This window comes from Muscardinus avellanarius (assembly GCF_963383645.1).
Source record: "Muscardinus avellanarius genome assembly, chromosome: 22".
NCBI lineage: Eukaryota > Metazoa > Chordata > Mammalia > Rodentia > Gliridae > Muscardinus > Muscardinus avellanarius.
This window is the reverse complement of record NC_137808.1, coordinates 6713784-6785325: the sequence shown is the minus strand read 5'-3', so window position 1 is coordinate 6785325 and position 71542 is coordinate 6713784. Positions and strand designations below refer to the sequence as shown.

At 49.0% G+C, this 71542-nt stretch overlaps 2 protein-coding genes across 2 annotated transcripts; both read right to left on the bottom strand.

The window, feature by feature from the left end:
* Positions 1-4833: 4833 nt before the first annotated feature.
* Positions 4834-19367, bottom strand: LOC308278413 (coiled-coil domain-containing protein 174-like; the record flags this gene model as incomplete). The annotated part of the gene is given in 9 exon segments (XM_080718171.1): positions 4834-5204; positions 6646-6798; positions 11557-11689; positions 14872-14966; positions 15579-15635; positions 15638-15720; positions 16092-16187; positions 17042-17090; positions 19355-19367. Coding segments are annotated over 9 exon segments (1050 nt in total).
* Positions 19368-46540: 27173 nt separating this feature from the next.
* On the bottom strand, positions 46541-71008 carry LOC308278333 (rabenosyn-5-like; the record flags this gene model as incomplete). The annotated part of the gene is made up of 11 exons (XM_080718049.1): positions 46541-47686; positions 50279-50383; positions 51117-51219; positions 52673-52759; positions 55469-55539; positions 57657-57898; positions 59901-60062; positions 60184-60229; positions 61381-61481; positions 63946-64086; positions 70861-71008. 11 exons carry the CDS (start codon positions 71006-71008, stop codon positions 46541-46543), a joined length of 2352 nt encoding a protein of 783 aa, XP_080574175.1.
* Positions 71009-71542: the final 534 nt, after the last annotated feature.

Genomic DNA, 71542 nt, shown 5'->3' with positions numbered 1-71542 from the left:
CTGGGATTACAAGTGTGCGCCATCATGCCTGGCTTCCTTTGATTATTTTCTACTGTTTCTATTTCTTTTTTTTGGTGGTCGTAGGAATGAATCCAGGGGCATTTTACTCCTGAGCCAGATCCCCAGCCCTATGTATGTATGTATGTATGTATCCATCCATCTATCTATCTATCTATCTATCTATCATCTATCTATTTTTTTGTGTGTGGTACTAAGGATTGAACCCAGGGACATTCTACGTTTGAGCTATACCCCAGCCCTGTTTTATTTTTATTTGGAAATAGGGTCTACCTTGGTTGATGAGAGTCTCACTACTTGCAGTGGGGTTGGGGATATAACTCAGTGGAACAGCCTTTGCATAGCGTGCATGAGGCCCGGTGTTGTTCAATCCATAATAGAGGAAGGGATGAGGAAGAGAGGGAGGAAGGAAGGAAGAAGGAAAGGGAAATGGGGAGGAGGGAGCATCAGACTTGCTGGCAGTGGAGGGCAGGGCCGATGGTCCGATTCTGGGCGTATCTTGAATGTGATTGGACAGGCTCGCAGGTGGATAGAGGGATGCAGGATGTGGAAGAAAGAAGATAAGGACCAATCTACGAGCGCACTGACCAAGGGTTGGATGAACGAGTCATTGGTGCTCACTCCCTTTTAGCACCTGAGAACGCAGATGCTCAGGGAGACGCAGGGATCTTACCCAGGGCGGGGCCGCACCTCTTACTGAGGCTGGGCTGGCATCAGCCTGGGTCTGTTCATCGGGTACCCACCCGCTCAGGACCCCGGGCACTGTCCTCCTCCTTGCAGAGGGAAGGTCCAGGAGATGCGCAGCCCCACCAGGTGGGCGCCCTCGCCCTCCGACTGCCCGCTGGTGCTACAGAAGCTCATACGCAAGGAAGACATCCGCATGGGCTGCAAGTGCGTGGTGAAGGTCCCCACGGTGTCTGACGTGGAGCTGGAGCGCTTCCTGGCCGCACCCCGAGACCCCAGCCAGGTGCTGGTGTTTGGGATCGTCTCGGGCCAGAACCCCACGGGCACCGGGCAGCTGCAGTGGGTGCTGGACACGCTGTATCGCCATCAGCAGCAGGGCCGGGCCTCGCCCTGCATCCAGGTTGGTCCTGGGCCCAGTGAGGAGGCCCTGCAGGCCAGGGGGAGGGAGGAGGAAGACCTTCAGTGCTAGCAGTGGCTGAACACCTGACCACGAGGCCACCTGCCTTCTGGTACTTTCCTCCCCAGAACCGTTGCACATGATGTCTGCAACAGTTAGCAGGATACCTAGGCACACTTGGGAATAAGGAGCAGAAAAAACCACCATAATAAGGGCAGCTCAGTAGCCACGTTAATGGCTCGGTGGCTTCCAGAGAGAAGGGGAAAGAGACCCTCTGTGGGGGCGCACGCTTGTAATCCTGGTGCTTGGGAGGCTCGGACAGGAGAATCACAGGTTCAAGGACAGCCTCAATAACTCCACAACTTGGTGACACCCTGTTTCAAAATAAAATAGGGCTGGTGGTGTAGCTCAGACATGGAATGTGCCTGGGTTCATTTCCCAGCAACACGCACGCACGCACGGTGTGGGAAAGACCAGCTGTACTCTGAACTGACCTGCCCTTACCTTGAGGTATGGGATAAACTTAGGTTCCTGCACTGGATTTTTTTGTGTGTGTGTGTGGTACTGGGGTTCCTGGAAGCCCTTCTACCTCCGGGCTACACTCCCAGACCTATTTTATATTTTTGAAACAGGGTCTCTTAAGCCAGCGTGGCTGGCTTCGCCTCCCAAGCACAGGGATTACAAGCGTGCGCCACCACGCCCGGCATTGCACTGGACTTTTTTTTGGTGGTACTGGGGATGGAACCCAGGGGCTCTCTACCTCTGGGCTATACTCCCAGAGTATATTTATACTTTATTTGGAAACAGGGTCTCACTAAGTTGCTGAGAGCCTCACTCAGTAGCTGAGGCTGGCTTCTCCCCTGCTGATTCTCCCCTAGGGGGGCCAGCCTCTTCCCCTGCTGATTCTGTGCTAGGCTAGGTGGCCAGCCTCTCCCCTTGATTCTCCGCAATCCTCCTGTTTCAGCCTCCCAAGTGCTGAGATGAAAAGCGTGCGCCACCATGCCTGGCTTTCTTCTTTCTGTGTTGTGTTGTCTTGCTTGATTTACTAGACGAGAAGATTTCTGCGGCCAAAGACCTTTCTCTCCTTCATTCACTTAACTTTTTTTTTTTTTTTTTTTTGATACTGGGAATGGAACCCAGGGGCTTTCCTACCTGTGGGCCACATCCCTGACCTATTTTATATTTTATTTAGAAACAGAGTCTTACTAAATTGCTGAGGGCCTCACTAAGCTGCTGAGGCTGGCTTCAAATCTGCAATCCTCCTGTCTCAGCCTCCCAAGTACTGGGATTACAAGCATGCACCACCATGTCTGGCTTTCCAAACTTTTTTTTTTTTTTTGGTGGTACTGCGAATGGAACCCAGGGGCATTCTACCTCTGAGCCCTATTTTTTATTCTTTATTTTGAAACAGGGTCTCACTGAGTTGCAAAGGGCCTCACTAAGTAGCTGAGGCTGTCCGCGAACCGCGATCCTCCGGTCTCAGCCTCCCCAGTGCTGGGATTATAAGCCTGCACCACCGCACCCGGCTGGTCTCTTCTGCTAATATATGTCCTCCAGATGCTTTTGCACTCTGGTTTCCCTGTGTCTCACACCAAAATTCCCTACCTCTCATAACTCCTGTGATCTTCTGCATCTCTCCTCCTGCCCGCGTTAATTTCTCCCCTAAAATATTGGCGGGTTTCTACCAGGGAGCCGAATGGTATAAATCTCCATGCAGTTACGTGCTTTGTAGAATTCCCAATGAACAGTCATTAAACTATCGTTAAATAAGCTGATTACTTACAAACATCACTTACACAGTCTTTAAATGCAGAGGCATCAAATAAATGCGCATCTTTGTATCATAAAAAAAAAATAGGGCTGGAGGTGTAGCCCAGAGGCAGAATGGCCCTGGGTTCAATCTCCAGTGCCCCACACACAAAGAAAAAAGAAAAAGAAAAGAGGAAAACGCTGTGCAGAGCATCTCTCTTCCCAGGAGTGTGAGGAGTGAGCCAGCGGCTCTCTTTCCAGGTTTCAGGTCAGGGAGAGGACGCAAGGCTCTTTCTCAGTCAGAGAACAAGTGTTAACAGGCCCGGCGCCCAGCGCCCAGGGACGCTCAACACGTGACCGCACTTGGCCTGTGACGTCACTAGTCCCCACCCACCTCCAGGACCCTGAGGACCCGCGAGGGGCGCACGCTGGGCACAGAGTCACGTCCTCAGCGGAGCTGGAGCAGAAAAAGGTCCTTCGCAGAAGTGGTCAAAGAACCAGGCGTGGTGGCGCACACTCGTCATCCCAGGACTTGGGAGGCTGAGACAGGAGGATCCCGGCTCGCGGCCAGCCTCAGCTACTTAGTGAGGCTCTCTGCAACTCAGTGAGACCCTGTTTCAAAATAAATCATAAAAATTAGGGCTGGGGGTGTAGAATTTAGAAATAGGAAAGAGGGGGGAGGGGAAGGGAGGGCGGGCAGGCGGGCAGACAGGCAGACAGACAAAATAGAAATACACAAGGTGCCTGGGTATGGATCTGGTAAGGGGAGCAAGCCACACCCATAGCACCCCGATTTCTGCAAAACAAAAGGAATTTCCACTTTGGGGTATATCTGTAATGGCACTCCAAAGACACAGAAGAAAAACAGTTGGGTGTGGTGACACACTTGTAATCTCAGTGTTTGGAAAATGAGATGGGAGGATTGCAGGTTCAAGGACAGCCTCAGCAAGTACTGAGACTCGTGGCAACTTAGCACAACTCAGTTTAGAAAAAGGGGGTGGGTGCTGGGGGTGTAACTCAGGGGTAGGATGCCCCTGGATTCAATCACCAGTATCGAAAAACGGAAAGAAAAGATAGCCGGGCGTGGTGGCGCACACTTGTAATCCCAGCGCTTGGGAGGCTGAGACAGGAGGATCGCACAGGTTCGAAGCCAACCTCAGCTACTAAGTGAGGTTCTCAGCAACTCAGTGAGACCCTGTTTCCAAATAAAATAGAAAATAGGGCGGGGAGTGTAGCCCAGAGGTAGAATGCCCCTGGGTTCTATACTCAGTACAAAAAAAAAAAAAAAAAGCAAACAATAAAAGGGGAGGGTAGTACAGAGGTATAACAACGCTCCTGGGTTCAACCTCCAGGACCCCAAAAATAAAATATTAATTAATTTAAAAAATAAAAAGCTCTACTCGCTACAACTCAGGAGCACTGGTCTCTGAACAGGACCGGCTGCTCGAGCCACGCCCACACTGAACACTACCAGCGGGCTGCTGAGCGCTGGGTGTCAGGCGGCCTCTCAGAATGCAAGGAAGGGCCTCAACGTCGCCTCTCCAGATTTCCAAGGCCCTCCCTGCCCCGGCTTCAAGCGCATGGATGCCCCGCCGGCTTCAGGGTCCCTTGGACACCCGGCCCTTGGCGCCCACGCGATGCCCCATCTGCCGCAGAAAAGGCAGAGACTCCAGCCAGGCGCTGAAAGCCAGACCCTCGGAATAAGACACCTACATGCCGGTATTTGCAAAAGTAAAGGAATGGAGCCCTGACATCTAAGTCAGACGTGGAGATGAAACAGACAGGGTTCCAAGCTCCCCAGTCAGGCTTTGTAGAACATTGCAAGTCTTCCGCTGGGCCAGCGGCGCACGGCGGGGGGCCAGGCCCTCCACAACCACAAGCGAGGAATCAACAGCCAGGCCCAGAGGAGTCCTGGTCCCGGACACAGAGCCGCCTGAGGCCTGTCCCTCCCGGGGAAGCCCAGGACTCAGGCGGCCCTCGGTCCCTCAAGTTCTCTCTGCCGCTCCGGGAGAGGAAGGCACCGTCCACAGCACAAACCAGAGTCGGAGCGCTCGAGGCCACGTGGCTTGTTTGTAATTCGAAATCATGTCATCCAGTGTTTCAAAGGTGACCCTGGGCGCTGCTGCCGGGCCTTCAGGGGCAGGAGAGGGTGACGGGTGTGCGGGCCCGGGCTCCTGGCTCTGGCCAGAAGACTGCCCTGGGTCGCCCTGTGCGGGGCCAGGTCTGCTCCACGTCTGCATCCCGAAGGAGCCAGGCCTCTTCTGACCCATAAAGTAATCCGACGGTGGGGCAAACTCAGGGTCTCGCTCAGCACAGAGGTCGGACTGTCGCTTCGACCAGTATCCAAAGGAAAAGTCTAGCGAAAGTAAGAAAGAGCGCTGTTGGAATTCACTAGTAATCAGGTAAGTTTACAGTCAATTGGTTTTTTGTCAAGTGTTATATCCACTTCTTCCCCTCCCCCCAGTACTGGGGACTGAACCCCTAAGTGCCACTGAGCTACATCCCCGGGTTCCCAGCCCCCTTTGCTGAGGTGCTGGGGACTGACCTGGGTGTGCTCTACCTCTGCACTACACCCCCAATCCTCTGTGTGTGTTTGTGTCTGTGTGTGTGTGGTACTGGGGATAGAAGCCCATGAAGTATGAATAGCATCTCCTTCTTCAAAAATTATTTTAAGATTATTTGGAGCAATATGTGTACCTGGAATTTTATGTATAAGCATTATTAACTAAAACAGGTGTGTGATGGCTTGTGAGAGACTCAGTCAGCAAAGAATTTTTTCCCAAGGACAAAGTCTGGGCCAAAAGGTTAAGTTCAAGCTGACCTTGTGATATAAGACAAAGCTTACTTTCTATCATTCATTAAATGTCTGGCACCCTGCCCTGAGGTCTGTTAAAGAATCTTTTTTTTTCTTTGAACTTTCCTGCTTACATGAGTATGTTTTTTTCTGTCCTGCAGGTAAGAAAGTATAAAGGTTGTTGTAAGTTCTGAATAAATAGAGCAGATTGCAGCTGGTCTTCTGTGTGTCAGCGTCTCTCTCACGACCTCGACTATTCTCTCACCAACACACGAACCCCGACTCTTGCTAGGGCTGGACCCGGCAATACAGACTATTTTAAAATCACGTACTTTAAAAGTAATTCCTGAAGAGTGACATTCCAAGGCTGTAAGACCACATTAGGACAGCATGAATTTAAAACTTCCTCCAAGTGCTTTAAAAAGTAAAGCAGCCAGGCATGGTGGGACATGTCTATAATCCCAGTACTTTGGAGGCTGAGGCAGGAGGATTGCCAGTGTCAGAGCAATCGCTGAGCACGCCCAAGGCCCTGGGTTCCATCCCTGCACCGCAAAAGTGGAAACCCCACCCCCAGAATCACACTGATGATAAGTTGGGTCCCTCCCCTCCCCTACATGATCTCATAGCAGGAACAGGAGGCGGAACCCTGGAAGCCAGAAGCAGAGATATCGCGAGATTCGCGACATACCTGAAATCACGAGACTACAGATGTCACAAGAGAATCAGCATGCCTATAAAATCAGTGCCTCTGACTCAGCCTGCTGGTCAGGACTACGCACAACTCTTCGGACGCATGGCCCGTCATTCTCTAACCCCACGGTTGGCCGACTCCCGGAAGGTGCCGGGTCTGAATAAAGCAGCAGTCTCTGATAACCTGGTTGGTGTTTTTACCTCCCTCCTAAACTCCCTGACTCTATTTTCAACCTTTCAACTACGATTTCAGAAAACCTCCCTGCGCAGGGCCCACGGACGGGAAGGGTACACCTCGGAGCCGCCCCCTCACCTTTTCCTCGGTCCCACTCCCTGACGTGCGGCACCCCGGGCGTGGTGTCCTTCCTCTCCTGGACGATCACCTCTACTTTGCTGCTCTGGGCGACAGGAGGGGGAGTCGGCACAGCCTTTGGTTCTGGTGGCAAAGGCCCGACAATATCTCCATCTGCTTTTTATAAGGAAATAAAAGACACCAATAAATAATGACGAAACATGCAAAATTAACTCAATAACTAAGAGTAGTTAACAGTGTTTACAAAGCACCTATCATGGCCTAGGCAATGAGGTAAGTATTTGTATGCAATGGGTCTTTTAATTCTTGTAACAAGAACCTAAAGAATTCCATATTCCCATTTTATGGTTGAAGGAAAATTCATCTCAGCAATCCTGCACAGGTAAGAAACACTAAGAAAGCCGGGCGTGGTGACACACGCCTACAATTCCAGTACTTGGGAGGCTGAGACAGGAGGATCATAGGTTCAAGGCCTGCTTCAGCCACTCAGTGAGGCCCTCCCCAACTTGGTGAGACCTTGTCTAAAAATAAAAGGTAATAAAAGAGGGCTGTGGGTGTAGCTCAGAGGCAGAATGCCCCTGGGTTCAATCCCCAGTAACACATACACACACAAAAAATCCACACACACAAGGGCTACCGCATATCATGCAGATCTTGAGAAAGCTCGATCAGGGGATCTGCAATGGCGTAGATCCCCCATGAAGAATGTCTAGCATTCCTTTCTTTCTTAAAATTATTTTAGGATTATTTGGGTTAATATGTATAATTGAAATTTTATGTATAAACATTATAACTAAAACTGATGGGCGGCGGCTTGTGAGAGACTCAGGCAGCAAAGATTCTTTCCCAAGGATAAAGTTATTGGGTCAAACAGTAAGTTCAAACTGACCTTAGTTTGAACCACTGTATAAGATCAAGGTTTCAGTCAGCCTTGGGAAGTGAGACAAAATACACTATGATTGTTTAAATGTCTAGCACTGGGTCCTCCAAGGCCAGGATCAGAGTCTGCTGGGGGGTTAGGCCGGGGCCGGGGCCAGCGGCCAGCATCAGAGCCTTCCATGAGGCAAGGCCGCTAGTGAGGCCTCCAAGGCCGGGATCGGAGCCTGCCGAGGGGTTAGGCCGGTGCTGGAGCTAGAGAGGCCGGAATTGGAGCCTGATGCGAGGCAAGGCCGGTGCTGGGGCCTCTGAGGCCGGGATTGGAGTCTGGTGAGGGGTTAGCCCGGTGTCAGGACGAGCGGCCGGCATCGGAGCCTTCCATGAGGCAAGGCCGTTATTGAGGCCTCCGAGGCCGGGATTGGAGCCTGCCGAGGGGTTAGGCCAGTGCCGGGACCAGCGGCCTGCATTGGAGCCTGCTGTGAGGCAAGGCTGGTGCCAGGGCCTCCAAGGCTGGGATTGGAGTCTGCCGAGGGGTTAGTCCGGTGCCAGGACCAGCAGCCCACATCAGAGCCGGCCGTTATTGAGGCCTGCGAGGCCGGGATTGGAGCCTGCCGAGGGGTTAGGTTGGTGCCGGGGCCAGCGGCCGGCATCGGAGCCTTCCATGAAGCAAGGCCACTACTGAGGCCTCCGAGGCTTGGATCAGAGCCTGCCGAGGGGTTAGGCCGATGCCGGGGCTATCGGCTAGCATCGGAGCCTGCCGTGAGGAAGGCCGGTGCTGGGGCCTCCGAGGCCGGAATCGGAGCTAGCTGAGGGGTTAGGCTAGTGTCGGGGCCAGCGAGACTAGAATCGGGGCCTCCCATGAGGCAAGGCCGCTGCTTGAGCCAGTGAGGTCTGGATCAGTCCACTGGGTAGCCAGGCTACAACTGGGGCCATCAAGAGTTGGATCAGTATTTTCAACGCGGCATGCACAGAGAAATATCACAGAAAATTAAAACCAGATGCTTCCCCTAATCAACAATAACTAGGAGGAAAGGGGCAACAGGAAGTGGTCGAGCTATAGAAAGGGCCCTATAGTGAAGCAATTAAGGTGACCAATCAGAGGGTATGGAATAGGGGAGGATGGAGCCTCTTTAAAAAGCAGGAGGTACATAAACATATGTATCAAAGTTAATCACCAAACAAGCATGGGATTGAGGGAGGGGGAGGGAATGGAATGGGGACTGGATGAGGGCTAATTGGATGACGTGTGCTTGTATATCCTCTCACTCTTGTATTCCAATGTGATGTATGATTACAATGCACCAATAGAAATAAATAAAAATAAATAAATGTCTAGCACCCTTGCCCTAAACTTTATAAAAAATAATAACTTTTACTGTCCTCGGCAATCCTGCTTGCATGACTATGCTCTTGCTTTTCTATCAAAAAATAAAGTATAAAAACTATAACAAATCCTGAATAAAATGAAGAAGGTTGACTATTTCGTGTGGTCATTCTTCTTTCATTATCGGCCTCGGTTTCCCCCTCATCAACACAAGAACCCCGACTCTGCTAGGGCTGGACCCCGGCACACAAGAAACAGCCAGGCATGGTGGTTCATGTCTATAATCCCAGTACTTGGGAGGCTAGATTCCAGGAGGATCACAGGTTCAAGGCCAGCCTCAGCAATTTAGTAAGACTTTGTTTCCAAATAAAAACTAGAATAGTGCTGGGGGTGCAGCTCAGAGGTAGAATGTCCTGGGATCAATCCTCAGTACCACAAAGAAGAAAAAGTGTAAGATCCAGGACTGAAGCCCAGGCTGGGGTTCCAGGTCTTTATTCCTCCGGTGCCTCTGCTTCACAAGCCAAACACTAAAGGACCGGAGACTCCCAAAGCACTCAACCAAAGTAACAATCCCACAATCCCAGGCGAGGCAAGAGGAGCAGGAGATCAGAGCCGGGACGTGCTGCAGGCTGCTCCACTTTGACTGCACTTTTAAAAACTTAAATAAAATAGATTTTTAAAAAGAACCATGGTGGCACTTCATATTTTCTGGGAATGACAGATGTTCAGAGGACAGAGCAAAACCCAGAGGGACAATACGAGGAGCTTAACATGTTCCAGAGACGCTATTTATATGGAACCAGACAGATGACTTTCACATTTTTTCAGTTTTTCCTGGTTTCTTTTCAAAGCTAAATGAGGGTTTGCTCAGAAGTTAGAAAGTGGCCCATCCCTTGGCACGAGGCGTTTGTGAAAGCTGGGGAAACCTTTATAGGTCCCTAGACACCCGTACTCCCCTTTCCCTGCTGGAAACAGAATGCTCTTGATGGAGAGACCACTTCCAGCTGCCTGCAGCTTGGAACAGCCCAGGGGACTGAGCTCTGGCCAGCGGGATATAAACGCACAGGTTGGCCCGGCATGGTGGCGCACGCTTGTAATCCCCGCGCTTGGGAGGCCGAGACAAGAGGATCGCACAGGTTCAAAGCCAACTTCAGCTACTTAGTGAGGCTCTCAGCAACTTAGTGAAAAGACCCTGTTTCCAAATAAAATATAAAATAGGTCCTAAAGTATAAAGCCCCTGGGTTCCATCCCCAGTACCACACACACAAAAAAAATTAAATGCACAGGTTGTAGTAACTGACTCAGAGTCCTAAACGGAAGCTGTTTCCCACTCCCCTCTTCCTCCTCCCCGGGGCGGGCAGGACCTGGATGGGGAGCCAGCTCTCCAGGCAGTGAACTCACCAGGGGCCTGGGGCCCAGGACTGGGTGGCCGCTCCAGGCACAGCCACTGGCCTGCCCGGCACCTCAGAAGTGCTGGGTAGAAACAGGGTTCTGTCTTCTTTGAGCCAATCTGTGACGGGGTCTCTGCTAGGACAGCTTAGCTTTTACTTCATAACACTATAACGAGGAGTCTGACCACAGCCTTGAACAGTGCTGGCTGTTAAGCTCCAAGGTCCAAATCACCAGCTTCTAGAGCCCGGTATTTGTTAAGCTGTCTCTACTCCTATCTCTAAATTATTTATTTTTTTATTGTTATTTTATTTTATTTGCGTGTCTGGGGATAGAACCCAGGGGCATTCTATTTCTGAGCGACAGCCCCAGCCCTACTTTTTATTCTTTATTTTGAAACAGGGTCTCACTGAGCCGGGCATGGTGGTGCACGCTTGTAATCCCCACGCTTGGGAGGTGGAGACAGGAGGATGGCGCAGGTTCGAAGCCAGCCGCGCTGGCGTAAGAGACCCTGTTTCAAAAATATAAAAATAAGTCTGGGAGTGTAGCCTGGAGGTAGAAGGGCTTCCAGGAACCCCAGTACCACCAAAAAAAAAAAAAAAAACAGGGTCTCACTGATTTGCAAAGGGCCTCACAAAGTAGCTGAGGCAGGCTGTGAACCGTGATCCACCAGTCTCAGCCTCCCGAATGCTGGGATGACAAGCATGTGCCACCAGGCCCGGCATGCTCTAAATTCTTTATTTTTCCTACACTGACTTGACTTCAGTGTAGGAAAAATAAAGAATGAGTATAGTATAAGCAATCGAAACATACGCAAACATGCTGAGATCTAGAAAGCTCAGAAGGAATTTTCAATGCATTACTGTAGGACATGATAAATATTTGCGGTAACAGACATGTTTACAATGATTTAAAAACTATACAAGGGTTACATGTATCAAAATATCACATACTAGCTCATAAATATGTACAGCTCAAACATTTTTGTATACTTGAATTAAAAATTTTTTGCCCTAAAACATTTATGTGCACAACTAAATTTATCTTAAAATACTCTTTCTCTAAGTCTCATTTACTAAACTGTGCCATTCTAAAAAAATCCAACATATAGTTTGTTAATATGCCTGCCCACTGCCTAAAAATACTAAAAAGCCATTCTGTATTACTTTGGTTATAAAAATTGCTCCTGGCAGTACTTCAAAGATCTTTGGCTTCCATAGAGAAAAAACTAAATGGCTAATTGCACACACCAGCCCTACCAGAGCGACTTCACTGGAACTAAGCTTTTCCCTTTCGAGTAAAAATCCGAAGCCGTGATATACCTGTGTCATCATCCTCTGTGCCATCTTCTTTGGACTTTTTCATCTTCTTTTGTCGGAGTTTGGCAAGTCTTGCTTCTAAAATAGCCTTTCGTTTTTCCTTTATATTTTCTCGTTTGGTCCTCTGATCTGTTGTCTAAATAGAACCGAGAGCTAGACGTCTCGAGTGCTACTCCAAGAACCCTCTGAGGCCTGGCGGAGTTTAGCGCGGTTGCAGGGCATCGTGGAAGCTCCAGCAAACCACCCATCTCTCCTCTCCTCCTGGATCCCTTCAAGAACTTGCCGTTTTCTCACATGGGCCACCCAAAAGGACCCCATCTGAAACCAGCTTCAAATGACCAAAGTTTCATAGGTTACTTCTTCCACAGTAATTAGAACACTTCTAATCTTTTTTTTTAATTGGTGCACTGTATTCATACATCATAGTGGGATACAAACTTTTGTAGACATACATGCACACATCACCCAGTCAGCCCCCACTCGATCCCCAACCCATTCTCTCCCCATCCCTCCCTCCCATGCTTGGCTTAGTGGTTGACATCTAATATTATAGCAATTTATCCTAAATTAAAAATGATAATCTCACATAACAGTTTCATTTGTCTGATACCAAGCTTTTGATGACTTAAAGATAACATTTCAATATTTCTTTTTACTTTCTTTCTTACCAGAGATTATTTTTTTTCTATTTTTTTTAGGTGAAACTATCATATATTTATATATTTATTTTTCAGAAAAAAACTCTATCCTAATATGGAATATGGACTCTAGATACCCAAAACGATCTTGAAAAAGAACAAAGCTAGAAGATATATATTTTCTGATTTCAAACCATATAAAGCTACAATAATTGAAACAGTATAGTACTATTCTAAAGGCAGATATATAAACCATTGGAGTTAAATAAAAGCCTAGAGCTAAATTCTTCCCTATATTGTCAAGTTATTTTTGACAAGGTTTCCACGAACATTTGGTGGTAGAAATAATAATCTTTTAACTAAATATTGTTGAAACATAATAATTACATGGAAAAGAATAAAGTTGGACCCTTACCTAATCCCATATACAAATATTAACTCAAAATAGATAAAAGACCTAAATATAAATCTTAAGACTATAAACTTTTAGAAGAAAATCTGGGTCATAAAACCTCACAACATTGAAATTGGCGGTGATTTCTTGGATATGATTTCAATGGCACAGGCAACAGAAGAGTATACAAACTCCCTAAAAAATAAAAAAATATTGTATATCCAAAGACAATGTAAACAGAGTTAACAGTTACTAATAGAATGGGATAAAATATTTCCAAATGCTATATCTGAAGGTATATTAATATTCCAACTAGAAATCCTAAAAATTAACAACAATAAAGGCAAACAATACCATTTAGAGATAGGTAAAAGACTAACATAAGTAATGAATCTCCACAGATAACCAATCTTAGTTGACTGTTAGATGGAAACTCTTGTTTCTCTGGTGTGTTACCTATTTCTTCTTTGTAGTTAATCTCTTTGAGTATTTTCTCTAGTGCTGGTTTTGAAGACAAAAATTCCTTCAGTTTCTGTTTGTCATGGAAGCTTCTTATTTCTCCATCTAATTTGATAGAAAGTTTTGCTGGGTAGGAAATTTTTGGCTGGAAGTTGTTTTCTTTCAGAGTTTGGAATATGTTACTCCAAGCCCTTCTGGCTCTCATGACTTGGTTTGGGAAGTCTGGAGTGATTCTAATTGGTTTGCCTCTGAATGTCACTTGGCCCTTTGTTTTTGTTGCCTTTAAGATTCTCTGCTTGGCTTCCACATTGGTCATTTTGACAATTATGTGGCGTGGGGATCCTCTTCTCCGATCCTGTCTAAAGGGAGTTCTATAAGTTTCCTGGACCTGTGTATCAACCTCTTGCTCTATGTTTGGAAAATTTTCTGCTATTACTTTCTTGAAGAGATTGTTGATCCCTTTGGTTTCACTTTCTTTTCCCTCCTCTATTCCAATTATTCTTAGGTTAGCTCTCTTAAAATGGGCCCATATTTCTTCAATATCAGATTCCTGCTGTCAGATATTTTTTCCTAGATTAGAAACTATGCGTTCATTTTTGGAATGATCATCTTCTAAGAGCGAGATTCTGTTCTCCATGTGGTCTAATCGGTTGTTTGTGCTTTGAATTGAGGCCTTTACTTCATTAATTGCATCCTTTATCTCTTTTTGGCTCTCTCTGAGTTCTTTTTGAAGCACCTCTATTATTTCTACAGTTATTTTCCTGATTTGATCTTCTAGAAATCTCTGATTTTCTGTTTTATCGGGTTCTGATGTTATGGGGTTGTGGGCATTCATTGCTCCAGTATTATTCCTCTTTCCCATGATTTAGGAAGTTTGTGCCTTCTCTAGGTTCTTCCCTTGGGTCACTATGACTTCACTTAAGGTGTTCTGGATCTCGAGTCAGTAGTATCTCAGACCCCACTACTCCTTTACTGGGTTGTATCACAGAGTCTCCGACCCAGAGAGTCGATAGAGGCTGCTTTAGACTGTGGGGGGTGCCAGGTTGCACGTTCTCCTATGGTGTGATATCTCTGCCACCGCCCCTCCCCCACTGGGTCAAGTCCCAGGGAGTACAGTCCTGGGATTTCTCCTCTGTGGCCCGCAATTTGACTCACTGTTCTTGAGTATGCAGATGTAGCTGTACTGGATTCGGTGAATTCTCTGCTGCTGCCGCCGGTGGCAATATGGCGCCGCTGCCACGCCCTCAGCCGTAAGGCTGGCGTATTTCTTCTTGGTTTTGATTTCCACTCTGAATCCCTGCGGCGTGTGCTGAGCTCAGCCACTGGGAGCTTTAGATTTTACCTGCGGCGAGAAATCCCGCCTGGCTGTTCCACGGCGGCTCACCTCGGCTTGCTGTAGCCATCCGGTGAATTTGCCGCTGCCGCCGGCAGTATGGCGCTGCTGCCGCGTCCTCAGGCGTGAGGCCAGTTATCTTCTCTGTGGCTCTGAGCTCTGTTCTCAGTCTGCTTTCTCTCTGGAGCCTAGTGATTTTTTTGTTTCTCTGGTGATGGTGTTTTCTGGCTATGAAAGGCGCTGATTTTGTGGTAATGGAGATTGGTTGTTAGCGGGGCTCTTAAGCCCCGCTTTTCTCGGTCGCCATCTTCCCGGAAGTCTAGAACACTTCTAATCTTAAAGTTTGGAACACCAAAACAGAAGAGCAATTACCTTTGTGCAACCGTTGACAGCATTTTGAATAGCGATTTTAATTTCTAATTTAATTTACTGGATTTTCCTTTCAGCCGCCCGCCCAATCCTTTCTCACATCGGTGTTGAATTCCATTTTGTACCTGCTCACGCAGCATCTCTAAGGTTTTCATTTGCTTGTGTGTCAACTCCTGGTCTTGGGCAAGAGCAAAATACCCAACACCAAGCTGCCGGGCCTCTGAAATAAGTTAAAATTATTCGAAAGATTAGATTCCTTCATCAGTAAACTGCAGTCACGCCAAACTTCCTACCAAAACAAAAAGAAACACAGTGATATTCATACAAGTTTTTAAAATGCAGCTAAGCAAACTAAAAGCCGTGATGAGTTTTTGTTCTGGGTATGGAGTACGTGCCTGTAATCCCAATACTGGGGAGGCTGAGACAAGAGGATCGCAGATTTGAGGTCAGGCTCAGCAGAAATTTGGTGAGACTCTCACAGCAACCTACTAAGACCCTGTTTCAAAACAAAAATTTAAAAAGGCTCAGGATGTAGCTCAGAGACAGAATGTCCCTGCATTTAACCCCTAGTACAAAAAAAAAAAAGTTTTCATCTTGTTTGCGAAGTGATACCCATAAAAAGATTAACTTTTGGCCATGGCTGTCTAGTTCACTTATCTTCAGGAATGAGCTCTTGGATTAGCAGGCCGTGTGTCGGGCTCTGAAGTGGACACGGGCCTCCTCTGAATTTCTACAGCAGACGCTCCCACTTCCGCGCCAGGCTGTGGCTCTATGAACCCGCCCTCCTGCCCGCCACCGCTGAGACTGAAGGGCAGGACGGAGCCCAGCGTACCATGGTCGCGGATGTCTTCGTAGTGGACGGGCCCCACGGGCCTCCTCAGCGCCTCCTTTCCTCCTCCTCCCACTGCTGGCGCTGAAGCTCCTTCCTCATATCTTCCGACAACAAGGTCTTTTCGTTAGCAGGACTAATAAATCTAACGGGGAACAGAGCGAAAACTGTCTTCAGATACGGACTGAGAGGCCGCAACGCTTCCGCTCCGGCCGCTGGACCACAGAGACGGATGGAGTTGGATGGAGACGACAGCTCCTGACAGAGGCCTCTGGCTCACGGCACCTCCACCTCACTGATTTAAGTCATGCACCACACGTGCTACACGAGCGTCCTGGAATCTTGCCTCAGCACAACGATGAGTTAACGGAACCTTCCTTCCCATGCTGCCCCTTGGGCTACCAGAGGGAAGGCAGGACTCTGGGCCTTCAAAAGAGTGACTCAATATAATATTCAATCAATATTCTTATGCCTTAACAAAAGACTTGGGCCAAGGTTTGCAGAGCACATACGTACAGCCTCCCCTGGAGATTTTTATCCATCTCCAGCAAATCTGGCAAATCCTTTCTCATGCAGCGCCGGGACCGCCCCAAAGAGTCCACATAATCCACCCTGAAATCAAAGCGAGAAGATGTGAGGTGGGCTGTGTGGAGGCTCCGCACACGTGCTAACTACACCTCGTTGCCAAGGCCCCTCCGCAGAGGGACTGCTACCTCTGAGAACGCGCTAGGGGGTTGGTGGTGTCAGGGAATGAATTGTTCTACCTCTGAGCAATACCCCAGCCCTGTTTGATTTTTTAGTTTGGAGCAGGATCCTAACAGTTGCTGAGGGCTATGCTAAGTTGCCGAGGCTGGCCCCAAACCTGCAATCCTCCAGTTCAGCCTCTCAAGTACTGGGATTATAGGCATGCACCGAGAATATGCTTCTTAAAAGTTCAAAGCTGACACACAAGCCTGCACCATGGTGCATGCCTGCGGTACCCGGGAAGCTGAGACAGGCGGATTCAGGTTTGAGGGAGGCCCTGGCAACTTAGTGAGACCCTGTTTCAAATTAAAAATGAAGTAGGGCTGGGGGTGTAGCTCAAAGGTAGAATGCCCTGGATTCAATCCACAGTACCATACACACAAAAAAGCTGACATACAAGAAAGTGTATCGTGCCCTCCATTAAATTTTTTTTTCAGTACTAGGGATGGAACCCAGGGGCATTCTACCTCTGAGCTACACCCCCAGGCCTATTTTATTATTATTTTGAAACAGGGCCTCACTAAGTTGCAGAGGGCCTCACTAAGAAGCTGAGGCTGGCCACGAACCACGATCCTCCGGTCTCAGCCTCCCAAGTGCGCCACCACACCTCTTTTTCTTATTTCTTCTCGTTGGTACAATTCTTGGTATCAAAGAAATTTCATTTAAGTAAGCCAGAGTGTTTCTCAGATTCTTTTTAATTAGGAGGAATACAAACAACATACCTGGTTTCCTCAGCTTTGCCCAAACTAGACAGCAGAGACAAGAAATCCACTAAGACAGGAGGCAAAATGAAATTCCCTGCCTTCCCAGGGTAGTAGCAGACCCGGCTTCTGCAATCATGGGCAGAGACTGCCCTTTCCGCGCTCCCCAAGGAGCCCAACGCCTGGATTTTAAGGGTCATGCGTTGCCTGGGGTATGACCTGTTGCGGTTGAAATGTGTTTGGTGTGTGAGGGGAGAAGTAATTCCCCCACCACAACCACACAAACAGGAAAACAGAGAAAAACCACGGATTCTTGTTCTGAGCTAAGGATAAATACACATTAGCCCGAACTCTTGCTGAAGATTTAAAGAAGTTTATTAACAGAAATACAGAGAATAGGAACAGCTCCATACTAGACTGGCATGGAGGGATGACTCGAGTGAGTATGCCAAAGGAATTACACGTGGACTCAGCCTTTTTTATACCCATGACCTCCATCTTGTTCACGTAATCCTGATGTAGTAACTGTCCCTGTAAGGTACCTCCCAACCAGGTGTGGCAAGGCAGCTGCTTTCCTGAAGGGCAAGGTCAAACCCTGCCCCACCCTCCCTAGACCATCATGTAGATCTGTCTTTAGAAAGCACAAGTCCTAGCTCTCCTCTACTGACTTGTTAATTATTTTGAGCTAGGTCAATTTACATTGGAATAGCTGCCTGTTGTAGGCAGAAATCAAGTCCTTTCTTTACCCATGTCAGCCGCCATTTTGACACAACTACTTTTGAAATATATCATTTTCTTTTGAAATATATTAATAATCATGTTGCAGTTTGGGGAGAGTATGGTTGTGGTGAAACTGTTCCCCAGGGACCCCTGCTAGGGTCCCGGACACACTTTCCCCCAACCCAAAACAAAAGCCAAAATGAACAAAAACAGAAAATTACTGCGGGTTCTTGTCCTAAGCTAAGAATAAATATGCACAGCTTGGACAGTTGCTGAAGATTTAAAGAAGTTTATTAGAAAGATAGAAATACAGAAAATAGAAATACAGCCTCATGCCAAAATGGCATGGGGGGGGGTGACTAGGCCGTTCCCAATACTGGTACATTTCCCCCTCTGTCTAGTAACTTCCTGACACCTGTCAGGTCAAAGGTAAGTACAGAAAATACAATTTGACTTTTACAAGTGTACAGACATGTAACATGAGCTAATTTCCCATCAATGTCACCCCATTTTTACATACATACATGTACCCATAGCAAAGGAATCAGGGCGACGACTCATCGAGCTGCTTCGAGCTGAACAGGGGCGATGTAAGGGGGCCCCCGGCTTAGGGTACATATGTATGTAATTGGCATGGGGAGATCAGATGGGTCCATGCGGTGTGTGTCTATGACCATCCAGAGGACTCCGACAGATGATCTTGTCAGGGTCTGTAACACCATCTGGAGTCTGAAAGCTTGCTGGGATTACGAGCGTGCGCCACCATGCCTGGCAGGTTGATACATTTAAAATGATAAATCCTTTGGCCAGCTAAAGCATGTTTCCCATACAAAGAGGAACAGAGGTATTCCTCATGCCACTGTAACAAAATACCATAGGCTGGGTAATTGATTAAAAACAAAAGTCGATTTCTTGAACCTCCAGAGGTAAGTCCAAGGACATTCCACATTGGAGAGAGTAGGTGGCTTGAACTCACTACATCAAGCCCTTTCTTTTCCTTTCTTTCTTTTTTCTTTTTATTTTTTTGCAGTAATTGGGATTCTACCCATCCTTCCAATGAGCCTCAAACTTGCAACCTCCTGACTAGCTTGGATGACAGGTTTGTGTCACCATGCCAGTTTAATAAATGTGTGCGTGTGTGTGTGTGTGTGTGTGTGTGTGTGTGTGTCGTCCTGGGGTTCAACTCAGGGCCTTGTACACGCTCACTCTTTTCTAAACGTACACCTGGAAATGGAGCTTCATAGCCTAACCCCTCCTGAAGGCCCCTCTCAACACTGGTGCACCGGGGTTGAGTCCTCAACTGGAATGCCGGGGACACACACGCTCAAACCACAGCAGCAGATAAGCAAGAGCCAAAAGAGTTGGTCACTAGACCTGTCCTGAGTGAGGGAAGTCCTTCAGGTGGAACTGCAGGACGTTAGATAGGAACTCAGAGCTGGGTGAAGACAGAAAGACCTCTGATAAAGCCAATTTCATGATGAAAAGTTAGTGCGACTTTTGTTTCTACAAGATTTAGGAGACTAATGTAGAAAAGACTCCAATCACCAGTCTATATTAAAAAGGGAAAGGTCTTGGAGGCCAAAGGTAAGACAGCCCAGGCAGGCCATGCCTCACCTGATTGGCCCATGCTAGCTGTGACCTCACAAAGAGCCTCTGTGAGGCGTCAGGCACGGGCTATATAAGGGCCTGGCAGTTGCTGGGCATTTGTCCATTGAATACAGGGAGCTCTAGTGTGGTGACCTGTAGGACTGCGTCTTGGTACTTGTGTGGATTTGGATTCGGCTTCACTTTAACTTTGGACTTTGGACTTTGGACTTTAGGTTTGAATTTTGGCTCAGGACTTTGGATTTCAGATTTTGGCTTTGTCTTTAATATGGCTGGTAAGGAAGAAGGAAGGGAGGCGAGTCCAGGCATCTCTACCGACAATCCCTGGGAGGAGGACCTCAAGGGCCAGTATACCATCGAGAGGGAAATCGGCAGGGGCGCCTTTGGCAGCATCCACCTGGCCCGCCATATCCTCACTGGGACGGAGGTGGCGATAAAAGTTATAGACAAATCAAGGCATGGGCTCCCCTTCATGATGGAGGTAGAGATCATGAGGACAGCGGAACATCAACATGTGGTCCAGCTCTTTGAGATTGTGGAGACACCGAACTCACTCTTTATCATCATGGAGTTTGTGAGCAGGGGCCAGCTGCCCAACGGCCTGAGGGAGGAGGAGGCCCAGAGGCTGTTCAGGCAGATCCTGTGGGCGGTGCACTATTGCCATCAAGAAGGCATCGTCCACAGGGACCTGAAGCCAAGCAACATCCTGCTGGACTGGGAGGGCAACGTGAAGCTCATTGATTTTGGGCTGAGCCGCAAAATCAAGTCTGGGCAGCAGCTGACAGCATTTTGTGGCACTCTCGCATTCTGCACTCCTGAGATCTTCGAGCAGCAGCCATACGGCCCCGAGGTGGACATCTGGGGCCTGGGGATCCTCCACTTTATTTTAACCGGGACTCTCCCCTTTCAAAGTACCAGCTTTAAGGAGATGAGAGAGCGGGTCGTGTGGGGACAATACAAGGAGCCCACTCACCTTTCACCCGAGGCTCGGGATATCATCAGGCAGCTGTTGACGGTAGACCCAGCCCAGAGGCCGACAGCTGATGAGATTCTAGGGCACCCATGGCTGGTCCAGGGAGAAGACATACCACCTCCTCCCAAGCCTCTCCCCAAGGAGCCCAACGCCTTGGTTTTAAGGGTGATGCGTTGCCTGGGTTATGACCCACACCTCACCTGGATGTCTGTGTCAGACAGATGATTTGATCATCTCGGTGCCACCTACCTCATTGTACAATGGAGGATGAGCCAGGGTGCAGTCCAGGTGAGGCAGAAACATCAGGGCAGGGCACCACCTCCAACACCTTCTGCTCTCCCGCCAGTACTGAGAGCTAGCGAGCCTGCCCATCCCACCAGCCCATTGCTCTCTGGGCATTCCCTGGATGAGGAGGACTCACAGTCGGGGCAGAAGGGGGACAGAGGACACAGCCTGCCACACATTCCCCTGGGCAGCATGGGAGAGAGTAGTGCCAGCCTGATGGAGAGTGCCAACAACTTGCCCAGCGAAAGCCAGCTCAGCCCGGAGGGGAGAGAAGAAAGCCTGCGCACAGAAAGTCTGCTCAACGTTCACCTGCTGAGCCTGAAGAAAAGTCACAAGCTCTTTAGAATTCGGCACAGGCACCTGAAAGAAGTAAAAGACAGCTGGGCCCCCTCTCTGCAGACCATCGCAGAGAGAGAGGAGGACGTGCCAGTGCCTGAGGTGCGCACCCCTGAGCAGAGTGACCAGAGCCTGCCCAGCCCCTCTCTGCCAAACATCGCAGAGAGAGAGGAGGACATGCCAGTGCCTGAGGTCTGCATCCCTGAGCAGAGTGACCAGAGCCTGCCCAGCCCCTCTCTGCCAACCATCGCAGAGAGAGAGGAGGACGTGTCAGTGCCTGAGGTGCGCACCCCTGAGCAGAGTGACCAGAGCCTGCCCAGCCCCTCTCTGCAGACCATCACAGAGAGAGAGGAGGACATGCCAGTGCCTGAGGTGCGCACCCCTGAGCAGAGTGACCAGAGCCTGCCCAGCCCCTCTCTGCCAAACATCGCAGAAAGAGAGGAGGACGTGCCAGTGCCTGAGGTGCACACCCCTGAGCAGAGTGACCAGAGCCTGCCCAGCCCCTCTCTGCCAAACATCGCAGAGAGAGAGGAGGACGTGCCAGTGCCTGAGGTCTGCACCCCTGAGCAGAGTGACCAGAGCCTGCCCAGCCCCTCTCTGCCAACCATCGCAGAGAGAGAGGAGGACGTGCCAGTGCCTGAGGTCTGCACCCCTGAGCAGAGTGACCAGAGCCTGCAAAGCCCCTCTCTGCCAACCATCGCAGAGAGAGAGGAGGACGTGCCAGTGCCTGAGGTCTGCACGCCTGAGCAGAGTGACCAGAGCCTGCAAAGCCCCTCTCTGCCAACCATCGCAGAGAGAGGAGGACGTGCCAGTGCCTGAGGTGCGCACCCCTGAGCAGAGTGACCAGAGCTTGCCCAGTCCCTCTCTGCCAACCACCGCAGAGAGAGGAGGACGTGCCAGTGCCTGAGGTCTGGACCACTGAGCAGAGTGACCAGAGCCTGCAAAGCCCCTCTCTGCCAACCATCGCAGAGAGAGAGGAGGATGTGCCAGTGCCTGAGGTGCGCACCGCTGAGCAGAGTGAACAGAGCCTGCAAAGCCCCTCTCTGCCGACCATCGCAGAGGGAGAGGAGAACGTGCCAGTGCCTGAGGTCTGCACCCCTGAGCAGAGTGACCAGAGCCAGTGCAGCCCCAGTAAGACCCCCACTCCCAGCATGGCAACCCCGCACGACCTTGAGGCTGCAGCCCCTGACGTCACCCGGGGCTGGAGGCAGGTTGGCAAGAGATTTCTGGGCAGCATCATGAGAGCCTGCTGCTGCTGCCTGGTGGCCAAGAAGATTCGCCCTGGATCCAGCCAAGAAGCAAAGAGGTGCCCTAAGAGATTCAGAGCTAAGGTGTCTCCATCTAAAGCAAGCCAGTGAGCAACATCTAGGGGTGCAGAAGACACAGCCGGCCAGCCGTTCCCCTGAGCATTACAGCCACCTGCCACCCCACTGCCCAGTGTGGAGGAGAGTCCCACAGCAGGCCCAGCAACACCAGCCCAGCAACACCATGCCCAGCGAGAGCCTGCCCAGCAAGAGTCTGCCCAGTGAGAGCCTGCCCAGCAAGAGCTGCCCAGCAACACCAGCCCAGCAAGAGCCTGCCCAGCGAGAGCTTGTCCAGAAGAGCCCACCTGCTGCCCCACATCAGAGACATAGGGAGCAAAAACACAGCCCAGTCCCCCTTCTGCCGACCATCGCAGAGAAGAGCATGAAGAACCTGCTGGTGATTTACCTGCGCGCCCCACAGCAGAGTGGACAGAGCCTGGCTGCTGTTCCTCTGATGATTTACCTGTGCACCTCTCAGCAGAGTGGACAGAGCCCGGCTGCTGTTCCTCTGTGCGGTGATTTACCTGTGACACCCCCCCCCCAGCAGAGTGGACAGAGCCCGGCTGCTGTTCCTCTGGTGCTTTACTTGCATACCGCAGCAGAGTGGACAGAGCCCGGCTGCTGTTCCTCTGTGTGGTGATTTACCTGAGCCCCCTGCAGCAGGGTGGACAGAGCCCAGCTGCTGTTCCTCTGGTGCTTTACTTGCATACCCGCAGCAGAGTGGACAGAGCCCAGCTGCTCTTCTTCTGTGTGGTGATTTACCTGAGTCCCCTGCAGCAGAGTGGACAGAGCCCGGCTGCTGTTTCTCTGTGCAGACCCGTGAGAGGGCGCCCACTCCCATCATGGCACCCAGCACAGACTGAGCTGCCCCAGCCCAGCTTGTGCTCCCAGGAACTATTGGCTGAGGCTGACTCTGCCCCAACCTGGCAACCCCATTGTGAGTGCAGCCACCACCCTGACCACACATGCGGTGAGTGAGCTGCGGAATTGGGACCAGGATCACGAGAGCCTCTGCAGTTTCCTGATGGCCCAAAGGTCCAGCCTGGATGCACCCAAGGAGCTGAAGAGAAAGGCGAGCAGAAGTGCCCTGGACTGCTTGGTAATAAGGTGTCTCCAGCGAAAGCAGGTGGAAACCACCAAGCATGTATGGCATGGAGTCAGGGCAGAAGGGGGCAGGGGGCACAGGCTGCTTGCCATTCCCCTGGGCAGCCCATCTGCCCCTCCCCAGCCAAGCCGGGAGGAGGGGAGGGACTCTGGGAGCAAAGACACAGCCAAGCCCCTCCTGTCCCCAGCCCCACCCAGAGGAGATGCAGAGAGCAGGCCTGCCATTCTTCCTCACAGCTCAGAGGAGAGGAGACACAGCCTGCCTGCTGTTCCTCTGTGAGGCCCCAGTGAGAGCACCCCACTCCCAGCACCATGGCCTTGAGGTCCACCAAGCCAGCTTGTCCTCTCAGGAGCGACTGACAGAACAAGACACCCACTGCATGCAGCAACCCTGTTGGGAACCTGTGGTCACCACCATGGACAACAGTCATGGCTGGAAACAGGTAACCCAGAGAATAGTGACTCAGATCACAAGGACATGTTGCGGTTGCCTGCTGGCCCCAAAGATTTGCCCTGGGTCCACCCAAGTAGATCTAGCCAAAGGGGAGCAGAAGGGCCCTGTAGTATAGACTTACGAGGTGTCTCCAGTGAAAGCAGCTGCTGCGATGGACCCCAACAAGGAGGTGGCACACTACAGCGTTTTCTTTTGCTTATGTTTGTATTTTGTCATTTTAATTAGTAAATCACAATTATATGCATTTGTGGGTTTTAGTGTGCTGGTTAGACAAGAGTGTTAGTGTTACGGATGACTAACTCATCATGACTAACTTAACATATCCCTCAGCTCATGGACTCTGACTTGGACCACAGTAGACCCTGACAGACAGCAGCTGCAGTGAGATGCTCCAACTCATTGACGTTGGGCTGAGCAGCAAGATCTCTACCAGGCAGCGGCTGTAGTCCTCCTGTGACGTTCTCCATCTCTGCACCCTGACTTCTACCAGGACCATGATATGGCTCTGAGACAGACATCGGGACCTGGGCATCATCTTCCACTCTTTGCTCATGAGCTCCCTCTCCTCAAGACACCACCTTGAGGAGCTGAAGGGGCAGGCCCTGCAGGGAGCTATGAGATGCCCCCTCACCTTTCCACAGATGTGCAAAACATCATCCACCACATGTTCACTGTAGACGCAACCCAGAGGCCGTCAGCCCAACCAATCCTGGGTCACCCGTGGTTGAGCCAGCGTGAGTATTCACCAATTTCTCATATGCCACTCCCCAAAACCAAACCCCTTGATCATGAGAGTCATGTGTCGCCTAGAGTATGACCCAATCCCGACCTGGCTGTGTCCACCAGAATATTTGACCTCACAATGGCCACCTACCAGAGAGTACAACAGGGTGAGCCAGGGTGCAGTCCAGGTGAGGCAGGAGCATCAAGGCGTCGAGCAACCTCCATGCCCATAGATACCTCTGCCTCCTCTCTCCCCCAAAGTGGAGAGCCAGTGAGCATTCACTTCCCGCCTCCTCCTTGCTCTCTGAGCATTCCCTGGTCAGGGAGGACACAGAATCAGGGCTGAAGGGGAACAGAAGACAGAGCCCATCTGCTACTCTCCTACACAGCCTGGAGGAAAGTAGAGAGAACCTGCTTACTGTTCCCCAGTGGAGACCTTGGGAACAAAGACACAGCCAGGCTCCCTATTTTTCCAGCCTGACTCAGAAGAGACTGCAGAGAGCCTGCCTGTCATTCTCCTGCGCAGCTCTGAGGCATTGAGCAGAGTAGACAGAGCCTGCCTGCTGTCCCTCTGTGAGGCCCCAGTGAGAGCACCCCAATCCTCGCATGGCCCTCCAGGATGACCTTGAGGCCTCTGAAGAGAAATTGCAGAAAAAGACTCACCCTCTGCCAGGCAACCATGAAATGCACCTGTGGCCACCACCACGGACAACAGTCAGGGCTGGAAGCAGGTACCCGGAGAATGGTGACCAGATCATAAGGACCGGTTGCTGTTGCCTTCTGGCCCCAGAGATTCTACCTGGATCCACCCAAGTAGATCCAGTAAAAAGGAAAAAGAAATGCCCTGTTTCCAATATTTACCAGGTGTCTTCAGCAAAAGCAGGCTGCTGAAATAGACACCAACAGGTAATGCACTCCAGAGTTTTCTTTCATGATGCCTGTGTTTTTTTTGCTTTCAATTGATAAATCACAAATGGGTGCATTTATGGGCTGTAGCGTGATGATTAGATAACTCTGTACACTGTAAGATAGCTAACTTCTTCTAATTAACATATTTCTCAGCTCCCTGGACCCTGACTTTGACCACAGTGGACTCTGACAGCAGCAGCTGTAGTGAGATGCTCCAACTCATGACTTTGAGCTGAGCCGCAAGATCACCTCTGGGCCGCAGCTGCCGTCCTCCTGGGGCGCTCTCCACTCTGCACCCTGAACTCTACCAGGACCAAGCATAAGGCTCCGAGATGGACATGGAGGGCCTGGGGTCCTCCCCCACTTTTGCTCAAAAACTGTCTCCTCAAGACACCAGCTGGGAGGAGCTGAAGGAGCAGGCCCTGCAGGGAGCTGTGAGGTGCCCGCTCGACCTTCTGCAGATGTGCAAGCCATCATCTACACAACACAGATGTCATCGGATAAAACAATCCTGAGGCTCCTGAGGGGACGAACCCAGGTGAGCATTCATGAATTCCTCAGAGCCGCTCCCCAAGAACCAAACCCCACAATGATGAGAGTCATACCTTGCTTGGGGTACATCACACATAGAACCTGGCTGTCTGTGTCCACCATAATATCAGGACACTCAGACTATTAGGCCATGCCTGCCAGATAGTGCAAACTTGGTGAGCCCGGGTGCACTCCAGTTTAGGGGAACCATCAAGCCAGCTCCATCCCCAGCAGATCCTTCTGCATTTACTCTTCCCCTATGTGGAGACCATCTAAGGGTTCTCTTTTCTTCTCCCAGTCTTGCTCTCTGAGCATTACCTGGTCAAAAGACCACACAGGGCAAAAGGGGGCAGAAGACACAGCCTGCCTGCCATTCCCCTGTGCAGTCTGCAGGCAGGTAAAGAGAGCCTGCCTGCCACCCCCAGCCCAGCCTGGAGAAGAGTAGAGAGAACCCATCTGCTGTTCTCCAGAGGAGACTTTGGGAGCAAAGCCACAGCCAGGCCCCATCCTTTCTCCAGCCCCACTCAAAGGAGACTCCAGAGAGCCTGCCTGTCATTCCCCTGAGTAGACAGAGCCTGTCTGCTGTTCCTCTAGGAGGCCCCAGTGAGAATACCTCCACTCTCAGCATGGCCCACCAACATGGCTTTGAGGCCCCCAGACCAGCTTGTCCTCTGAGGAGAAATTGACAGAAAAAGACTCAACCTCCACCAGGCAACCATGTCGTGCACCTGTGGCTGCCACCATGGACATCAATCAGGGCTGGAAGAAGGTAACCCGGAGAATTGTGACCTAGATCATAAGAACCTGTCACTGTTGCCTGCTGGCCCTGGGGATTCACCCTGGATCCATCCAAGTAGCTCTAGTGCAAGGGGACCAGAAGCGCCCTGTGTTATATACTTATAAGGTGTCTCCAGCCAAAATAGGCTGCTGAGATACACACAGCAAGCAGGTAACACACTCCAGCATTTTCTTCATATTATGCTGGTATTATGTCATTTTCAAATCATCACAATTGGATGCATCTTGTAGTGTGATGGCTAGATAACTCTGTACACTGGGATGACTAACTTCTCCAAACCAACATGTCTTTCAGCTCCCTGGACCCTGACTTTTGACCACAGTGGACTCTGACAGCAGCAGCTACAGTGAGACACTCCAACTCATGACTGGGCTGGGCTACGCGATCACCGCTGGGCAGCAGCTGCTGTCCTCCTGTGGCGCTCTCCACTCTGTACCCTGAGTTCTACCAGGACCAAGCATAAGGCTCCGAGATGGACATGTGGGGCCTGGTGTACACCCCACTATTCACAAACTCCCTCTCCTCAAGACACTACCTTTGAGGAGTTGAAGGAGCTGGCCCTGCAGGGATCAAGCAGGTGCTCACTCACCTTTCCACCAATGCAGAAAACATCATCGATCAGATGGTCATTGTAGACCAGACACGGTCAGGCAAACCGATCTAAGTATTACCATAATCTACAAGGTGTCTCCAGGAAAGCAGGCTGCTGAGATAGACACCCAGAGGTAATGGTTGCCAATGTTTTCTTTCCTGAATGCTTGTATTATGTCCCTTTCAATTGTTCAATCACAATTGGATGCTTCTGTGGGTTTTATATAACTCTGTACACGATGGGATGTTTAACTCTTCCTAATTAATGTATCTCTCAGGCCCTTGACCACAGTGGACTCTGACAGCAGCAGCTACAGTGAGACGCTCCGACTCATGACTGGGCTGGGCTACATGATCACTGCTGGGCAGCAGCTGCCGTCCTCCTGTGGCGCTCTCCACTCTGCACCTTGAGTTCTACCAGGACCAAGCATAAGGCTCTGAGATGGACATCTAGGGTCTGTGCCTCCTCCTCCACTATTTGCTCACAAACAACGGAAGGAGCAGGCCCTACAGGGAGCTACAAGGTAGCAGCTCGCCTTTCCAAATGTGCAAACCATCATTCATCACATGTTGACTATAGACACAACCCAGAGGTTGTGAACCAACCAATCCTGAGGTGCCCGAGGCTGAGCCAGGGTGAGTATTCACAAATTCCTCATGAGCGGTTCCCCAGTAACTGAACCCCATGATGGTAAGAGTGTTGCTTGGGATATGTCACACTGAACATGGCTGTCTGTGTCTGAGAGAGTATTAGGACACACAGTGGCCCCCGACCAGATAGTGCAAATGTGGTGAGCCCAGAGGCACTCCAGTTTAAGGGTCACCTACACCCCCATGGAGACTTCTGCCTTCACTCTCCTCACAATGTAGAAAGCCAGTGAGCATTCCACCTTCCCCTTCTTGCTGTCTGAGCATTTTCTTTCCTAGGAGAATAGAGAATCAGAGCAGAAGGGGGTCAGAAGACCCTGCCCGCCTGCCACTCCACAGACACTCCTGTCCAGGCTGGAGGAGAGGAGAGAGAACCTGCCTGCTGTTCCCCAGGGGAGACTTTGGGAACAAAGACACAGCCAGGCCCCTCCTTCCTCCAGCCCCACCCAGAGGAGACTGCAAAGAGCTTGACTGCCAGTCTCCTGCAAAGATCTGAGGAGAGTAGACAGAGCCTGCCTGCTGTTCCTCTGTGACGCCACAATTAGAGCACCTCCACTCCCTACATGGCCCTTCATATGGCATTTATGCCCAGCAAGACAGTGTCTTCTCAGGAGCAATTTTAACAAAAGGACTCTCCCTCTACCAGGCAACGCTGTTGTGCACCTGTGGCCACCAACATGGGCAGCAGTCAGGGCTAGAAGCAGGTAATGCAGAGAATTGTGATCCAGATCATAACGACCTGTTGCTGTTGCCTGCTGGCCCCAAAGATTTTCCATGGATCCATCCAAGTACATCTAGTAAAAAGGAAACAGAGGTTCCTGTTTTATATGCTTACAAGGTGTCTGCGGTGAAAGCAGTCATTAAGATGGACACCAACAGGTAATACACTCCAGCATTTTCTTTTATAGATACTGTGTTATGTCATTTTCAAATGATAAATCACAATTGGATGCATTTGTGCATTGTAAGGTGATGATTATTTAACTTTGTACTCTGTGGGATGACTTAACATCTCCTAATTATCTTATCTCTCAGCTCCCTGGGCCCTGACATTGACCACAGTGGACTCTGACGACAGCAGCTACAGTGAGACGCTCCGACTCATGACTGGGCTGAGCTACACGATCACCGCTGGGCAGCAGCTGCCGTCCTCCTGTGGCGCTCTCCACTCTGCGCCCTGAGTTCTACCAGGACCAAGCATAAAGCTCCGATGTGGACATCGAGGACCTGGCCATCCTCCTCCACTCTTTGCTCCCTCCCTCTCCTCAAGATACCACCTCTGAGGAGCTGAAGGATCAGGCCCTGCAGGGAGCTACAAGGTGTCAGCTCACCTTTCCACTGATGCAGAAAACTTCGTTGATCAAATGTTCATTGTAGACCAGATTCAGAGGCCATTGTCCAAACCCACCTGGGGCATCCCTGGCTTAGCCTGAGTATTCTCCAATTCTTCATGAGCCACTCCCTAAACACCTGAACCTCAGGATATTGAGGGTCATGCATTGCCTGGGGTACAAGCCACACCAGAATGGCTACCTATGTCCAAAAGAATGAGTGGCTACCCACTGGCCACCTACCAGAGTGTGAAACCCGGTGAGCCAGGGTGCACTGCAGGGAGCATCATGGCATCTGGCCATCTCCATCCCCACAGATACTTCTGCCTTCACTCTCCCTCCAATGTGGAGAGCCAGTGAGCACTCCCTTCTTGAATCCCATTCCTGCTCTCTGAGCATTCCCCCACCAAGGAGGTCACAGAATCAGGGAAGAAGGGGGACAGAGGACACAGCCTGCCTTCCATTCCCTGGACAGTCTGTAGGAGGGTAGAGACAGCCTTCCTGCCACTACCTTGCCAACCCTGAAGTAGAGCACAGACTGCTGTTCCCCAGGAGAGACTTTGGGAACAAAGATACATCCAGGCCCCCTTCTTCCTCCAGCCCTCCCCAGAGGAGACTGCAGAGAGCCTGACTGTCATTCTCCTGCAGAGATCTGAGGAGAGTAGACAGAGCCTGCCTCTGTTTCTCTGTGAGGCCCCGGTGAGAGCACCCCATTATCAGCATGGCCTTGAGTCCCAAATCCAGCTTGTCCTTCCAGGTGCTATTGGCACATAAAGATTTCCCCTCCACCAGGCAACCCTGTTGTGCACCTGTGGCCACCACCATGAACAATAATCATTGCTGGAAGCAGGAAACTCGAAGAATTGTGACCCAGATCATTGGGACCTGATGTTACGTGCTGGCCCCAAAGATTTGCCTCAGATCCACCCAAGTAGATCCACTGAAAAGGAAACAGAAGTGCCCTGTATTTTATACATACAAGTTATCTCCAGCAAAAGCAGGCCACTGAGATGGGCACCAACAGGTAATGCACTCCAGCATTTTCTTTCATTCATGTCTGTATTATGTTGTTTCAATTGATAAATCACAATTGGATGCATCTGTGGGTTTGTGATGGTTAGATAACTCTGTGCACTGTGGGATGACTAACTTCTCCTAGTTATCATATTTCCCAGCTCCCTGAGCCCTGACTTTGACCACAATGGACTTGGACTCAGAGAGCAGCTAGAGTGAGAAGCTCCAACTCATGACTATGGGCTGAGCTACACGATCACCGCTGGGCAGCAGCCGCAGTCCTCGTGTGGCGCGCTCCACTCTGCACCCTGAGTTCTCCCAGGACCAAGCATAAAGCTCCAAGATGGACATCTGGGGCCTGGGTGTCCTCCCCTACCATTTGCTCACAAACTCTCTCTCCTGAAGGAGCTGAAGGAGCAGGCCCTGCAGGGAGCTACGAAGTGCCCGCTCACCTTTCTACTGATGCAGAAAACCTCACTGATCAGATGTTCATGGAGACCAGATCCAGAGGCCATTGGCTAAACTTATCTGGGCATCCCTGGCTTAGTCTGTGTGAGTATCCACCGATTCTTCATGAGCTGCTCCCCAAACACCTGAACCTCAGATCTTGAGGGCCATGTGTTGCCTAGTGTACAGCCCACAGCAGAAGTGCTACCTATGTACAAAAGATGATTGATTACCCAGTGGTCACATAGCAGATAGTGCAAATGGGGTGAGCCAGGGTGCACTGCAGGTTAGGCAGGAGCATCAAGGCATTGGGCCGCCTCCATCCCCACAGATACTTCTCCCTTCTCGCTCCCCCTAGTGCAGATATCTGATGAGTGTTCTCGTCTTGCCTCCCCCTTCTTGCTCTCTGAGTATTCACTACCCAAATAAGATAAAGGGATAAAGGGGGGCAGGAGACACAGCCTGCCCACAGCCTGCCGCCCCTTCTCTGTACAGTGAGGAAGGCAGCCACAGGTGGCCTGTCACTCCCCTGCCCAGGCTGGAGGAGACTCACTGTCTAGCAGTGTGTGTGACTCAAAAAGGAGAAAGGAGAGAACCTGCCTGTTGTTTCCAAGTGGAGAATTTTGGGAGCAAAGCAACAGCCAGTTCACCTCCTTTCTCCAGCTCCATCCAGAGGAGACTACAGAGAGCCTGCCTGTCATTCTCCTGCATAGCTTGGAGAAGAATAGACAGAGCCTGCCAGCTATTCCTCTGTGAGGTCCCAATTAGAGCACCCCCACTCCCAGCTTGGACCTCCAGCATGGCCTTTAGACCCATAGGCCACTTGTCTTCCTGGGAGCTATTGGTACAAAAAGTTTTCCCAACCACCAGGCAACCCTGTTGTGCACCTGTGGCCACCACCATGGACAACAATCAGGGATGGAAGCAGGTAACCTGGAGAATTGTGACCCAGATCATAAGGACCTGTTGCTGTTCCCTGCTGGCCCCAAAGGATTTTCCCTGGATCCATCCAAGTAGATCCAGTATAAATGAACAAATGTGCCTTGTCTGATATACTTATAAGGAGTTTCCAGTGAAAGCAGCTGCTGAGATGGACACCAACAGGTAGTGCGCTCCAGCATCTTATTATACATATAATTATGTCACTTTCAAATGATAAAGCATAGCTGGGCATGGTGGAGCATGCTTGTAATCCCTGCATTTGGGAGGCTGAGACAGGAGGACTGCACAGGTTTGAAGCCAACCTCAGCTACTTAGTGAGGCTCTCAGCAACTTAGTGAGACCCTGTTTCCAAATAAAATATACAATAGGTCTGGGAGTGTAGTTTGGAGGTAGAAGGCCCCAGGGTTCCACCCCCAATACCACAAAAAATGATAAAGCATAATTTTATGCATCTCTGGAGTTTAGTGTGATAGTCTACTAAATCTGTACACTGTGGGATGACTAACGTCTTATCATATCTCTCAGCTTCTTGGGCCCTAACTTTGACTACAGTGGACTTGAAAGATACCAGCTAGAGTGAGAAGCTCCAACACATCACTTTGGGCTGAGCTGCAAGATCACGGCTGGGCAACAGCTGCAGTCCTCGTGTGGCGCTCTCCACTCTGCTCCCTGAGATCTACTAGGACCAAGCATAAGGCTCCAAGATGGACTCCTGGGGCCTGGGCTTCCTCCTCCAATGTTGGCTCACAAACTCCCTCCCTGCTGAAGGAGCAGGCTCTGCAGGGAGCTATGGGGTGCCCGCTCACCTCTCCACCAATGCACAAAACATCACTGATCGCATGTTCACTGTAGACCAGACCCAGAAGCCATCAGCCAAACCCATCTGAGCTGAATATTAAGTATTCCATACTTACAAGGTGTCTCAGTGAAAGCAGGACGCTGAGATGGACACCAAGCAGGTACTGCACTCCAACGTTAAATTTCTCAGTTCCCTGGACCCTACCTTTGACCACAGTGGACTCCGACAAATAGCAGCTAGAGTGAGATTCTCCAACTCATGGACTTTGGGCTGAGTCACAAGATCATCACTGGGCAGCAGCTGCAGTCCTCCTGTGGTGCTCTCCACTTTGTATCCTGAGTTCTACCAGGACCAACAAAGGTTCTGGGATGGACATCTGGATTCTGGGTGTCCTCCTCCACTGTTTGCTCACAAATTCCAAGGAGCTGAAGGAGCAGGCCCTGCAGGGAGATACAAGGTGCCCACTCACATTTCCCTTTGCACAAAACATCATCTATCAGATGTTCACTGTACACTCAAACCAGAGGCCATCAGCTAAACCCATCCTGCTCACCTGTGGCTCAGCCAGGGTGAGTATTCATCAAGTTCTCATGAGCTGCTTTGATACACCTGAACCCCAGGATCTTGAGGGTCATACATAACCCACGTTGGACCTGGCTCTGTGTCCAATGAATATTTGACCTCACAACAGCTACTTACCAGATGTTGCCAATGGAGTGACCGAGATGCACTCCAGGTTAGGTGGAAGCATCAGGGGTTGGGCCACCTCCAAACCCACAGATACTTCTGCCTTCACTGTCTCCAAATTGGAGAGCCCATGAGAATTCCCTTCCTGCCTCCCTGTTCCTGCTCTCTGACATTCCCTGGCCATGGAGGGCACAGAGTCAGGGCAGAATAGGGCAGGAGACACAGCCTGCCTACTATTCCCCTGTGCAGTCTGCAGGAGGGTAGAGACAGCCTACCTCCCACTCCCCTGCCCAGCCTGGAGAACAGTAGAGAGAACCTGACTATTATTCCAGATGGGAGACTTTGGGAGCAAAGACACAGCCAGGCCCCTCCTCTCTCCAGCCCCACCCAGAGGAGACTGCAGAAAGTCTGTCATTCTCCTGGGCAGCTCCAAGTAGAGTAGACAGAGCCTGCCTGCTGTTCCTCTGTGAGGCCCCAGTGAGAACACCCCACTTCCAGCATGGTTCTCTAGTATGGCCTTGAGGCCTGAAAGCCAGTTGTCTTCCCAAGAGCTAGTGGCACAAAAGGCTCTCTCTCCACCAGAAAACCCTGTTGTGAACCTGTGGCCACCACCATGAACAACAATCAGGGCTGTAAGCAGGTCACCTGGAGAAATCCACCCAGATCATAAGGACCCGTTGCTGATCCTGCTGGCCCCAAAGATTCAACTTGGATCTACCCAAGTAGCTCCAGTGAAAGGGGAGCAGAAGTTTCCTTTACTATTTACTTAGAAGGTGTCTCCTGTGAACGCAGGCTGCTGAGCTGGAAAACACCAACAGGTAACACACTGCAGTGTTTTATTTTATAGATGGTTGACTATGTCGTTTTCAGTTGCTAAATCGTAATTGTGGCGGTTCTGAGGTTTAGTGTGATGGTTAGATAAGTCTCTAGACTGTGGGATGACTAACTCTTCCTAATTAACATATTTCTCAGTTCTCTGGACCCTGGCTTTGACCACAGTGGACTCCAACAGACATTGGACAGACACACAAGGCCATCTGAAGCCTCCTGGACACCAGGACCCCTCTGCTGGATATCTATCTTGATCCGGATCTGCCTGATCTTGAGTAACCACTCTGGGCTTTGCTTTATCTGTACTCCATTAGGGTGATAATAATCCTATACTTTATTTCATCAATATAAGTTAGAAATGGAACCAGACATTGGATATTCCCACCCAGATCTGGTCAGTATTAACTCCCTTTTCTGTGCTCACCCAGCCTTTCCTCAGGAGAAACCTCTAGTATACAGTGCATCTGGCTCTGGCATCTGGAGGCCTGAGTGAGGGGATCAGGCCCTGACTCTGGGTGCTGGTGACCAAAGGTAAAAACATCAGCCCTTAGGGAAACCCTCCCCTGCCTTCCAACATTGCGCAGGTTGGAAATGCCCCTGGTCCTGGGCTGTGGGGAGATGTTGTAGTGTCTCCCACGGCCATGGGCCTTCCTCCTCCTGGCCAAGAGTCCTAGAGGGGTCTCGGCCCAGGGGCATTCTCAGGAGGCTGGGTGACAGCCTTTCAGGGGCAGATGGCTGGGGCCTTTCCCACAGGACATCTTCTGCTCCTGGAAGACCATTTACTGCTTCAGCTATGTGGACTGAAGGTCTGCTCTGTATGGCCCACTCTGTATGTGGTGAGTATCATTTCTTCCAAAGTATTGAGGCTGTGCTGAGCCTTAGGGCAGGGCAGTTTCTCCTACTGAAACCCTCCTGCCTCTTCTCTCCTGAGTTTCTGCACTGACCTAAGCAGCTGGATGCGTCACAGTGATGAAGTGTGAAGGGTGGATGCGGTGGCCTCTGGCAGTTACAGGTAGGTTAGGGGGACAGGGATGCGTCTGCTCAGTCAGGTTATGAGACTGAATCCTGCAGCATCTACAAGGTCTCCAGCAGGGAGGCACAGGCGCCGTCATGTGGATTGTCCTATGAGGTGCTGGCTCTACAATCACCTGACACCAAAAGGAAACTCAACACAAGCTGTTTTCTTAGCAGCAGGATTCCGCTCAGTCAAAACTGTTGCACACTCTGCTTCACAGCCCAATAGAGCGATGGTCACTTGAGACTAAGATGTCACTCTAGAGACTGCTAGAGTCAGCAGACACTCAGTTCATCAATCAAAAACTTTTTTGTACTGTGGACTGAACCCAGGGCCATTATTCCTCAAGCTATGCCCCAAGCCTCCCCCCCCCTTCTTTTGCGGTACTAGGGATTGAACTCAGGGACATTCTACCTCTGAGCTATATACCCCCAGCCCTATTTTTTATTCTTTATTTTGAAATAGGGTCTCATTAAGTTGTGGAGAGCCTCACTCTGTAGCTGAGGCTGGCTGCAAACCCATGCTAGGTGCTGGGATTACTGTCAAAACCCACTTCCAATGCCCATGATGATAACTGACAAGACTTTGGGTACAAATTGGCCATAAATATGGTTGAAGAGCTTGAAGTAGCTGCCACTGGAGTGAAGTCTTCTTCATGCTTAGAAATTTTCAAACTATATATTCCAGCTGGGCACAGTGGTGCTCATAATCCCAAGTACATGGGAGGCAGACACAAGAGGATTACAGGTTCAGAAACATTCTCAGTAACTTAGCAGGGTCCTTTAAAACTCAATGTGACTCTGTTTCAAAATAAAAAATAAAATAGGACTTGAGGTCTAGCTCAGAGGTAGAATGCCCCTGGATTCAATTCCAAGACAATCAATCAATCAATAAATAAATATTTGTACATCTAGCTGTGCATGGTGGTATACCTGAAATCCTAGTACTTGGGAGGCTGAGACAGAGGATCATAGGTTTGAAGCCAGTCTTCAGCAACTTTCAAAATAAGTAGAGCTGGGGTTGCAGCTCAGAGGGAGAATTCCCCTTTGGTCGATCTCTAGTACTACAAACAAACAAACAAACAAACAAAATGTACTTCTGTGTACATTAATTGAACTGCTGAAACTACCATCTTTGTTGATTTACATTGTGTCCCGGAGATGCTAATTGGTACCACCACTGTCAGCACTTTCTCCTCCCAGCTCTCAAGAAGAACTTCTGCAGACTGAGTTATGATCTTCACATGGCAGCAGTGTTTCCTTGGACAACTGTTTGCTCAGGACTGTTGGCAGACTTCCTTGGGCAGCACTGGAAGAGGGAGATGCAGTGAGAAGTGGGGAAAGGGCTTGGGCTCTGGGAATCTGTGGGCCCTGGCTGGGAGCCTGACCTGGACCCCATGAAGCCCAGAAATTGCATGCGTCATGGAGTTAGGCCATGAAGCCTAATCCTGTAAAAGGATTTCTCATACTTGGGAGGCTGAGACAAGAGGATCCCAGGTTTGTGGCCAGCCTTAGCTACTTGGTGAGGCCCTCCAAATCTTAGTGATACCCTGTTTTAAAATTTAAAAAAAATTAAAAACAGGTCTGGTGGTGTATCTTGCAGATAAAATGCCCCTGGGTTTAATCTCTGGTACCACAAAAAGAAAAAAAAAAAGGGTTTCTCAAGTCCCAGGTGAAGCTGAATGCATAAGAGCTTGCCCTGCAGCTGTTGAAGGTGTTGGTGGTGAGCTGCCAACACTCCTCTGTATTTCATTTTTAAAATGCCAGGTCAGCAGCTCAGTGTGTTGATGCATGCCTGAAATCTCAGTACATCCAAGGCTGAGACAGAACGATCGCAGGTCAAGGACAGCTTCAGCAAGTAATGGGACTCTCAGCAACCTAGTAAGACTCTGTTTCAAAATAAACATTTAAAAATAGGGTTAGGGGTGTAACTAGGAGTTAGAATGCCCCTGGATTCAGTCTCTAGTACCACAAAAATAAAAAATAAAAATAAAAAGTAAATGAGGGTAGAAACAGGAGATTGTGGATCAGTGAAGTTTTCTACACTGGAATTAAGAGGAATTCAGCCGAGGGCTTTAGATACCAGCGTAGAGTGTCAGGCTTGGAGTGAAGGACCATGTGTGATGTGAATGGCATTTATTTTATTTTATTTTTGTGGTTCCAAGGTGGCTTACAATATATATTAGTATACCACATGGAGAAGAATGCCAATGGCCACTTCTATCCAGCTGGGCCAAGGAATGCTGCCTGTGTACCAGGTGTTTGAGCCTGATCTGGATCCAGATCCAGAGGTAAGTCCATGGGGGAGGACTTGCCAGGCTCTGTGGGAACTGGACTGTTTCCCCATGTTCTGAGGACTAGGATGACAGGCCTGTGCCACCACACCGGGTTTAGAAAACCTCTCTTCCATTCCCTTGCCCATCTTCCTGTTCCAGGGTTGATACTGCCAATTGGAGACATTAACTGGAACTGCCCGTGCCTTGGCGATGGCCAGCAGCCCCTGTGGGGAACAATTCAAGTCGGCCTTTTCCTGCTTCCACTATAGCACAGAGGAAATCAAGGGCTCAGACTGTGTCAACCAGTTCCGGGCCATGCAGGAATGCATGCAGAAATACCCGGACCTCTATCCACAAGACGACGAGGAGGACGAGGAGAAGCCAGCAGAACGCGCAGAGGAAGCCGTGCCCACGGAGGCCACCACCACCAGAGAGGAGGAGAAGCCGAGCTGATGAGGGCCTGCGCCCTGGGCTGCAGTCCTTCCAGAGTGATGTGGACCTTTGGTAGAGAGCCTTTAAATCACCTTCAAGAAAGTGTCTATCCTTCTATCATTCTGTGCACTGTAATGTACCAAATAACTTATTCTGATGATCGGGGTCTTGGCCCTTTCCATATACACTGAAAAAATGGGGGTGTGTAGGAATCATGTCCTACATGAACCTACCAGTGAACGCAGCTGCCACCTGTGAATTTTCTTTTATTAGATTGTCTGGAATTTTGCCACTTTGACACAATGTGCTGGATATTCTCAGCAACCAGAAATCATCCAGAAATGTTTCTTGTGAGTGAGATGATTTATTCTGATTCATTGTGTCCCTTTTAGCAGACTTGATTCCTCTTTGGTAAAAAGAAGCAAAGCCTCTTCCTTCTGAAGCAATGGCGTGGGAGGCCGGTGGTCAGATCTGGGTTTCCCCATCCATCTTGCCCTGTGCAGAAGAGGGGCACCGTAGCCCATTCTGGTGCATCTTGTTCCCAGGTTCGCACTGGGCTCCAGGTTGTCTACACTGAGAAGGTGGAGACTGGACTGTCCAGTTCCTGCAGGTGTAAGAATTCTGAAAGCCCGGGTTTGGGGCCGCGTTCACTCTGGCTCTCATGTCTGGTCCAATGTCATGTTCTCCAGAGGTTGTAACCTGCGTTGCCAGAGCAGCAGCCAAGCGAGGAAACGGTGTGAATGAAGTTCTCAATAAAAACGTGTGATTTCTACCTGATTTGAATGTGTCTTTTGTTTTTACAAGTTTGAAATGCACTCGATGTAAGGAAAATTTAAAGTTATGAGAAATTTCATGGAAATTCCTTTTTCAAGATCTTGGTACATCAGTTTGCATCTGTTAATATTTTCTGGGTTGAGTTCAAAGCAAGGTCATTTTTCTTTGTGAACATATACCTGCTTAGAGACATTGCAGTTTAACTGCCAGGTGGGGAAGGTTCTTTCCATTTGAAGAAAAGGACTGACGAAGCCCTTTGTTCAGGTAACAGCTGTTTTCAGGCTGTGGTAGATAGTAATACTACATATGACACAAGTTTATTTGTGTTATTGTGTAAAAAATTACCTTAAAATTTAGCAGCATGAAGCCAGGCATGGTGGTGCATGCCTATAATCCCAATACTTGGGAGGTGGAGAAAGGAGGACCATAGGTTTGAGGACAGGCTTAACAAGTAGTGAGTCTCTCAACCTAGTGAGACTGTTTCAAAACAAAAAAATATATATATAATAGGGCTGGTGATGTAGCTCAGAGGTAGAATGCCCCTGGTCAACCCCCAGAACACAAATAAACAAACACAAACTTAGCAGTTTGAAACAGCAAATATTATCCACAATGTCTGTGGTCAGGACCTGCGCCTGGCTTCTCTGAGTCCACTGGTTCAGTCTCTCACAGGGCTGTCCCTGTCATGTCGTGGCTTGGTGGGCTTCTCAGAGTCCCTCAGGTGGTTTTATTTTTTCCATCCCAAATGTTCAAGGCCAGCATGAGCAACTTGGTGAGGCCTTCAGCAGTTTAGAAGCAACACATAGAAAGGCTCTCAGAAACCTAGTGAGACCCTGTTCCCAAATAAAGAAATAATGTCAGGCCGGGGCCTAGCTTGGAAATAGAAGGCCTCTGGGTTCAATCCCCAGTACCAAAAACAAATACAAATTTTTTTTAAAAATGGGCTGAAGGGTGTGACTCAGAGGTAAAAATGCCCTTGGATCCATACCCCAATATTAAAAAATGAAACAAAAACTAAACTGAAAAAAAACCCCACCCTGAAATCACAGGTATTACCCAGCGCCACCTTGCGGCCATTGCTGATTCTGCACCTGTTTTTCTTTTGGGTGCAGAAGCAACAGGGACCTTGGGATGCAGATTCTGAAGCAGGTAAAGTTACCCCACGTTATAAGAGTCAAATTACACAGAGAAGGAAAAGGACCATGGTGCATATTTGATGATGCCTAACGCGTGCCGTGTTATGCGGCCATGAACAGTGGCTCTCATTTGAGATTTGATTATCCTGGGAGGTGGGCCATGACACACACTTTCGTATGTCAGCAGTTTTGTGTATGTGCTGGGAGGCGTCTTGGCAAATGTGTGGTAAGTGGAGGTTGGGCCTGGTGAAGCTGACCCATGGAGCTGCCCTCATCCTAGTGTACAGCTGCCTCCTGTACAGGGTTGCTGAACCTGGTCTTTTAGAGACCAGACTCCAACTCCTGACTTCTGGGCTCAATGTCATCCTTGGGAAATGTGTGTTGACCTCTGACTAGACACAGACCCGCTCTGGATGCGGAGCCGACTTCAGCCAAGTGTGTCTATGGCCGTGTTCTTTCTGATCCCTTAGGAAGCCAAGTACCAGCCGTTTCCCTCAAATTTGGCCAACACGTCTTAGCACAGTGGTCTCGACCTCATCTCTAAGTGGCCATCGCTACTGTGGGCAGAAGCCGGAGTGGCCTTGGTCACCATAGAATTTATAGCCTGGTTGAAGGGGGAGAGACACTGGTGAAATCATCACAATTGACTGCGAAAGCCCTGCAGTGGTCAGTAGGAATGGAAAGAGATGTGGTGTGCAGGGGCGGCCAGTTCCGGAGGTCAGAGAGCAACCCCCTCAAGAGGGATGCTCAGCCCAACGGGGTAAGAAGGAGAGGAGCTGGCAAAGGGGGAAGGAAATAACCATGGGCAGAGGGGCCAACCCCAAAGCCCGAGGCACTTGTATATTATCCTAAAATCAAAGTCTTATTTTCTGCGATACATTAGAACATAGAGGTCCAGTTGGCCCTCAGTATGCGTGGACTCTCCCTCACAAATCCAACCAATGCCAGACTGAAAAGAACTTTTTGTGTGGTACTAGGGATTGAACCCAAGGGCATTTTACCTCTGAGGGAAGACCCCATCCTTACTAATTAATTGATTAATTAATTAACTTATTATGTTACTAGGGATTGAACCCAGGGATGTTCTACTTCTGAGCTACACTCCAGTCCTATTTTTTTAAATTTGGAAACAGGGCCTTGCTAAGGTGCTGTGGCTGGCCTTGTACTTGTGAGCCTCCTGTCTAAGCCTCCCAAGAACTAGGATTATAGGCATGAGTCACCATGCCCAGTGACAAAAAGTAATTTGAAAAGTTATTTTCAGCTGGGCATGGTGGCACACGCTTGTGATCCTAGTAGTGGGTAGGCTGAGACAGGAGGATCTCAGGTTCACAGGTAGCCTCAGTAACTTAGTGAGGCCCTCTGCAACTTAGTAAGACCCTGCTTCAAACTAAAAAAAAAAAAAAAAAAAAATAGGGCTGGGGGTGTAGCTCAGAGGTAGAGTGCCCCTAGGTTCAATCACCAGTACTACAAAAAAAATTATTTTGAAATAACTGTAAGCCAGGCATGGTGGTGCACACTGTAATATCAGCTTTTGGGAAGCTGAGACAGGAGGATCTGGGTTTGTAGACAGCCTCTGCTTAGTGAGGCCCTTTGCAACTCAGTGAGACCCCATTTTAAAGTGCACACTTATAATCCCAGCATTTGGGAGGCTGAGACAGGAAGATTGTGGTTCGAGGACAGCCTCAGCTACTTAGTGAGGCCCTTTGCAACTCAGTGAGACCCTGTTTCAACATAAAGAATAAAAATAAGGGCTGGAGTTGTAGCTTAGAGGTAGAATGCCCCTGGGTTCAAGCCCCAGCACCACACACACACACACCCACACACACACCCACACACACAAAGACACATGCTGGCAAGGATGTAGGGTAGTGAGAACTCTTACATGCTATTTGTGGGACTGTAATTAATAAAAATCATTATGAAGACTGGTATGGAGCTTCCCTCAAAAGACTAGGAATGGAACCACCATATGATCCAGCTATACCAGTCAGTCCTCGGTATCTTTCCAAAGAATTCAAGTTAGAATACTATAGTAATATGTGCATAGCCACACGTATGACAGCACAGGAGGGAAATGACTTAAGTGAGGCCCTGTCTCAAAATAAAAAAAAATAGAATAGGGCTGGGTGTAGTTCAGAGGTGGAGTGCTCCGGGTTCAATTCCAGTTATGACCAAAAAAACATTTCCTAGGAGCTTTCACATTCTGTAAATTAGTCATTCCCTACCTGCCCACAGAAAAGGGTTTTAAACAGGATTGACCTTTACAATACAAAATAAATCAAGATACCTAGGGACAGTAGGCCAGCTGATCACTTGCTGTTCAGCCTCATGTCAGGTTATTTTCTCTCATTTTATTTTGAAATGAAGGGTTTGAACAGTGCCATTTCCAGCATTGACTAAAAACAATTTGCTGTCAGAGGAGAAAAAAAGAATGGCTTGAGATCTACCCAATTCTTTCTATGACAACTCAGGCCCTCAAGTTTTCCATCATGGGTGAGATGTGTTTCTGAAGCACTCTTCCTGATCTGAGAATGTTTTATTTCTCCTTCACTTAAGAATAATAATTCTTATTATTATTCTATGTCTTATTATTATTGTATGGCAAACCAGTCATAGAATTCTAGGTTGGTGAGGTTGGGGGGTGCTTCTTTCTTTTAATAATAAATATTGGAAAATACTTAATTCCACACTTGCTTGCATGGCTTGTAAAAAGTAGTCAACTGTAAGTCTTACCATTGTTTATAGGTGCGATATTTTCCCCCCTCTGGCTTCATGATTTTGTCTTTGGTTTCTATTTTACATGACATCCAAACGTGTAGATTTTTGGCATTTGTCCTGCTTGGTATTCTCTGAGGTTTGATGTCTATCGCTAATTCTGGAAAGTACTTGGCCACTTCAAGTATCTCTTCTTCAAGCTGGGCATAGCGGCACACTCCTGGAAATGCCAACTCCTTGGGAGACTGAGGTATGAGCATCCAGAGTTCATGACCAGCCTTGGCAAGTTACTGAGACTCTGTCTCAACAAATAAAAAAGATCAAGGATGTAGGTTATTTAGTAGAGCGTTTAAGCACCTGGCATGTACAAGGTGCTTAGGCTCAATCCCAGCACCACAAAGACAAAGTCCACACGAGGCTTTTACAATGGATTAAACACTTGATCTCACATGAAGAGACCTGAGTGTGCCTGTATGAAGCAGGCGCAGGCAGCTTGGGCTTTGGAGTTTGGGCACTGGAATCCCAGTGGTGTAACCCTGGGCATGTTTAACCTCAGCATTCACTTATTCCTCTGCTAATTGGGGTGGTCAGGAAGATGGAGTGAGGAGGTCCAGGTGTGACGCTCAGGGTTCATGTGGCCCATCAGTCCCAGAAGGTTCGGCTTCAAGGCCCACCCAAGCCAAGCCACCATCAGGAACCTGCTCAGCTATACCCAACCTCTCTCCTCACTTCCCATTTCTGTTTTGAGCTGGACACAGTATCTGAGCATTCCCCCACCAACCCTATCTGAGCCAGCTCAATCCCTTCTTGACTGAGGGCAGAGTGAGCCAGGGAGCTCTGAGTTTCAACTTTATTCCCACCATGAGCTGGCTGTGACTGAGTCAGGTAACCACTCGTAATGGGTTCCTTTAGCATAACACCACAGGCTTCTGGCAGGGCCAACCGAGGAAGGGTGGAGGTGTAGCACAGTGCCTAGCACAAATGGCAGCCATAGGCTGAGCCTGTCTCTCCCTGCGTGGTGCAGGGATGGCTGTGGAGGGTTTCCGTTTTTGTGCACAATGGCCCCAACATTGCAGGGATAATGGGGTAAGGTTGAACCAGCGCCGTATTTACCCACTGTGTAGGACCCAGTGACCTTGACTTTGGAGGCCTTCATAACATCGGGGCCGCTGGCGCCAGGACTATCTTGTGAAGATCAGATGGTCATTGTCAAGAAAGAGAGAGGGATGTTCTGTTATGATTCTCACTTGGGGTTCCCATGCACATACATATTCACACCAATGGATAACATTATTTTATTTAAAAAAAATTTTTTTTCTGATATAAGACCCAGAGTAGCGCATGCACATCAATGACCCTCGAACTGGAAGTTGTCATATGACAAAGCACAACTTGCTACTCCAGTCTGTGACCTGGTAAAGCAACCAGCCTCTCACTTGGAGTCTCAGCACACAACTGCCAATGTCCAGCCTACTCCACGGCTCGTGGTGACTCAGAGGTATGTGTTAGTGTCTGAATAGCAAAGACATGTTGAGCGGCAAGTACGAGAGTGTCCTTAGTGTGTTAGACAGGGAAACACACAGGCATGGGGGAAGCCAGCTCCCTTTGATGCACCAGTCTCCAGCATCTCCTACACATACAACCATGACCTGCGCTGGGAGATCCGCCAGCACCACATCAAGAGCTTGCTGGTTCACGAGTGAGCTGGAGCTTTTGCCCTCAAGGACTGTGGGAAAGGCGTACTCACGTGAGGTAAGAACTTGAGTGGTGGTTATAATTCATGGTCCAACTTTTCTCTGCCATCAACCTGTCTCTGAAATCCAACCTTAGGTCCTGGAAGATGGCCAAGCTGAGAGGGTGGAGTTGTATCTCCTGTCATCTCTCTTTTACAGAAGATGACCGTGGGAGAATTGAATGGAAGAATACAGCCAATGGGAGGATCCAGTGCAACCTGAAGGATCTGACTTGAGTTTGGTGTAGTATATTTAGTAGGGTTTTGAAAGTCTTTAAGAACATTTCTCATGGGTTTCTTGATGGTCTTATAACTTACAGACTGCTCCGTGGGTTGATTTCTGGGAAGGAGTACACTGAGCGAATCAGTTTTACCTGAAATCATCAGCTAATTAAGAGAACGTTCGCATAAGGAAAACAAAGAAATGACAGATGAAGCAGGGGAGCGGCTGGCCATCTCTGAAGTCCCACGGTAACAGCATCAAGGTCTAGGCCTGGGGAAGAAAAGAGGCCTGCAGCAGACAGCATCTTCCATGCCAGCAGCCCACCTCCCACACAGCCGTGATGTGCAGGGCAGGTGACTGGCTGACACTGTGAGCGCAGTCCAGATGTGCAGGGCGGTCCTCTTGCTCGCGTCCCACTCCCACTCCCTCTACAGGACTTTGCGTTCAGCAGGTGCTAAGGAAATGTGAGTAGGTTCAATATGTAGATCTTCACACCTCTCAAAAGCTCAGCCACTCCCACTAAGGAGAGGGGTCAATGTAAGGAGGGGCTTCCGTCTATTTCAGTAAGCAATGGGAGTGTGGTAATGAAAGTGTTAGTGAAGGATATAAAGTGACTAGTGGTCAGTTAATGTTCAATTAGCGAGCATAATGGCAGAAACTCTACATAGAGCTGAGTACACTTAGATAGCATGATGTTGATGTCGTTCAAGGATAATGTCCCTGTAACCAAGCACCAGAGCAAAATGATATTCCCTTTCTGCCCTCAATGAACAGTTCAAATACCATGGTGATACTGGAATGATCCTAGGCTGTGCCTCTTTAAACATTTCAAGTGTGTGTGTGTGTGTGTGTGTGTGTGTGTGTGTGTGTGTGTGTGTGTGTTATGCTGGGGATTGAAACCAGGGACACTGGTTTCAAAACCTCCGAGCTATACCCCAGCCCTCTTATTTTTATTTGGAAACAGGGTCTTGCTAAGTTAATGTAAGCCTCACTCAGCTGCTGAGGTTAGCATCAAACTTGCAATTCTCTTGTCTCAGCCTCTCAAGTACTGGGATTACAGGTGTGTGCACCACACCCGGTTCATTTCAATGTCTTAATACTAAAATTGGTAAAAAATTATCTCACCAGAGCCCCCAGGGCAAGATGAACCAAAAGGGAGGAGGCTGATCAAACATCCTTGGAAGTTACTTTAACTTCTCCTCTTAGAAAACCTTCCCTTCTCCTGACGATGTTCCACAGAAGGTTCCAGACCAATTCCTGAAGTATACACTGAGCCCACATCAGAGTAACTCCCCAAGGCTCCAGAAGGAGGTCTCCCCAGGGACCATCCTCATCAATGCATCTCAGCATTGGGAGCTTTACTTCCTTAACCCAATATGTCCCATTGTCCTAATATAGGACACCTATAAAAACGTAAAGAGCAATTTATAGGTGTTCTACACCCCGGCCCTTTTTATTTTTTATGCTGAAACAGGGTCTCACTAAGTTGCTGAAGCTGGCCTTGAACCTGCAACCCTCCTGTCTCAACCACCCAAGTACTGTGATTAGGAGTGCACCTCCAAGTCTAGCCCTCTTCTATAAAACGGAATAGGTTCTTATAGGAATTCTGTATATGACATAAAATGGGACTAAATGGATTAACTGTGAAGGAAGAAGATACAGGCAAAACATCCCCTGCCACTTCCCCATCAAAGGTGGTGCTGGGCTCCCCTCCAGCGCAGGGGCAGGAGGCTCTGGGCAGGGCACAGGAAGCCGCAGGTGAAGGGGGACCCACAGCCTAATGGGGACAGCCTTCTGTGAGGGCAGAGGACAGCCCGGCGGAATCCGTCCTGTGTTGGCTGAAGGGAGGGCCCTGCACAAGGCTGCTCTACAGCACTGCGTCATGACCGAGAGCGGACAGGAGCACGGGGACCAAGGTGGTTATGGCAGCCACTTCCGCTCTGGCCAACAGAGCTGCTCTGAGTTATACCTCAGTAGTAAAAATATAAAGACCTTGTGAGAGGGAAAGCTCCCAACTTAAAAAGGCAAGAAACCAACAAGTAGACGTTGGCTCTTCCTATTCTGATTCCCATTGTGTATCCAACTGTAGTGGACAGACCTCAAAGCACACGACATGGACTAGCAGGCCCGCCCCTCGCCCGTGCCCACGCCCCCAGCCCTCCTCCCGGCCCCTGCCCACCACGGCTCAGTCGAGGCCGCCCTTCTGCTTGGCCAGGGTGCACTTCAGCTCCCGCAGGTTCTCCGTCAGCACCTCCACCTCATCCAGGCGGCCACACTGCTTGGCATCGAAGATGTAGGCCTTGATGTTGTCGATCTGCTGGAGCAGCAGCTCCTCCTCGATGGGCTCCGCTGCCTCCGGGCCACCGTCACCGTCCACCTCAAAGGGATTGGTGCAGGTGGGCTCCTCGAAGGGGTTTCCAGGGGCAGCAGGGCTCGAGGGCCTTGGGTGGGGCTGCTCATCTTCCTCGTCAAAGGGGTTGGGCGCTGGACTGTCTGGGTCGGTGAAGGGATTTCCTGCCGTGACTTCCTCTTCCTCATCCTCCTCAAAGGGGTTGTATTCCTTGGGGAGGGTCGAAGCGCCAAGGGGAGCCTGTGCAGCGGCAGGGCTGACAGCACACTCCTCCATGGGGCTGGAGAGGTCCTCCTCCTCAAAGGGGTTTAGGGAGGCCACGTCATTCTGCTGTGACATGGTGCTCTGGGGGAGGATTTCCTGGTCGACGGCCATGGGCCCAGACCATCCTTGGACAGGGGCTGGAGCTGAGCCGGGTGAAGGAGTCTCAGGAGCTGTGCCGCCGTGTACCGGGGAGGAACCCAGATCCAAAGCATACGCAGGGTGGCTGCGTGCTCCGCGGCCGGGCTCCAGCTGGAAGGGTGCGATTTCTCGGAAGTCCAGGGACCGAGCCCGCGTGTGCAGGGAGGCCACCCGGAACTGCTCCTGTTCCCGCTCCCACTCCCGCTCACACAGCATCCGCAGCTGCTCCCGCTGCAGGCCCTCCTCCTCAGCCTGCTTCCGGGACAGCTCGATGGCCTTCTCCGTCTGCTGCTGGTCGTACTCATCCTGCAGCTGCCGCAGGTTCTCCTGCAGCGTGCGCACCTCATCCCCGCGGCCCGCGGCCTCGGCCTGTCTGATGAATGACGTGATGTTGTGGATCTGCTGGAGAAGGGGGTCGGGGTCTTCCCCCTGTCCCTGGCCTTCTGACAGCGGGAGCCAGCCCTCAGCCTTCCTCAAGGGGGCAGGGCCCCTGCGCACAGACGCCACCTCCCCGCGGGCCGCACGAGACCCCAAGCCACTCTGCCTCTCCTCAAGCCTTCGCTGGGACTCCAGGGCGGCCTGGGGGACACCAAAGCACAGGTCAGCGGCCAACAGCAGCTCACAGTGTCAGTTACCCCTAGGAATCCAATCCCCTCCTCCGGACTAAGATATCCAACTCTCAAATCAAGAGGACAGTGGGGCAGGGAAGCACCCCTGAGTGTTTTTGTGGTACAGGGTATTGAACCCACTGGCATTCTACCTCGGAGCTACACCCCCAGACTTATTTTTTCTTTATTTTGAAACAGGGTCTCACTAAGTTGTGGAGGGCCTCACTACTGAAGCTGGCCACAAACCTGCGATCCTCCTGTCTCAGCCTCCAGGTACTGGGATTACAACCGGGCGCCACCACGCCCGGTTAAGGGGAGGCAAACTTTGAATTACAAAAAAGATAACGAGTAATGAGTGAAGGAGTAAGATCTTCTCAGTCTTAGCCTCATTGCTGTACGCTCTTCTTAAGCCACCTGCACCTATACAATAGGAGAATCCCATACAATGTTAAGTAGACATATTATTTTTTGTTGTTGTTTTTTGAAACTGGGGATTGAACCCAGAGGCACTGTACCACTAAGCTACACCCCAGCCCTTTCTTTTTTGTGTGTAGCACTGGGGACTGAACCCAGAGACATTCTACCTCTTGAGCTACACCTCCAGCCCAATTTTATTTCTTATTTGGAAACAGGTTCTAAGTTGCAGAGGGCCTCACTAAGTTTCGGAGGCTGGTACCCCCAACCCTTTTTATATATTTTTTTATTTTTTTAGTGGTACTGGGGATGAAACCCAGGGTCCTTCTACCAGGCTACACTCGGAGACCTATTTTACATTTTATCTGAACACATTCGAACCTACACGATCCTCCTGTCTCAGCCTCCCAAATACTGGCATTACAAGTGTGCGCCACCACGCCCGGCTCAAGACCTTTTTATTTTTGTGTTTTGAAACAGGGTCTCACTAGGTTGCTGAGTCTCACTACATTGCCGAGGCGGTCCTCAATATGCAATCTTCCCGTCTCAGCCTCCTAAGTACTGGGATCACAGGCATGGCCCACCGTGCCTGGCTTTGTTTGGTTTTGTTTTTGTGGTAGTAGGAATCGAACCCAGAGGCATCCTACCTCCAAGCTACATCCTCAGCCCTACTTTAATTTTTTGCTTGGTAACAGGATCTCATGAAGTTGCTGGGGCTGGCTTTGAACCTGCAATCCTCTGTCTTAGCCTCCCAAGTACTGGGATTACAGGTGTGTGCCACCATGCTCAGTTTTTGTTTGTTGCAGTGCTGGAGGTGGAATCCTGAGTCTTGAACATGCTAATTAAGAGCTCCAGATACACTTAAATATCCCCAGCCCCTTTCATGTTGATTTTTCAGACAGGATGTCACTAACTTAACCAGAATGACCCCAAAGTTATGATCTTCCTGCCTCAGTTTCATGAATAGCTGAGACCAGGTGTCACCATTGTGCCCAGCTATTTTCTATTCTAATAATGCACATTCTGCCAGGAGTGGTGGCACACCCCTGTAATCCCAATACTTGGAAGGATGAGACAGGAGGATTTCAGGCTCAAGGCTATCCTCAGCAATGTGTGTGTGTGTGTGTGTGTGTGTGTGTGTGTGTGTGTGTGTGTGTGTACTAGCTCATCTGAAGTGGCACGGTCAAATAAATAAAAAATTTAAAAAAGAGCCAGGTGTGGTGGCACATGCTTGGAATCCCAGCATTTGGGAGGATGAGACAGGAGGATCACGCAGGTTCAAAGCCAGCCTCAGCTACTTGGTGAGGCCCTTTGCAACTCAGTGAGACCCTGTTTCAAAAAATAAAGAATAAAAAACAGGCCTGGGGGTGTTACTTGGAGGTAGAATGCCCCTGGGTTCTATCCCCAGTACAAAAAAAAAAAATTAAAAAAGAACATATTCTAAACTGGGTGTGGTGGTGCACACTTCTTCTTTTTTTTTTTTTTTTTTTTTTTTTTGGTGATACTGGGGTTCCTGGAAGCCCTTCTTCCTCTGGGCTACACTCCCAGTCCTATTTTTTTATTTTTATATTTTTGAAACAGGGTCTCTTACGCCAGCACGGCTGGCTTCGAACCTGCGCGATCCTCCTGTCTCTGCCTCCCAAGCGCGGGGATTACAAGCGTGCGCCACCACGCCCGGCTATGGTGCACACTTCTAATCCCAATACTTGGGAGGCTCACAAAGGAGAACCACAGGTTTGAGGTCAGCCTCAGCAACTTAGCAAGACCCTGTTTGAAAATAAAAAGGGCTGGGGTTTAGCTCAGAGATAGAATGCCCTGGGGTTCAATCCTAAGTACCACAAATTGTGCCCATTCCAATGCGTGGGAACTTCCTAGTGTCTCGGCCCTGGAAGCCCTACTGGAAGAAGAGCCGCCAATCTCTTGGATGGTCTAGGCATGAAAGAATCAACAGAACTTCTTAAAGGAAACCATGGCCTGGCAAGAAACACAAAGACTGTGCTGGTCTCCACAGAGGAGCAAGGAGCCAGAACAGGCCGGAAGACACACAGACTCGAGCCAGTGAGTGGCCGCGAGGCAACGCGGCTTCGTGGGTGTCCTGGGCGCCAGGTGGTGACAGGAGGCTGCGGCCGCAGGGCCTGGGCTCACACACCTGCCTCTCCATGGTCCTCTTCCTCTCCATGTCCTGCTTCCTCTTCTTTTTCAGTTCCTCAAACTGTTCCGTGGTCGGCAGTGACATCAAACCCAGCAACTTTTCCTGTAGGGAGTCACCGAATTTTACGTGTAAGCCCATTCAAAAAAAAAAAAGAAAGAGCCTTAGCTCTGTCTGCTGAAGCTAAGCCACTCCACCCCTGGGGAGTGACAGTCCCTGAGCAGCAGGAAAGGAAGCACTGCCACACAGCCTGCCTTCTCCTTAGGAAAGGGCACACCAGAGCCGAGGCTCGCCCAGCCAGCCCCACGCTTTGCCCTCACACCCTGCCTGCCGTGGCGCGCCGCCCTCGGGGTCCTCTTGACCACCTCCTGAGACCACCCTCAGGTCTCTCCGTGGCACCGTTCACCCTAACACACCATTTTTTATTGCACGTATTTATATCTATTTTTTGGTACTGGCCATTCTGGAGTGGAAGGGTTAAATAAAGCATGGCATATACAGTCAAACCATTATTCTGTAGCTATTCGGATGATAGCTGTTTAATCACTATGTAAAAAAGCTCAGGACATATGCAGTGATTAAAACAGAATGCAAATATGCACTCCCATCCATAAAACGTGCAAACAGGAAAAGTGTACACCAGAATAAGTGATAGAGGATGAAAAATGTTTTGCTTCTCTCTGAAATCCATACTTCTCTCAAAACGTGGCATAACGCATTCATGCCCTTTAGAAATGGCAAATGTATAAACACAATCGACCTGCTGCTGGCAGAGATCTGCCTTTTGAGAAGAGCAGGACGGGCCGAGCTCGCCGCACGCCGCCCAGGAAGGCTTTACCTGCACGAAAAGCGTAGCCGAGCATCTGATCATCCTCTGCAGCCGCAAAGAGTTTGGATGTGGAGGAGGGTCCTGGTCCACGCCCAAGGTTAAGATCTTCTTACTGAATTAGCACAAACACACCAACGTAACAGGCAGCGCAGCCTCAGAAACAAGGGGCGTGTCTGGAGCGGCCAGGCTCTCTTGTCGGCAGGTGCGAGGAGCCCAGTGAGCCACTCTACTCAAGTCTCCTTTGCTATCCTCTGGCCATAGCCCAGGCTCCCAACATGGCGCACGTACGAGGTAAACGCTCAGTCACTGAGAGACTGACTGCATAGGTAGAACGAGCTTCGCAGGGCACAGCCTGTGCAACTGCGGGTCTGCCTACTGTCACCATCTTAAAATTCTTTTATTATTATTATTTTTGTGTGTGTGGATCCAGGGGCCCCTGAGGGATATCCCCAGCCCTATTTTATTTTTTATTTTGAAACAAGAGTCCTGCTGAGGGTCTCATAAGGATGCTGAGGCTGGTCGCAAACCTGTGAGCCTCCCGTTTCAGCCTTCCATGTACTAGGATTACAGGCATGTATCACCGCACCACGCTCTTAAAATCTTTATGAATGTTTTAGCAAGGGACAGCATTTTCTTTCTACATCAGGTCCCATGAGTTATGTGGTAAGTCCTGTATGTTGGATGGACAATGACTCCTCATCTCACTGGTGCCCATGGGTCCCTGTACTTCCTCTACCCTAAGGGCTGATTTCAGCCCAAGAGCCTGTTCATGGTTAAAATGCAGCTGCAGGTCAGGCATGGAAGTCATGCTTGTAATCCCAGCACTTGGAAGACTGAGACAGGAAAGTCACAGGTTTGAGGCCAGCCTGAGCACGTAGTAAGACTCCCAGCGACCTAGTGAGACTGTTTCAAAACAACATCAACAAAAAAGACTAGGGGTAGAGCTGAGAATGTTCCTGGGTTCAATCCCTAGTACCGCAATAAACAGACAGACAGACAGACAGCAGCTCGAGATTTGAGGAGCGAGCACAGACATAAAACAGAGCCTGGCTTTCGTCTCAGCTGCTCTTAGCTGTGGCACATTTCCTCACCAAACAAATGAGGGTGCTGCCCTTGGCCCCACAGGAAAACTTGGGTACAGTGAATAGCTGCTCCACGAGGACCAGCCAGGGACGGGCACACAGCGGGGAGGAACACCAGCTCCTATTTCTTTTCCTTTTCTGGAGCTGGGAATTGAACCTAGGGGTCATCTACCTCCAAGACACATGTACTGAGATGTATGCACAAGATCCACGTATATGAGTGCAAAAGCCACCACACCAGAAACCCCAATACTTGGGAGGTTGAGACAGGAGGAAAAGAAGCTCACAGCCAGGTAGGCAACTTAGCATGGCCCTCCACAACAAAGTGAGACCCTGTTTCAAAATAAAGAATAAAAAATGAGGCTGAGGGTGTAACTCGGAAGTAGAATGCCCCTGGGTTCAATCCCCAGTACCCCCCCCCAATAATAACAACTCCTGTCTCCTTGGCATTCAGCCAGCAGGACATCACCTAACGGACCTTACCTTAAAGCGTCTATGAGCTCGTACACTTTCTGCACCTCTACTCGCAGGTCCTGGGCATGTTCCAGACTGTAGGTTGTCTCCCCGGCACTAAGGAGAAATCAAAGAACATTTTTTTTTGGGGGGGGGAAGTACTAGGGATTGAACCCGGGGGCATTCTACCTCCGCACTCCACCCTCAGCCCTATATTTTACTTTATTTTATTTTAGGTCCTGGGGACGGAACCCAGGGGCCTCTACCTCCAGGCTACGCCCTCGACCTATTTTATTTGGAAACAGGGCCTCAATAAGTTGCTGAGAGCCTGACTAAGTAGCTGAGGCTGGCTTCGAACCTATGCGATCCTCCTGTTTCAGTCTCCTAAGCGCTGGGATTACAAGTGTGTGCCACTACGCCCGGCTAGTTTTTATTCTTCATTTTGAAGCAGGGCCTCACTAAGTTGCAGGGGCCTCACTAAGTAGCTGAGGCTACCCATGAACCCACAAGTTCTGGGATTACAAACATGCAGCACCACACCCGGCTCATCACAGAACATTTAATCAATGTATCATCGTGCAGGTGAGAGAGCGACTCTCAAGGTGTAAGGCCTCACAGAGACAGACGTGGTCAATTTTTTCAAAAGGACACTTCAGACTCATGGAGAAATGCGTGTTCAGTGCTTGGCCTGCACTAATCAGCCGGAAGCTGCTATTCTTTGTGCAGAGAGCACAGGTGCTGGGCCTCTGAGGACTCGCTCTTACATGCATCGCTGGAACAAATGCCACTGAATGCACTCCTGCTCACTTTTCCTGAGCAACTGTACTCCATCTAATAAAATGTGTGAAGTGGAGCCAGGTGTGGTGGTGCACACTTATGATCTCAGTCCTTGGGAGGCTGAGACAAGAGGATCACAGGTTCAAGGCCAGCTTCAGCAACTTAGGCCCTCTGCAACTCAGTGAGACCCCAAAATAAAAAAGAGTAAAATAGGGCTAGGGCTGTAGTTCAGAGGTAGGATACTCTGGGGCTCCATGCTCAGCACAACAAAAATAAATAAATAAATAAATAAATAAATAAATAAATAAATAAAACGTGTGAAGTGTTTACTAAATGAACTGGTCATACTACATTGGAGTAGAAAGCTCCTCGGCTTTTCCCAGTCAAACACTGTCCAGGGAAAGAAGGAGCCACTGGGGAACTGACTAAGGAACCCTCATAGGCACACACCAATGGCCCTTGCTTTTGGGTGAGCACTCTTTTTTTGTTGTTCTGATGTGTGTGTGTGTGTGTGTGTGTGTGTGTGTGTGTGTGTGTGTGTGTGGTATTGGGGATTGAACTCAGGGGCATTCTGCTTCTGAACTATACCCCCCAGCTCTATTTTATTTTTTATTTTGAAACAGGGTCTCCCTAAGTTGTGGAGCACATAAGTTGCTGAGGCTGGCTGTGAACCTGTGACCCTCCTGTCTCAGCCTCCCAAGGACTGGGATTACAAGGGTGTGCCACCACGCCCGGCTCTGAAAGCACTATGACTCAAGATGCCGGGATGGAGTGGAGAATCAGCAAAGGCAAGAGTGGCCTGCCTCCTCTTGGGAGGCAGCAGTATGGAAGACAGTTATGGTTGCTCATTCACAAGCCTTCCCTCCCTCCCTGCACTGCTGAATCCTGGTGTGAGGGTTCCGACGTTTCACCTCCGCAGGCTTAGGGATGACCCTTAGGCTAGAGGCAACAGTTCAGAAACTCTTTGCTGCTGACTGAGCCTTAGCAATGGCTTATGAACCTTCCACAGGAGTCAGCAGCGATCTAATTAAATAAGCAGAAAGGCCGGGAATGGTGGCGCACACTTGTAATCCCGCGCTTGGGAGGCAGAGACAGGATCGCGCAGGTTCCAAGCCAGCCACGCTGGCTTAAGAGACCCTGTTTCCAAATAAAAATATTAAAATAGGTCTGGAAGTGTAGCCCGGAGGTAGAAGGGTTTCCAGGAACCCCAGTACCACCAAAAATAAAAGATTTAAAAATAAATAAATAAGTAAGCAAGCAAGCAAGCAGAAAGGACTGCTGCCTTTACCTAGCTAACTACCTGCCAGCAGTTCTAGCTGGAAAAATACTGCTGTGTCCTGTAATAAAAATAAATAATAAACAAAAAGCCATGCGTGGTCGTGGTGATGCACGCTTGTAATCCCAGCATTCGGGAGGCTGAGACAGGAGGATTATGAAGAATCCTCAGCTACTGAGCGAGGCCCTTTGCAACTCAGTGAGACCCTATTTCAAAATAAAGAATAAAAAACAGGGCTGGGTGTGTAGCTTGGAGGTAGAATGCCCCTGGGTTCTATCTCCAGTACCGCTAAAAAAAAAAAAAAAAAAAACACAACAGAACAGACGGCAGGCTTCCTTTGGCTGCTGGGCTGAAGCCTGCCAACCCCTGCTCAAAAGGAAACTTCTGCGTGAAGCCCTGTCATGGCCTGGCCACTGTCAAGAGGCATCCAGCCAGGCCTGGGCACGGAGCTGCCTGTCACCCAGGGCCCCCCCAGCCTGCTCCAGCAAGGAGCTCCTCACAGAGCGCACGTGAGGTGGACCCCACTGACACACAGACATGAAGGCATGACACGGCGCGGCTCAGAAGAGCTGCAGACTTCACTTTTAGGGGCTGGGGAATGGTTCAGTGGTAGAGTGGGTGCTTAGTGTACGTGAAGCCCTGGGCTCAATCCCCAGCACCAAACACCCAAAGATACAAGAAAAAGATTTCTATTTCAGCTCCTGAAGAGCTGACTCAAGCTTCCAGAAGACAGTTACCACCAACAAGAACACAGGGAGGAATGAATGGCTTACTTCAGGGATGCGGCCATCTTGATGTATTCAGGCGCTTTCTGGTCAACTTTTTCCATGCAAAGTCGTAATTTCTAAGAACAAAGAAGAAGTGAGTGGAGCCGGGCGTGGTGGCGCACGCTTGTCATCCCAGCATTCGGGAGGCTGAAACCTGGAGGATCGCGGTTCGCAGACAGCCTCAGCTACTCAGTGAGGCCCTCTGCAACTCAGTGAGACCCGGTTTCAAAATAAAGAATAAAAACTAGGGCAGGTGTAGCTCAGAGGTCGAATGTCTCTGGGTTCCATCCCCAGACCCGCCAAAAAAAAAAAAAAAAAAAGAAGTGAGTGCTTCTCTCCAGATTCAGAAAAGCCAGGCGACAGGAAGATGGATGTAAAATGCTCATTTTTCAAAACTGGGTTTTTTCCCTTATGGTTATCAATTTCCTAATTTATAGATCGATTTTCTTTTTTGTTGCTGTGTTTTTTGGGGGTGAGGAAGGCTACTGGGGATTGAACCCAGGGACATTCTACCTCCAACCTACACCACCAGCCCTTTTTCTATTATTTATTTTGAAACTGGATTTTATTAAATTGCTGAGGCTAGCCTTGAACCTGTGATCCTCCTGTCTCAGTCTCACAAGTACTGAGATTACAGGTATGCACAACCACATCAAGTTTATAGACCCACTTTCCAAGCAGAAAATTTTGCAGGAAGGAAAGAAAGTGAGGATGGAGGTCAATTGGATGCTTCTGAGAGAAGGCCTTCCAGGACACAAGCAATGTGTCTAGCAAGACAAGAGAAGGAGGAAGAGGAAGCAGATGGTGCATTTTCTGTGCGGAGCACAGAATCAATCCCTAGACACACACACACACACACACACACACACACACACACACACACACACACACACGAAGCAAAAGCAGCTGGGTTATGGTGAGGCACACCTGTAATTCCAGTATTTGGGAGAGTGAGGCAAGATCATGGGTTCACAGCCAACCTCAGAAACTTAGTGAGACCCTGTTTCAAAACAAACAAAAAAAAAACAAGCTGGGCATGGTGGCACTTGTAATCCCAGCTCTTGGGAGGCTGAGACAGGAGGCACAGGTTCGAAACCAGCTTTAGCTACTTAGTGAGGCTCTCAGTAACTTAGTGAGACACTGTTTCCAAATAAAGTATAAAATAGGTCTGGGAGTATAGCCCAGTAGTAGAAAAGCCCCTGGGTTCCACCCTCAGTACCACCAAAAAACAAATAAAAACATAAAAACATACAAAAAGATAGCTGGGGGTATAGCTCACAAATAGAACCCCCCTTGCTCAATTCCCAGTACCAAAAAGAGAGACAGACACACATGAACACACACACACACAAGCACAGTGGTTATTTACAAAGAAGAGATACCAGCCCACGAACTGCACACACAGGATGACAGGAACGAGACCCCATAGCTCAGTACCCGGTGTAAGGAATCCGCCTGCCAGTCACATTTACACAGCGGATCCAGAATGGTCCCTGCAGAACTGCCAACAGGGCCCTTCGGCAGTCATTGGACTAAACGCCTGGCCTCGGCTCAGTGCCGCACGCGCGGCTTCCCTCTAGGCTGAGCTGCTCCCGCCCCTCCACCTCCCTGCTGAGCCCCACTGCCTAGCCCCTGGCCCACAGGCCTCGAGGGCCACGCAGAGGCCCAGCACTCTCCCTCCCAGGAGTCCTCTGAACACACTGGCCTCTCCGTGGGCCACTACGAGTGCTCTGGGGTCGCTGGAGGTAACCAGAGCGGAGGCACTTGAGCTGAGACTTAGAATGGGAGGCTCTCGGCCATGGGCAGTGAGTGTGTAAAGCCTGAAACCCTGCAACGCGTCCTCGAACCTGTAAGTCTGAACCTCCCCAGAAGAGTTTCCCCAGACTCTTCTGACCCACTGTTGACGACATCTCCAGCTTCTGCCTTCCCGCAGAACCTGTCCACCCTGCAAGCATCTGCCCTTCCTCCTTGCTCCTGCTTTTGAATGGGCCGAGAAAGGTTGGGGAACGAGTCTGCCCCACACACCCAGGCTGCCTGTGGCTCAGCCCGGCCCTGGCTGGGAAACCCTGGCCCTTTAGCAGGAACTAAGAGGACTCAAAGGACCCACTTCCCAAAGCAGCCTCTAGAGTCTGCAGACATGTGCACTGCAGCCAGTCTGCCTCGAGCCGCGCCCCAGAGCCGCACGCCTCGTCACCTCGTAGAGCGCCACGACGTGGGGCGTGTGCTCCTTCTCGTCCATCTGCTGCTCCCGCTTGCGCAGTGTGGCCTTGCAGTGTGTGCAGCAGCGGATGCGGTCATCGTCCTTCTCGTCCAGGACGGAGCTCACGCTGCTCACGCTGCTGATGCTGCCCCGGCGGGAGCCGTGGACGCTGCTGGGAGACTGGCTGGGGCTGGTGTGGGCGCTCAGGGAGTCCTTGCTGGCGCTGGTGAGCTTGTCTGTAAACCGCCACAGACAAGCACTGATGATCCTCTGCCCATCCCCGCGCGTGTCAGCCCACAGGTGTTTGACTTGGGATCAGCGCACAGCCCTCTGCCTTCCTGGTTAGCCTCTGAGGTGGGAGGGGAGCCATACTGCCATCAGGCGAGTGAGATCCCAACAACGCAGCTCGCTGTCCTCACGGCTGGCAGGCCCTCCCTCCGCCCGCATGCCCTAGCCCAGGACACAGCCTGCAATCTCCCGACACTTTCTTACGCAGGCCACCTACCATTTCCAAAACTCAGTCCACATGGCATATTTGCTGGAAAGCCTTTCTCCTAGAAAATTCCCAGAGTCTGAATCTCTCTGCCCTTCCTATCGGTCCCACCACCTCGTCCGCTGGAGAACACTTCCGCTCTCCCCAGTGCGACAGCTCCACGTCCACCCTGCAGCTGCCCTAGAACTAACTCTTTGGTGCGGGACACTGTCTTCCACGCGCACCCCTCACAAAGCCAGCAAGGCTGCTCTGCAGGAGCCGCAGAGCACACGTTGGTCATGAGCCCAGGAGACAAAGATCAAGTGTCCCGAAAATGCAGCCTGAGGTATCAGCTGTGACGAGGAGCTGGTCTCAGGGAAAGGGAAGGCGGCAAGGTGAAGTGGGCCTGGTGGGTGGAGGGCTGGACGGAGGAAGCTCCGCTCTCACCCCTCCAGAAGCCCCAGGACCAGCAGGGCACACACCTGGCGGCCCTCTCCACTGCTGCAAGTCCACCCAAACGTCCAGAAGCCAGCGAGGTCGCTTTCAGCAACTGTGCATGAGGTGCTGGAGAGGGAAGCCGGGCCTGGCAGGCCAGTGCTCTACCACTGAGCCACACGCCCACCCTTTCTTTCTTCAGCAACTTCTAAGCAGCTGAGAAGCCAAGTCCCAGAGCTTCTCTTCACCCAAGCTCCACAGCCTTGTTCCCACAATCCTCACACCTGTCCTCCACACACCCCTCAACCCTCTTGCTCACCTACGAACCTGCCCTGGGGGACTGGTGCAGGCCTCAGCTCCTGCTCTGCACTCTGTCCACAGTGCTATAACCTCTCCTCTCTCAAGGTGCTTCTCGAACACCGCCTTCCCCCATCCTCCAGGGTACTTGGCATTTCCCATATTAGGACGTTAAAGCCTTTCTTATATGATGGGGAGCTGTTTGTGACTTTCATCCCAAGAGAAGGGACAAGCCCACTGCTCATTTTTCAAGGTCTCCTTCCCAAAGCCTCACCTGTCACTTCTAAGCAGAGCTAACAAAGAGCTCCTTGGCCTTTCCTGGGTACCAGACACAACTCTGCCCACTGTATGTATCTCTTTATAAAGTGACCATGCATTTGTAAGTCTGGATCCCGTTAGATGCTGAATCCTCCTTTGAGAAAGAGAGAAGTGGAGATGAACTTTAAGCCCAGTCCAACCTGAAGTCTATTTTTGTACAGCCCTCAAGCTATGTGTGGTTTATATTTTAAGAAGTTGTTAAAAAAGAAAAATAAGAAGAAATGGGACAAAAAACATGTATGATCCCAAAATCTAAATTATTTACTGTCTGATCCTTTTTTTTTTTCTCTCTCTTGAGGGTCTGGGGATGGAACCCAGAGGCATTTGACCTCCGAGCTACGCCCCCTGCCCTATTTTTTATTCTTTATTTTGAAACAGGGTCTCACTAAGTTGCGGAGGGCCTCATTAAGTAGCTGAGGCTGTCCGCGAACCGCGATCCTCCAGTCTCAGCCTCCTGAATGCTGGGATTACAAGCGTGCGCCACCACGCCCAGCTTTGTCTGATCCTTTTAATAATATGTCGGCCAACCCCTATTGTAAACCACTGCATCCCTGCCCTAGCACAGAGCCAGGCTGTGGCAGGCTTCAAGGACTCACTACATGAAGGAATGAAGAGCCCACAGCCATTAAAGCCAAAGGCTCTCGGCCCCGTGTCGATTAGTAATGTGCCAGTGCGGACCGGAGATCAGTGCCCAGGCCCCCTTGCTTGTCACCTACTTGCCAGGGGCAGGCTGATGAGCTCCATGCATTTCTTGCACATGATGGACCCACAGAGGCGGCAGTGGTGGCGGCGGTTACGGATGCTGAACTTATTCCCACAGTCTGGACAGAAAGGGACATCCTGGTCGTTGACCCAAGGCACCACAGACTTTTCTATTGCTTTGGGAGGAACAATGCAAAAAACAAAACAAAAAACAAAAGAAGAACACACCATTTTAAAAAGAGATTTGGTTAAGGAGAAAGGTAAGAACAGAAAGAACGTGAACAAAGTTCTAGTTACCTCGAATCTTGGCAGACTCGGTGTTGATTCTGTCGAATGCCGTGAGCTAACCAGGAGAAAACAGAGCCAAATGAGTTAGCCCGGCGATGGACGCACTCTCCCCACACTTTGCACTACTCAAGTGTCAAGCAGGAATTCACACTTAACCATTTCTCAGTCCCACAGGTCATCAACAGCCCCACAAAGTCAGAAACAATTCCACAAGGGAAACAGTATCAGTTTCACATCTAGAAGGCACTGCCCTTTCTTCTGTTCTTTCTTTTGTGTGTGTGTGTGGTTCGTTCTTTCTTTCTTTCTTTCTTTCTTTCTTTCTTTCTTTCTTTTTTGTGGTAATGGGGATGAAACCCAGGGGCATTCTACCTCTGACCTACACCCCCAGCCCTATTTTTTATTCTTTATTTTGAAACAGGGTCTCACTGAGTAGCTGGGGCTGGCCGTGAACCCAAGATCCTCCTGTTTCAGCCTCCCAAGTACAAGGATGACAAGCGTGCACCAGCATGCCCGGCAGGAACCCCCCTTTCTGTGAGCCACTTTCAATCTCTTCATTGTCAGTGACCCATTTCAGCAATAACCAGGGTGTCTGAGGATGAGGCAGGTGGCCACTGAGCAACAGAGCACTCCTGATTCTCCATGGTTCTCTTGTACAATAAACCTGGCTACGTGTATCCACCCTACAAAGTGTACATAAAAACCATACCTGTGATTGCTACCATGCTCACCACACGACCCAGGTGATACACAGCACACATTTCTAGGGTCAAAGTACGACGTGACTGTGCGCCTGCATCTCCTACCCAGGATAAGAGGGCCAGCCACATGTCCCCACTCTGCACGCCAGCCCTGGCTGACTGCTCCTCGCAGACCTGGTCACTCTCTTCTGTTTCCTATCAGGTGGCAGACACTGCGCGCCACTGAGTGACAGCACAGCCCAAAACACAGACGTTTCCCGGTAGCCAAGTGGGTTTCATAGGTGGGAAAAGCGAAGCTGGGCACATGGAGTCTGCCCACCTGGCCACCCTCAGGAAAGCCGGCCCAGCCAGAGCGGCCCTCCATACCCTCTGTACTACTTGGGCCAGGGTTTCTCTGCCAGCATCAGATATATAGAACACGCATGGAACAGGCTACAGAAATGTAAGTTTTCCCCAGAAAACTTGTACTTGCCGAAAAAAAAAGTATTTTAAAACAACTTACAATTACCTTCTCTAACCTGATTATTAATTTATTGACTTCAACAACATAGTGGTCAATTCTGGCAGCTCGATGTTTTTTGAAGTCAGAAAGATGGCTTCTCACAGCACCTAGGAGAGAAGTGAGGAGATAAATGACTCACTCCTCCTCTGAGGGATCCTCTACCTTACTGCCTCTCAGACAATTTCAAAAGCAAGTAAAAATGCCAGGACTTTAGAGTCCTAATAAAAATTTACTTTTTTTTTTCGGTACTAGGGATAGAACCCAGAGGCATTCTACCTCTGAGCTACACCCTCAGCCCTATTTTATTCTTTATTTTGAAACAGGGTCTGAGTTGTAAAGGGCCTCACTAAGTAGCTGAGGCTGTCTGAGAACTGCGATCCTCCTGTCTCAGCCTCCCCAATACTGGATTATAAGCATGCGCCACCACACCCGGCTGGTGTCCTAATAACAATTTAAAAACTAGAAAGCAAATGGAAGGAAATGTGAAGATGTGAATTGTGGCCCTTGCAGGCCACAGAGTACAGCAGATAAGAGCCTGGACACTGGAGCCAGCCTGTGGTCAAGCAATTCTGCCACACACCGAATGACCAGAGCATCTGTCTATAAAATTGAGGTAACAATTTCTACTTCATAGAGTCATTATGAAGACTGAGTAAGTTAAAATTTATAAAGCCCTAGAATACTGGCTGGCACATAAGTGTTTGTTAAATAAAAGAGTGGTAGCTGGGTGTGGTGGCGCACGCTTGTCATCCCAGCACTTGGGAGGCTGAAACAGGAGGATCACGGTTCGCACAGCCTCAGCTACTTAGTGAGGCCCTTTGCAATTCAGTGAGACCCTGTTTCAAAGTAAAGAATAAAATTATGGTTGGGGGTGTAGCCCGGAGGTAGAATGCCCCTGGGTTCCATCCCCAGTACTGCAAAAAATAAATAATAAAAATAAATAAATAAAAAGGTGGTATCATTATGGGCAAATCTTTTTTAATTTTCATATTTCTCTATTTCCTAAAGTACATACAATATGGTTTTTTATCAGAATGAAAACAACTCTCAAAGTAGTCAAAAGAAGATATACATTAATAGATGTCCCTAGGAGATCTAGTTGAACTGATACCTTCCTCAGTACAGCAGCCAAGACCCAGGACAGAGAGACAGACAGACAGACAGACAGACAGACACAGAGACAGAGATAGATAGACAGACAGACAGACATAAGTTTTTACTGAGGATTGATCCCAGGGGCATTCTACCTCTGAGCTATACCTCCACCCTGTTATTTTTTGTTTGCTTTTTTTTTTTTTTTAATTTTTATTTGGAAACAGGGTCTCCTAAGCCAGTGCACACAGCTGGCTTCGAACCTGCGCGATCCTCCTGTCTCTGCCTCCCAAGCGTGGGGATTACAAGCGTGCGCACCACGCCCGGCCTTGTTTGCTTTGTTTTGAAACAGGCTTTTGCTAGGTTACTGAGAGTCTTGCTGCTAGGTTGCTGAGGCTGTCCTCAAACCTGTGACCCTCCTGTCTCGGCCTCCCAAGTACTAGAATTATAGGAGTGTGCTACCAAGCCCAGCAAGATTTTTAAAGCAATTTTCCCTTGTGATGATGACAATGCCCCCACTACCCGATACAGCTGCCTCTAGTCACATGTGGGTACTATACTTGAGACGGAGCTAGGATGTGCTTGAGGAAGTGATGTTTAATTTATTTCAGTTGAATTTATTTAAATTTAGCTGCATACAGCTAGTGGCTATCAAATTCAAAAGTAGTTTCAGTACTTTCTTCATTCAAAAAGAGACATCTGTAATGGCACTATAAAGGTACAGTACATGATGCCTGTAATCCCAGCACCTGAGAGACAGAAAAAGGAGAATCGCAGGTTCAAGGCCAGGCTCAGCAACTCAGCAAGGCCCTCAGGGACTTAGTGAAAACCATTTTCAAAATAAAAGATAAAATAGAGCTGGGATATAGCTCAGAGGCAGAGTGCCCCTGGGTTCAATCCTCAGTACCATATAAATAAACAAACAAAGTATAAAAATACAATGGTTTTCAGTATATTTATAGGATTGTATAACCATCACAGGATAGCAGAAACAGACTTCTCAATGGAATCTGTGCCTGGGCTGAGTCAGAAAGACCCGATTCATAACCCACGACTGCATTTTCTAGCTGTTCGACCCTGGGCAGGTCCCCTTGGGATGTAGATTCAAAGAGACCACATACAGCCAGGCATGGTGGCACACGCTTATAATCCCAGTACTTGGGAGGCTGAGACAGGAGGATCACAGGTTCAAGGCTGAGACCAGCCTCATCTACTTAGGCACTCTGCAACTTAGTGAGACCCTGTTTCCAAATAAAGACTAAAAAATAGGGATGGGGGTGCAGTTCAGAGGTAGAATGCCCCTGGGTTCAATCTCCAGTGCCACAAGAAGAAAGAAAGAAAGAGAGAGAGAGAGAGAGAGAGAGAGAGAGAGAGAGAGAAAGAAAGAAAGAGGGAAGGAAGGAAAGAAAGAAAGAATTTACCTAGAACCCAGTTGATGCCAAAAATCATTTGCTGAATGAAAGCGATGGGTTTTCTTACCAACTTCCTGGGGTTCCCACATGTAAGGGTCAACCCCGCCATAGCTGAAGGACTCGTATCCCTGGCTCCCTGATTCTGCTCGATCATCCCCTTCTCGTTTTAGCAACTTGTTCTTTGCTTTCTTAGCCTTCTGGACAAGATCTGGAAAAACGGAACAAACAATACAAATGAACTCACAAAAAAGAGCCCACAGAAACCTCCAAAAACAAAGTCCATGAAATAATTATCTTTGCTGAACAAAGCACAAAAACACTCAGATCCCAAAGGAAATGCAGCAATGAGCACCCGAACGCCACATCCCAGACGCCACCGCGCCCTGGGCAGTATTAGCAGTGACCTGCTTCACACGCCACATCCAGGCGAAGTCTGCCAAATTTAAGAGCCCATTAACGGAGGTGATAAAATCAAACTCAAGGGCGAAAGCAAGATGAAAGAAGCGTTGGCTTCCCCATGACTCAACTGGTTATACGCATTTTTCAAAGCTTATTGAATTGTACACTTTAAAACTTACGTACCACTTCTCAGCCTTTTGGCTAAGATCAAGTGTAAAACTTATGTACTGAGCTGGGCGTGGTGCAACCTGTAATCCCAGTACTTGGGAAGCTAAGGAAAGGATCACAGGACAGCCTCAGCAAGTAGTGAGATTTAATACAAAATGATTAAAATATAAAAAAATATAACAGTTTTTTTTGTGTGTGTGGATCTGGGGGGTGGAACCTAGGGGCTTTCGACCTCCAGGATATACCCCCTGCCCTATGTTTTATTCTTTATTTTGAAACCAGGTCTCACTGAGTTGCAGAGGGCCTAAGTAGCTGAAGCTGTCCCCGAACCGCAATCCTCTGGTCTCAGCCTCCCGAATGCTGGGATTACAAGCGTGCGCCACCACGCCCAGCTGTCAAAATGATAGTTATTTTGACTTTTTTTTTGCAGGTCTGGGGGTGGAACCCAGGGGCATTCAACCTCCGAGCTACACCCCCTGCCCTGTTTTTTTATTCTTTATTTTGAAACAGGGTCACACTAAGTTGTGAAGGGCCACACTAAGTAGCTGAGGCTGTCTGCAAACCGCGATCCTCCAGTCTCAGCCTCCCAAACGCAGGGTATACAAGCGTGTGCCACCACACCTGGCTTTTACTTTGACATTTAATAGATCAATATTTCAGAGAGTTCTCATGCCTTTGAAGTGTTCTATCACTCAAATAATATTAAAAACACCCCCAGAGCTTTTCCTTTTTCTTCTTCTTATTTTAAATTTTATTTTGTGGTGCTGGGGATTGAACCCAAGGGCACTCTACCTCCAACCTATACCTAAGCCGTGTGTGTGTGTGTGTGTGTGTGTGTGTGTGTGTGTGTGTGAGAGGGGGGGGGCACTCTATCTCTGAGCTACACCCTCAGCTCACATTTATTTTTTACTTTGAAACAGGGTCTCACTAGGTTGATGGGAGTATCACGAACTTGCTGAGGCTGTCCTCAAATCTGCAATCCTACCGTCTCAGCCTCCCAAGTACTGGGATTATAGAATGTGCCACTGGGCCTGGCCCCCTGGCCCTATTTTGTTTTTTATTTTGAAACAGGGTCTAAGTTGCTAAGGGTTTCACTGAGTTGCTGAAGCTGGCCTCAAACCTGCAATCCTCTCATCTTAGCCTCCCAAGTACTGGGATGACAGGTTTATACCACCATATCCAGCTCCCCTAAAGCTTTTCAAAAGTCTTAGTAGACAGAGACACTGAGAGGCTAGGCAGGCCGGGGTGAGAGTGATAAGGTTAGAGATGTGTCTTTGTTAGAGAGCCAAGCCAATAAGTAATCTCCCTGATCATCAGTCACTCTAATAGCTTTTTCCAACTGGAAAAACACCAGAAGTAAAGGACATCCTTGAAAATGCATTCAAGCCATCTTTAACAGGGGAGCGGAAACTGCCTGATGTGAACAAAAGGCTCTAGCAGACAGGAAACTGGAATTGGCAACAATACTTCACTTCTGCAAAAAAAACAGAAAACTATGGCTAGACATGTTGGTGCGCACTTATAATCCCAGGACTTGGGAGGCTGAGACAGGAGGAGCTGCGTTCACAGCCAGCCTCAGCTACTTAGTGAGACAGCGTTCCAAAAAATTAAAAAATCAGGCTGGGGGTATAGCTCAGAGGTAGAATGCCCCTGGGTCCCATACCCAGTGTGTGTGTGTGGGGGGGGGGGTGTGGCGTTAAATGGGTAGTCTATGCCATTTAGCCACTTCAGAAGATACAGAAAACCTGCCTGGCAACTGTCCCAGGATGGGCATAGCCCTTCCAGAGGAGACCTATAAACCCATCAACTTTCTTTGTTTGTTTGTTCTGGTACTAGGAATCGAACCTGGAGGCATTCTACCTGCATGCTATACCCCCAGCCCTCTTTTTTATTTCTATCTATGGAGTTTTTGTTGTTGTTCTGTGGTACTGGGGATTGAATCCAGGGGCCTTTTACCTCTGAGCTACACCCTCAGTCTCATTTTATTTTTTAGTTAGAAACAGGGTCTCACAAAGTTGCTGGGAGTCTCACTAAATTAGCTCAGGATGGCCAAGAACCTGGGATCCTCCTGTCTCAGCCTCCCAAGTACTAGCATTACAAGCATGGGCCAACATGCCTGGCTCTACTTTTATTTTGAAACAGTGTCTCACCAGGTTGATAAGAGTCTCACTACTTGCTGAGGCTGTCTTAACCTATGATCTTCCTGTCTCAGCCTTCCAAGTACTGGGATTACAAGCCTCTACCACCATACCTGGCAAACACATCCATTTTTTAAAAACCCAAAGCAGAAGGTACAATTGATTTTTGACCAACTTTTCTTCTACCTACTTACTATATATGAGCTAAACTGAAGCTGAACCAGGGCTGGGCCTGAAACCCAGAGATTATGATTTAGGAATGACTATTTCGTCTTTTTTTGTTGTTGTTTATCAAAAAAAAAAAAAAAATGCCTCCAAAACTTTATGCCAATGTTCGTTCCTTTGATTATAGCTTTCTACTTGCCTAAAAATCTAAAGGGCAAAAGTTTTTGAAGGACCAAAGATCAAATGGAGAGGTAACCTGCTTTTGGAATGGTTTTTCAAAAAAATCTTTGATGTCTACCTTTAAAACTTTACTTTCCTGATTCTGAAATACAGAAAACTGTGACCTAAGAATTTCTTCCTGACTAGAGAAATGGCCATTAGTACTAAAAGAATACTTAACTCAATTTTTTTTTTAGGTAGAGATAGAGCAAAATTCCAAGAGCAAGCGTGTGTGTGTGTGTGTGTGTGTGTGTGTGTGTGTGTGTGTGTGTTTTCTTCTTCTTTTGCTTTGTGGGAAAGAACCCAGGGTCTTGTGCGTGCTGGGCAAGTGCTCACACACCCACAGACTTCCGAAAGGATCTTTTTAAGCTTCTTTCACAAGAAACAAAATTTCCATTCTGTGCAGCGTTCCCTAGATTCCCATATCCATTATTTCTTAATTAGTCTTAAATATTTTTCCTTTTATAAAAGGGTCATTGCAAGGCTGTGAGGACATTCTCTAACCTTGCTATAAACTGGCACGGCCAGTTTTGGGACTAGCATGGGCTATGACTCAGTTTAGCTGATGTTAAGACTGGAAACTTGTTAAAAATCATGGAAGCCCTTGAGTTGCACAGAGAAAAAAATATATAATCAGATTTAGGAGGGGTTCTGTTCTTATTTTGATTTTTTCTTTTTGTGGGATTGAACCCAGAGGCATTCTACCTCTGAGCTATACCCCCTGACCTTTTTATTTTTGTTTTGAAACAGAGTCTCTCTAGGTTGCTGGGAGTCTCCCTACTTGCTGAGGCTATCCTCAGACATGAAATCCTGCTGTCTCAGCTCCCAAATACTGGAATTTAAGGTGTGTGTCACCACAACCTTTTTTGTTGTTGTTGGAAACTGCAAAACATACTGCCATTAGAATGAGTTCTTTCATCATGAGAGATGCCCGTGAGAAGAGGCAGCAGTGGATTTAGACATGCCAGAATATCTAGATTCACCAGGCATGCTGGCGCACATACTGCCATTAGAATATGAGTTCTTTCATCATGAGAGATGATGCCCTTAAGAAAAAGCAGCAGTGGATTTAGACATGCCAGAATATCTAGATTCACTGGGTGTGGTGGTGCATGCATGTAATCCCAGCATTCGGGAGGCTGAGACAGGAGGATCGTGGTTTGTGGACAGCCTCGACTACTTAGTTGAGGCCCTCTGCAATTCAGTGAGAACCTGTTTCAAAATAAAGAATAAGCCAGGTGTGGTGGTGCATGCTTGTAATCCCAGTGCTTGGGAGGCTGAGACAGGAGGATCTCACAGGTTCAAAGTCGGCCTCAGCTACTTAGTGAGGCTCTCAGCAACTTAGTGAGACCCTATTTCCAAACATAATATAAAATAGGTCTGGGAGTATAGCCCGAAAGCAGAAAAGCCCCTGGGTTCTACCCCCAGTACAGAAAGAAAGAAAGAAGAAAGAAAGAAAGAAAGAAAGAAAGAAAGAAAGAAGAAAGAAAGAAGGAAAGAAAGAAGGAAGAAAGAAAGAAGGAAAGAAAGAAGGAAGGAAAGATAGATAGATCAGGCTAGGAGTATAGCTCAGAGGTAGAAAGCCCCTGAGTTCCATCCCCAGTACCACCAAAAAAAAAAAAAAAAAAAAAAAAAAATCTAGATTCAAAATCTAGCTCTGCCAATTCCTGTATGACCTTCAGTAAGTTACTAAACATCTCCAAACCTCAGTTATTATCTGTAAAATGAGACCAACCACATTCCTGCAGGGCAGTTGAGAAACTCAAATGAAATAACAATGTAACTGGTGGTACACTTTGTAATCCCAGTATTTAGGAGGCTGAGAAGGGAGAATCACAGGTTTAGGGCAAAATTTAGCAGTTTAATAACACCCTCAAACCCTGTTTCAGAATAAAAATTCTTAAAAAGGGCTGGAGGTGTAGATAGACTGCCTCTGAGTTGAATTCTCGGTACCAAAAATAATAATAATAATAATTAAAAAATAACAACATATGTGAAAGACATATACACCACAAAATAAATAAAAACTGAAAAATATAAAGCATAATGATTTTCAAAAATTCCTCCTGAGCCAGGCATAGTGGCACACGCTTGTTATCCCAGCATTTGAGAGGCAGCCTCAGCTACTTAGTGAGGCTCTTTGCAACTCAGTGAGAGCATTTCAAAATAAAGAATAAAAAATAGGTATAGCCTAGGTTCTATTCCCAGTACTGCAAAAAAAAAAAAAAAAAAAAAAAAAAAAAAAAAAACTGGCTGGGCGTGGTGGCTCACGCTTGTAATCCCAGCATTCGGGAGGCAGAGCCCACAGGACAGCCTCAGCTACTTAGCGAACTCCACAATTCAGTGAGACCCTGTTTCAAAAAATAAAAAGACTAAAAAAAATAGGGCTTGGGGTGTAGCTCGAAGGTAGAATGCCCCTGAGTTCCATCCCCAGTACTGCAAAAAATAATAATAATAATTAAAAAATCCTCCTAATAGATTCTGTCAAGCCTCTTCAGCCTGAAGTCACGTCCTAGGATTTTGAAAATGTATGACTCTGTCATGTTTTTGGATGGAAGTTATAATAGTTAATATTTTCAATATTTTTTTTCTGGACTGAAAAGTGAAATATGGAACTGAACTCCCAGGCCAAATATTTGATTACAAGGTGTATGCAATTTGTAGATTTGGAAGCCAAAGTCCAGTTGGCAAGCTGGGCGTGGTGGCATACACTTGTAATCCCAGCATTCGGGAGACTGAGACCGGAGGATCATGGTTCACGGACAACCTCAGCTACTTAGTGAGGCCCTCTGCAATTTAGTGAGACCCTATTTCAAAATAAAGAATAAAAAATAGGGCAGGGGGTGTAGCTTGGAGGTCACATGCCTCTGGGTTCCATCCCCAGACCCGGAAAAAAAAAAAAAAGAGTCCAGTTGGCAACATCAGCTGAGATCCCTTTCTCCTTTCTCTCCCACCCAATAAAGAGTACAAATACAGTACCCAGATCTTTTACATTTCATTCTTTCAGAAATGCTGCTAGGTGTGAGAAGCAAGTTAGATGAACAGAAACTCACTCGGGCCTCCCAAATAAGTCAGGGGTTAGAACCGAAGTCCAGGAAATAAAATCAACATATGTATAGACAAAATTACCTTTGAAAAATTCTTTCATTAACTCTCTAAGACCTGAGCCCACAGAAGCTCAAACAACAAAGTTTAACTTTCTGGGTTGTTTCTCTTCTTTTCAACTATGACTTTCCTTTTCCTGAACTGCAAAAGGCAAAGTCCAGTTGGAAAAGAAGGATGCCAGGAAGAGTCAAATTTGTGTCAGCCAAAGGCCCTGCTTCCATAGCAAAAGAGAAGCATCCTGCTTTAACCCTCCTGTGTGGAGGGTAGATAATTCCAACAGTCAGAAGGGACAACAGATCACAGTGACTATTCATTAGATTCAAAGCCAGGCTCAACTCCACTGTGTGACTTCAGGCAAGCTATCTAATCTCTCCGTATTTAGTACACTCTTCAGCAAAATGGCTCACTGTCACATAGCTATTGTGAGGATTAAATAAAATAAAAACATAGGGAGGCTTTCTGTGTGTGTATGTGGTGCTGGGAATTAAACTCCAGGTCTTTCTACCTCTGAGATATTTTCTTTTTTACTTGGAAACAGGGTCTCATTAAGTTGCTGAGAGCCTCACAAAACAGCTGAGGCAGGGTGTGAAGCTGTGATCCTCCATCTCAGCCTCCAAGTACTGGAATCACAACAGAGGCTCCTGAACAATGCCTAGCATGTGGTAAACACGAGACATCTGCTCACTACTATTACCATCGTCGTTTCACAGTGGCAACATGGAAGCCAAGAAAACTCCCCCGTGAACTAAGGCCTGATGGGATGGGTAAACAAGACTCTCGCCCCTTACTTTTGATCTGCCCTTTGACATCACGGTCTTCCCCCAAGTGCTCTTCCTCATAGTGGGACTGAAGCTGATAGAAAGACTGCAGGTCCTTCAGGCACAGAGGGCAGAGAAAGCCTTCTCTCACTTCTCCCGGGTCCTCCAGAGATGCCATGGCAGAGCCCGCTCAACCCTGGGAAGGCAGGCGCCACATGCCAACAGTCAGCGTGACTCCTCCCAAGGCACAGGCCGCCACTAGCTTAACCAAGCAGCACCCAAGCGATGAGGACGTGGCACCCTGGCCCTGGATGACGCTCCTTCCTCTCTGGAGCGAGGAAAGCCCTGAAACAAGAAAGAAGGGAAAGAGCCAATTCAATCAGATTAGCAGCAACCAAAACCCTTTGTTCTTCCCACAAAGATACTTAATGTCTGTTCAGTGAGAGCTGGGGAACACAAACTGGTCCTCAAACCTTAAGACCAAGGCCCAGAACCCAAGCTGTGGGGACACCAGGGGACAGGCAAACCAGGACCAAGGCAGTTCTCTTAAGTTCACTCCAAATGGTCCAGCTTCATCATTTCTAGGCCACGTCAGCCACCAATGTAATGTCTAAAGTACGTATCAACAAGCAGATGTCTCTTTACCATGATCATTTATTCAACCACATATATTGAGCTCTTAATACTTGTAAGGAGTGCCGGGCATGGTGGC